Below are 56,409 nucleotides of genomic sequence, written 5' to 3' on the forward strand. Positions count from 1 at the left end.
ATTTCATCATAAATGGTTGATTAATACCAAAGAGCAGATTTCAAAGCATTAATTTATTTTCAGACTATTTACCCCCCCCCCCCCCCGATACCCTTGACCCAGGGGGGGCATGAAATTAACCATTTTGCTAGATGCACCTTTCTTCATCATAAATATATATACTTGGATCATTAACATAATACCCAGGAGCAAAGGAAAAGATTTTCAAAGAATTAATGTATTTTTTTTACAGTGTATATCATCAAAAGAGCCCCCCCCCCCTCCCCCTTTACACCAAATGGCAAAACCTCTGACACAAGGGCCATGAAATTCCCAATTTTGAAAGAAGCACTCTTGCTCATCATAACTATGTACTTACATGTAGTAAGTTAATTTAATACCCAGGGGAGAAAATTGTGGAGAATTTATGCATTTTCACTGTATAATCAAAAGAGTCCAGCCCTAACACCAGAACCCCTGATCCTGGGGCCATGAATTTCACAATTGTGGCAGAGGACTCAATAGACATTACATTCATGCTAACAGTTTGTCTGCTTGATGTCCAGGAGTAAAGAAGATATTTAAAGATTTCATTATTTGTAGTGGTTTTGCCACACCCCCCAGGCCCCAGGGGGGCAGGGAGTCAGGGACCTTGCAATTCAATATTTTTGTTCCCCTCACCCATAGATGCTGTATACAAAATTTGGTTGAAATCAGTTCATCGGTTTCAGAGAAGAAGCTGAAAATGTTCAAATGTGTACACACGACGGACGAAAACGGATAGCATTTGGTCACCTGAGTGACTCAGGTGACCTAATATAAACGAACTCTGGTAAATAATAACATAGCAAAAGTTAACTCAGGTGGGTGATGTGTTGATATGCAACTGTAAACCTAGCTATGTTTACAGGTAAATAAACTCAGCTATAACTCAGCGTCGGCTGTAACTTTAACGTGCAGATTTTTACAGGTTAAATAAACTTATTTATTACAGTCAAAAATGGATATTTTAACAAGTAAGACACTGGTAATTAACTCAGCTGTTCTTATTAACGTATATACAGGTTAATTTGTACGATATTTTTGTACCATGGCTTTCTTTTGCGGATTGCTCTTTGGCGAAATAAAATTACGCATTTTCGACATGTACATATATTTCCAGGTTCCTTTCTGACCAATTTTTGTTTGGAGAATATGAGAGAAGAAGGGCTTTTCATGCAAAGATGTAAACAGCCTGCTGAAAAAGAGAAAGTCTAAGATGGACACGGAATTGTGCCCATTAAATGAATTTCAGGTAACTTACTTTAATACACAAAAGATAGTAGAAAACGAAAATATTTGTCAAAAGTATACTTTATAGGAAAAAAAATTAAAATAAAAAAAGGCTCATCTGAAAATAAGGACACAGTCCTTAAAATACCAATTAAAGACTAAGAAAAAGCTTAGGATTTGTTTTTTTTTTATCAAACAAGAGACCCATGGTCCAACACGCTCACAGGAGTAAATTTGACCCTGTTGTTCCTCTCAAGATTTATCTCTTGTTATACGTATTGAAAACTCACTCTACCCACAGGTAAATTTGAACAATTCAAAAATAGCATTCCAACAGGAGGTTTTTTTTATAATAAACTTTTCTTCAGTGTTTCTTGAGATTATTTAATGACGCAGCCATATTTTTGTTTATTTGATAAATATTTTAATTTAGAAGGGGGTGGCCCTCTATTTAAATTCTTTCCTTCCCCCTTGGATGCCCTGGACCATCTTTGGGTAAAAAGTCAAAGGTTTTTTAAAAGAAATTGAAAAGTTAAAATTTATAGACGGAAGGACAGACATAGGAAAACATAGCTAGACGATCGACAGGCAACGTGTGATCACACAAGATCACTTGAAATTTCAACTGAAAATCATTAAGTTTTAGGGAAAATGGCGAACATGTATGTTTCTATCTGACATTCTTTTACCTTCTTTTACATTCTAACTTTTCAGCTAATAACTTTTTTAGATTTTCTATCTAAAATTACTTTCATTTTGATGGTGCCTTTTGCTCTTGTCTTTTTTCCTAGATTTGAAAAGTTTCTTAATATATGAAGAGGAAGAGAAACTCAGAAAGAGAAAAAAACCTTGGGAAGAAGTCAACATAGTGACGGCAAAGGAGAAAATTGAAATTTGCAAGAAACTGTCTATAATCTGTAGGATCCAGACAGAACCGGTCAGACAAAAGAGTTTGGTAAAAATAACCAGTTCTGACCTGTTCTCTCTGGATTTCTGAAGATTTTTGTCCAGATTTATATTAAGGACGGTGAGAATGTACATGATGGTGTTACAAACACAGGTCAACAGGAGAGGGACTATAAAGGTTACAGTGTTTTGTATAAAGCGTTCAACAAAACACACTCTGGTGCCATAACCAATGCTGCCTTCAAAAAAGTAGGACAAAAGGACATTAGTGGACAAGGCAACAAATGGAAACATGTAGCTAAAGGTTCTATACTTGACTAAAATCTTGCTTACGTTACCATCATGTATTAAACCACCAAATGTTCTAAAAGTTATAAACATGTGGTAACAGCATATGAATAGGCAGCAACACAGCCAAAAGTAATGTAACAAAACTCCACTTATCTGACAAGAGAGGGTATCCTTGTGCAAAACATTGGCTATACGTTATACGTTATACGTTAGCTGCATACATATGAGTGAAAATGTGGTACTCATCACATTTAGCCCAGGAATCGTTCGCAAAGCGGGGAATTTAAGGTATATAACAAATAATAGGACCAAAGATAAGGTGCTGATGGCATTCAGAATGTTTGTTAAGGTTTCTAATATCTCGGAAATTCCTAATGCCTTCAAAAGGACAAAATTATTCTTGATGCAGACTCTAATTTTGTCATTGTAATCCATGACATATTCTCCAAGATGAAAAACTTCTGTGGTGTCATTGGCAATGATACGATAATGCTTGAAATCAAAGTGAACATCATGGACATTAAAAACGCGCTGAGTGCATAATAATAATGGACAAACCATCATAAGGGCGGGAAATTACAACGAATTCATCAGATTTTTTTAACAAGTGGAAGTCATTTTCTGGTATTAATTCAGACTGTGTTAGTGTTTCACTTATATTGCAAAAATTTATGCCTTTTAAGACGAACGAAATTCTTTAAGAACCATCTAGAGTGTTATTTATCATAAGCAGTTGAGGAGTTTGCAGAAGAAATGTTTTCAATAGTTTCTCTAAGAAATGGCTTTATGTTATTAATACATAGCAAAAAATATGTAAAGTAGCTTGCAGCTCAAAATGAATATATTCCTTGCTGATAAACTTTGATCTCTTGCGGACGGGCAAGAAGATAAAACTCTTGAACTTCACAACCATACATAAAACTGGAATTTGATATTACTTTAAAAACTGCAGATCTCACTTTGGTTAAAACAAGTTCTGTATCATTCATAAGCGATGATATAATAAGACTACATCGAATATATAGGTCATACTTCATAAAGCTGGGGGCAGCGATGATAGGTTTGCAAGATCCTTCCAATAATATTCGCCCCGGAAAGCAGATATGATCTAAAGACTGGAGAATATAAACAAAACTAACATCAAACTACAGGAGGGATAAACGAAACAAAGCTTTTATATTCTTTTATCAATTTTTCAAAAACATCATTAGAGTCTACAAATTGCAAGTAACTTCCATCTCTGTCAAGAGATATATCCCATTCCAAAATGTCTCACAAGAAATAAGATTGTGAAATATAAAAGTTCTAGCATCATCTGTTCAAAAGTTAGACCAATGATACATTTTTTGAAAGGTAGGTCAAACTCCAAGGTCAAAGGGTCAAAATTGTTGGTTTCTTAAGAAAGGTCTTGTCAGGACAAATAAATCTCTCATTAACTGGATGAAAGCCTTTGTGCCCGATAATCCGAGTATGAACGCATTCTTCTGAGGAACTTTTTAATACGAGTTATATTTACAAAAGAACAAAAAACGTTTCTATAAGGATAGACAAGATCATGATATTGTTCAATTGGCAATGATAAACATGCATCCTTATAAAACACTTGCTTAGTATTGGATTTCGTACAACCAGGCTTTATCCCATAATTCCAGTGAATTGTGATGACATGCAAAGCTTGCATAATTCATGTTTATTCCTGCAAGCAGTTAAAGAAGGCATGTGACTTTTATTTTTATACTCCCATTTTTCAACTTTGTTAGTTTTAACTTTTTCATCTGACGTTTTACATTCATTGATTGCTCCTGTAGTTTTCATTTTCTCCGTTGAACACGTAACGGCATCTTTAAAATTATATGTAACGTCACATTTGTGGCCTGTTCAAAAACCTGGCTAAAGTGAATTAAAAAATCAAACTGTAATAAACTATCACATGCAATGCTGATGTCGAATATTCTATATGGATCCATAACAAGAGAATTGTTTGTAATAGTATAATTGGTATTACAAAGGAAACAGAAAACATTTTTGTAGGTAACTCCCTTTGATAATACAAACAAGTCAAAGTCATCCAATTCGCCCTCACATAGTCTCTTGATCTTTTGTTGGTTTATGATGTTTGCAGCATTAATTCGCCGCTCATAGCATACACTTATGACTTGTACTGTGGTTACTTCCTTATTAGAAATATAACTCAAAAAACTTTTGCATTACTGACACAACCAGTTGGATGAAGCAACGTTGTATCCAAGCAACAGCTACAGGGATTTTTGAATAAACACGCAAAAGAACAGTCACAGTTTCTTAAGGTAATGTTTTTTGTATTTTTTGGCAAGATAGTTCGGTCACAAATTCGATGTGGATGCAGCGGCCATTTCGAATAGAAAAGGTTCGAACTGATCTGTAATGTTTCCAGTTGAGTTGGCAGGATCTGTGGTTAGGTTCTCTGTCGGTTTCGCATTTATGATCTTGTTGATAAGTGATTTTTCATTGAATTCATTGTTGTAGAATTATAACCGTCGTCCTGTCAACATTATATCCCTGTCTTCAAAACTTTCATCCACATCACTAGAAAGGTGAGGAAAAACATATTTTTGGCCTCATCGTTTAGGTGAGGAAGATTTCCGGTGTCTTTGGATGTTGGAATGTTACAGGCAAAACAATAAAAATTTCGATATGGATATGTCAGATTTGACACCGGATTATCCTGACACAACTTTTGTATTGTTTTCGAAACTGATTTTGGACAAGTATTGATAAAATTCTGAACTCTTTTGATGCTTTTCAGTTTGCACAAGTAACAAAAGAAAAAGATCTCGTTCACATAGGTTTAAGAGCACGCCAAATGAAGGTCTTCATCACCGGGACAAATTTCTGTTATATATTCATCATCTCTTAAATAGAAAGGGATTAGGATATCATTGAGACTTGCTGGAGGGATAAACGAAACAAAGCTATTGTATTCTTTTATCAATCTTTCAAAAACATCATTAGAATCTACAAATTGTAAGAAACTTCCATCTGTCAAGAGATATATCCCATTCCAAAAGGTCTGACTTCTTTTCACCGTTACACAAGGCACAGTGGATATTGTAGTACGTGTAATTACTCACTAAGGAGGTCACGAACGCTCTGTCTTTAATAGTGTAAGCAGGGTTCTGGCATTTCTTAGATTTTCTGCAAAATCTGGACAAGTATCAACCACGTGATATTTGGGAGGTTCTAAATGTTTGTTCTTCAATGACCCTTGGAAAACTGCGTCACGGAATCTTGTCAATTTCCCTTCGAAAAATTTGTCTGGACAACATCTGTTTATTTGAATGCAGTCATCCTCACAAAAACATGGCGGACAACGTGACGGCATTGAATACTCGTACCCTGTTAATCCCGGCCAGTCTTTACAAAGGCCTCTCTCTCCGCAAGAATTGATATATATACCCATAAGTCTTGTAAAGTTTAGTTTTGCACATGTACAAAACATATGTGTGAAAATTGACATGTGTCATAAGGTACATAATGTCTTCAATGTTGTTGAGCAAACTGAAAGTTAGAATCATTGGTTTGTAATGAAAACTAGCATCTGCAGTATTTTATACTACTTCTACTCTAAATCCATTCATTACTTTCAAATGAAAGTACAATAAACAACAAACACACCATTTGGACATAGCAACTCTAGCTTTACATTGTGCAGTGTACATAACATATGCAAAATATGAAAATCAATTTGTATATACAAGTTGATGTTGGATTGAATCAATCATGATAAAATTTAAACTTTTTCGTGCTCTACGTGTCGTCCTAAAGTGGTATTTAAACCACTATTCACCTCTTATATAGCCTTGCTAACGAGACCGGTTCTAAAGAACCACGTGATATACACCAGGTATTCGAATGAAAACCTTGTAATTCCGAAAAAGTAATTCATTATCACACCAAGTAGAAATTGATTTCTGTCTAATTCGTTCCTCAAACGATAGAAATCATATATATCTTTAGTATTTGATGAAATTGTTCACAAAATCAAAATGAATCATTTGTTTCATGTCACCGACACGCGTAGATTTTATATAAATAATTGCCCTTTTGAACAAAATACTGATTAAACTAAATTATTTTATTTACATTAAAAATTTGTCTCTTAGATACTTTGAAAAAATATTCTGTCAAGAACTGAAACACTTACCAATCAAAGAAAATACAAGTTTTGTTAAATCCCATACAAATGTCTATCAAAAATAACAAACTACTTTAAATAGTATTAATTGAGACAAAAACATTTTCACTGTATGCGAAGAAAAGTATCAGTTACAGTCTAGCATATTCAGAGAATGTCTAACATATGATTGTAAATATTAAAGTGCTTAAAATCGATTTATTTCTACTTCCTTCAGATTAATTCAACTCAATTGTTAACCCTGTATTATTAATTTTTGCCAAATGTCAACATGGCCAAAAAATATTTTTACAATTGCTCTAAAACTATGTGAGGTATAAAGTTAAAACTGTCACAGATTATAATTGTATCGTTGATTAACAGATAAAGAATAAATTGATAACAAATACCTAAAAAATATTCATCGAGAAAAAAAAAACATTTAAAAAAAATAATAAATTCCGTACTTTAGAAAGTATCACTTGAATACAAATATTTTTTTTTTATTGTTCTAGAGCTATTGTATAAATAAATGCTTGATCCTCTTAACCTTTGGCAAAACCTTAATTTACATAATTGAACATTTGACCTCGGAACATTGCGTCTATACCTAATCAGTACAAAACGAACATTGGGTTTAACCCACATGGAGATATTGTGTTTATTCAGCTCATTTACATATCGGCCATTAGAGCTGTAATGGCTAAAGATTCTATTGAGGTTTATATTGAGAACGTACATCGCAAAATTTTATATACCAACAATTCTTCCACTGATCTTTAACGTAAATATGAAATCTGTCAATTAGTTTCGAAGTGTTTGAGAAAAATAGAAGTATATGCTAGCTGGACAAATGACCAACAGAAAGCTTAACTATTGCTATCTTCCGTGGGATATTTGCTTTTCGTAAATACATCTTACATATACCGAAAAAAACACGTGACCCACATCACTTCTGACTCCGAAGCGGTGAAAATCGGCTCCCCCATACGCTGAAATCGACTCCCCCATACGTTTTAGCGACTCCTCCGCGTTACCCGTTGTATACGGTGGTTTACATCAACTAAACTTTTTTGGGAGGCTCACTTTTTGTTTTCTTCACTCTTTATACTTAAATTTGACACTTTAATACCTTGATTTTCTATGATGCTTTTCTATACCACACTTGTTGTTTCGGCCCGGTTTTTTCGCCCCTTACTCACAGATAGGCAAATTAATAACGGAAAATTCAAACAACAAACTGTAAATATAACTGGGCAAATTTGAAACTTGGCAAAATTGTCTGCACGTATCAAAAGGCAAAACAACTCTTTATATATTTATTTTACATTTTGAATATCTATCATGATTTACTTTCGCACTTTGATGTAAAAAGACGTTAGATGTATTATATTTTTATTATAATGATATTTATAAAAGATATATGCTTTTAATTTTTTTTTTAATTTATGTCTTATTTTGATGCAGTTTTATGTTATCAATAAACTCTAAAAATGGATTTGGAATGATTTTTATTTTTTTTTTTTTAATATTTGATGTTGAAACTTCTAATACGTATTAATATTTTGTAGACACTAGCTATGGTTTACAAGGAGACATGATTCTGTTTGTAAATGAAACCTTACAACGGTTTCTTATTCTTCGATAGCCAAATCAGTAATAGTACATAAATTCTTCCATCGATTTGGAAATATCTTGTCATAAACATAAAAATATCACCATCACCAAATAATCTATAAAAAAAACCCATCGGTGATTTGTGAAGAGCACGAATTGTATTTATAATTTGTAATAATATATACTTTATAAAATTCTTCTTCGACAATGTTTCTTCAATATTAACTTGTTATCAACACCATGTGATCTAGATGACTTTACAACTTAATTTTAAGAAACAAATTCCACACTTTGTCTGACATTTTTCTAATCTTTAATTATGGTGATATTCACAGATGATCACAATCTTCAGACATCAATAGGTGGGTCACCATCGCAATGTTGTACTCTTATCTGCAATAATATAACAAAAATCTTTTTTTTTTTATAATTTCGAATTATGCAATTTCTATATAACTTTTTAAAATGACATCGATTTTCAGATAAGTTCAATTAAATTCACATAGATTTCCAAATTGACATCATCTCATTCAACAAACACTAGATACTGATACCAGATTGAATAAAAACATAAACTTCAAACAAAAGAACGCAACAATTAAAAAATCTTATAAAATTGATGGTAGGATGATGAATTATTAAAAAGTTGGATTTTCATAATTTATTCATTATCTTAATTTAATTCAAACCTCATCTATAAATCCTTTAAAATTGTCAAATAAACCCCCAGCACCAATGACAAGCCCCGTCTGTCTCAAAAGAACCATTTCTGAAATAGATAAACAATTAGTCGATCAGTCGATAGAGCGTTCGCTCGGACGGTCATGAGTTTGAATCTAAGTCGATAAAAAATTGATAGCAAATGTTCCTTCGCCATGCACTCGGCACTTTGAAGTGAAAGTTGCGGGTCTTTCGGATGAGACCTTAAAAACCAAGGTCCTGTAATTCGGCAGGTGTTGTTACAATAAAGATGCCTCACTTCTCAATGACCGCAGTTGCCGAATTATTGTCAAATTTGAAGCCCTTCACTGGTATATTCTGATATTTCTATATGAGTGAACAATTCTCGAATGAGACTGAAAACGATACAATCATCAACTTATCTTAAAAAGACTTACCTTGAATATACTGCTTTCTGTTCTCTTTATTGAGGGAGAAGTTAATTACTGTCCCTTCACGATCAAAGCTCAACTTAACTTCATTTAATGTATCGTCCTACAGTAAATACCAAAACAGAGAAAGACATTGAAGACTATTTTAAGGTCACCTGAGTAAACTCAGGTGACCTATTGCTATCCGTTTTTGTCCGTCGTCGTGCGTCGTTCGTGGTGTGTTAACATTTGAACATTTTCAGCTTCTTCTCTGCATCCATTCAACTCAACCAATTTCCACCAAATTTGGCATAAAGCATCTATGGGTAAAGGGGAACAAGAATTGTGAATTTCATAGTCCCTGCCCCCCTGGGGCCTGAGGGGCGGGATGAAAAGCACCAAAATTAATGCAATCTTTAAAAATCTTCTTTACTCCTGGACATCAAGCAGTCAAATTGTTAGCATGAATGTAATAACCATTGAGTCCTCTACCAAAATTGTGAAATTCATGGCCTAGGGTCAGGAGGGGTTCTAGTGCTAAGGCGGGGCCATATAGATTATATAGTGAAAATGCATTATTTCTTAAAAATCTTCTTCTCTGCTCCTGTATATTAAATAAACTAACACAGTACATATTCATGATGAGAAAGAATGCCTTGTGCAAAATTGTGAATTTCGTGCATGGCCCTAGGGTCAGGGGTTCTGGGGCTAGGGTGGGGCTCTATTGATTATTTAGTGAAAATGCATTATTTCTTTAAAAATCTTCTTTTCTGCTCCTAGGTATTAACTTTGTGCATAGTTATGATGAGCAAGAATGCCTCTACCAAAATTGTGAATTTTATGGCCCCGGGGTCGGTCAGGGGCTCCAGTGTTAGGGCGGGGCTCTATTGATTATATAGAGAAAATGCAGAAATTATTTTAAAATCTTCTGCTCTGCTCCTGGGTATTAAAAGAATAAATTTTGTATATATTTATAATGAGCAAGAATGCTTCCTTCATAATTGTGAATTTTATGGCCCCAGGGGTCAGGGGTTCTTGTGCTAGGGCGGGGCTCTATTGCTTATATAGTGAAAATACATTATATTTTTGAAAAGCTTCTCTGCTCCTGAGTATTAAATAAACTAAGTATATAGTTATGATGAGCAAGAATGCCTCTTCCAAAATTATGAATTTTTATGGTCCCAAGGGTTAGGGGTTCTGATGTTAGGGCAGGGCTCTATTGATTATATAGTGAAAATAGATTATTTCTTTTAAAATCTTCTTCTCTGTTCCTGGGTCTTAGATAAACTAACTTAGTACATAGTTATGATGTGGAAGAATACCTTTGTGAATTTTATGACCCCAGGGTCAGGGGCTCTGTTGTTAGGGCGGGGCTCTGTTGGTTATATAGAGAAAATGCAGAAATTGTTTGAAAATATTCTTTTCTGCTCCTGGGTATTAAGCAGATGAACTACCTATATAGCTATAATGAGCAAGGGCCATTCTTCCTGAATTATGAATTTCAACGCCCCTGGGTCAGGGGTTACATGGGAGGGGGACTCTACTTATATACTGGAAATGAGTAAATTGATTGAAATCTTCTCCTTTTTATTAACCAAATATTTTTGATAAGCAAGGGTGCCTTTTCCAAAATTGTGAATTGTGTGGACCAATAGTCAGGGGTTCATATATGGTAGTGGCACTATACTGATTATTGCTGAATATTACTGAGAGGTCGAAATGCATTTTTTGTTCCCCTATTTTGTCTATGGGTATTAAGTAACCAAACTAAACATGCAAAGTGTATACATGTAGTTATGATTAGCAATAGTGCCTCTTTAAAAATTGTAAATGTCATGACATCTAGTTTAAAACATGAACCAAAGTCAATCTTTGTAAAGTTGTTGCATGATGCTCAGGTGACCTATGAGGCCTATGGGCCTCTTTGGGTCTCTTGTTGACAATATTGTTAAAATTATTTGAAAAAAAAAAAAACACAGGGGAAATAGCATTTATCTCAGAACGAAACTGTAGTGCAACTTTAACTAATTAACTGAAAGATGACTGAATGTCAACTGAAATATGACTGAATGCTTTAAAGCTCGCTCTGCCAATCAGTGACATTTCCAGCTAGATCTATCAGTTACCATTAAGTGAACTGAATGTTTAAGGTTTACTAGTATCTTGTGGTGTCCTAAGTTTTTACTTGATATTTTGTTGGGTGCCACCATATATATGTGCCAGTGCCTGCAGTTTGTGTTTGAACCCCTATCACGTGGTTTATCCTGTCCAAAACAATGGCGACACTTGCTGTGCACGATTTGTAGTAGCAGTTAGAGAGAAGGGCCTGGTACTTCGTCTGTGTTTGTGGATTGTCAGACTGCAGGGCAAGGAACTTAATCGAAATCACTAGACTTCTGCAATATGGATTTAAAAAATCTGCTTTAGATGTAATTTATTATAGAGATATCGAACAGTAATCAAGCACAAAACTCCACTGAAGCGGTACAAATCGGGAGCAGAGCGAAGAAAAACATTAAAACATGAAAGAATGGATCAGGTGCCATTTAAGACTAAGCCTCCCCTGTAATCCGTTACACCTGAAGGGAGTTATATGTCATCGTGATATGTAATTTATTTTGAAGTGGTGAAAAGTTTTCCTGCATTGTCGTTAAAATCAAATGTAACATATACATTATCTGTACAATATATTTTCACTCATTGAGCATCTAAATTTATGTACTGAATGTACCTTTCACCTTTCAATACGATGTCCTCAAATTTCGAATGTATAAAGCGATATTTTTTTTTATTTTTCAGCATTATTATGTCAATATATCTATCAAAAATGCTATTGGATAATCATCACAAAATGACATCATACCTCCCCAAAGAGTGACTTACTCCTTAAGGTCATGACTTTTCAAAATTGTTTTTTTTTGCCATAACCCCTCCCACACCTCCTACTCCTTAAGGATCATGACTTCCCTTACTACTTTTCGGCCTACTACTTTGTACCATGACTCCTCTAAAAGTGGGTACCCCTTAAAAGTTCCCTACTCCTTAAAATCAGATGAACTTTCGATAGTTAATTCAATCGCGATGAGCTACTTTATTATTGTATAGGACATATTATCAAACCTATACTCAATGTTGGAGAAACGCCAAATATTCAGACAGCTGGAAACCCCGTCCAATTCCATCATGCCATCGTCTCTGCCGGAAATAACAACATTACGCTGCGCAACGTGGATATTGCGACTCGAGTAGTCTTTAAAGCCGTCAATGTTTCCATCCTCTCCTTTGTTAAATTTCAGATAAAGTTCGTCTCGACAATCTGATGGCCAACATTGCAAAATAAAAAACAAACATTTTGGAAAAAAAAGTCCCCCCAAATAATTTATAAAGTAAATGAATAATTGTAATGTATATTAAAATTTCGAAAGCTTCTTTCTATTTGTAATCTTGTAGACATTTTGTTTAAGTTTCGAAAAATCCAAAATAAAAAGAATATCACACAAGTTTAAAATAATCAGTGCATATCATTAGAAAACGTACAATTGGTACTGACGCTCGGACTCACAGATGTAGCTAATATTGGATTTTGAGTGTTGTGTTGTGTGCAGGCGCACGCTGAATGGTCAAAAAAGGATCCTGGTGCGCATGGGCGTGAAATATTTCGGTTGTGCACTTCCTCCAAGTATGATTGGCCATCATGTGGATCAACCCATTTTCTACAATCTAGATATACATGTATAATGATCACTGTTTGTGACAAAAAAAATCCTCAATAAGACCTTTGTGGATTGTTGAGAGTTTTATAACACTTCACGTACGAATATATAAAACTACGTACTAGTACGAGAGGATATTTAAATTGTGAAACATGTACCTCTATTTGTTAAAGTATTTTGTTTAGGTGGGCATGGTTCGCCACACGTTGAATCTAGCACACAGCCTTGAGCGGGTTGGAATCTGTATCCCAGAGTACAACAGACAGGAAGTGACGTTTTATTCAAACATGTCCAGAATCCAGAACAAAGTCCATCCATTTTGTACACGTATCCAGCCGAAAATTTTCTACAAGGGTCTATAAAAAAAACAATGTCATCGATTCCTAATTCCAAAAATGGAAATTCAGTTTTGATCAATATAAATTGCACATACCATTGTAACATTCAGCGTGAGTAGAATTAATGCATGACAGACTTCGTTCGTCCCAGAAAAGCCCAAACGAACACGACTTGACATATGTCACTGCCGCTCCGCTCACACCTGGGACAACTTCAATGTATTTTGTACAGTCTGTTGAGTGTACTTGAAAATATCTGGACTCATCCACGTAACCTTCAGGTAAAGAACAAAATTATTTAAATCATTTGCATGTTAAATCTGATCCAAATTCAATTCAGGGTGAATAGTTGTGATTTCTCAAGAGTCCGTCGACTATGTTAACAAAAGAGACTTTAAAGTATGTAGCTAAATAAATAGAAAGCGACTCCAATATGTTTGGATTTTAACACCCGGTGATGTAAAGACATTCGAAGTGGTTTTCAAGCTTGTCAAAAAAGCCACAGAAGACGCAATCAATTACATGTCAGCCACCTCTTTTAAGTACGACGACTATAAACTGAAAACTCCTTTAATCCACAAAGAATGTCAAATACCTAATTTTAATGTAAATGGTTACATGTAACTCTACGTCTAAGATTTCAAATCCAGAAATTCAATTTAAAAATTCATCGTCTCATTATATGTCTAGTTGGCACAATGATTAGAGCGTCGTTCTAGTGCTGCTGAATAAAGAGTTGATCCTTGCGTCGCAGGTTCGAATCTTGCTGCAGGACATGTAGTAATCGAGGTCCCATAATGACTGCCGAGCATTGGTTTAAAGAAACACGCACGCTAACTCTCGATTCCCCCTACATTTTGGAATCATTTAATTCAATATGAATAGCAATTTGGCCATAAAATCTTTGTTTGATACAAAGAACAGCTCAATGGTAATTGATAAATCGTCTTAATACCAGCGCTAAACAGTAAATTATCCATAATTCCAGCTCTTGAAAAAAGGGGGGTAGATGATATTTTCCATTGAAATCTGAGTTTCAAGCATCACCGTATTTTGAAATAGTCTTGGATATGATTTAATGTTCCTTATATCTTTTCTTTTGTTTTAGGCAAATAAATAAAACATAAATATTTCAATAAAATATAATGTTTCAGTTGTATATCGCTTTGAAATTGGTGAAAAATAAGCATTTTTATTATATGATTGAATAATTTCCATCTCTCTGATTGGCTGAGATCCAACTATGTTAGAAAAATATTACGTTGTATTGACCTGCACGTGACGTTCCAGGTCAATACAAGAATTTATTTCCTCTACATTGATTTAAAAATAGATTCGGAAATTCCAAATTGATACAAACTGTTTTAAAAAGATATTTAAACGACTATGATTTTATTTTCATGTGAACAAAACATAAGCGAAAATATATTTAAGGTGAGGGTGGTTAGAGGGGATGCAGGGACCCCCTCCCCCCCCCCCCCTCCAACACTTTTACTGAACAACAATTTTTTTCTTTACTTTTTGGCAGTCAGTTTTCCCTGCTAATACTCCTTCCTTTCAAAATCTATCCTATAAAAAGACTGACATTATATATTTCTTTCATGGCAACTAAAATTGATTTATAAAAACATTTCAAATTGATAAAACTGGTAAGGTTTATTAACATTTAATTCTGCTACTCTCTTGTATTTGGCTAGGACTTAATAAAATGCAAACAAGTAATGAGCTGTATCATTTTATCAGTGAATCATATAATAAAACAATTATTGCTATTTTTTCGGTCAACACAATGATTTAATCTTCGAAGTACAATTTCACCTCGCCCTTCGGGACTTGAATATTGTACTCCTCAGATGGCTAAATCATTGTATTGACCTCAAAAACCAGCAATAATTGTATATTATCGTTTTTTGTCAATAAACATATGTTCCCCCCCGTGTCACACAAAAAGCTTTAGTATGAATTTGTGAAATACCATTTCATATTACCTGTAAAAAGGAATTTTTGTGACACAGGGGGGAAAGATGTTTTAAAAATATTTTCCGTTTTCCATTGTTTTCTATAGTGAAAAACACAAGTTTTGCCAACATTTTAGAGTTATCTCTCTTTCTTTTCCCAAATAAGTAATGTTTTATGAAAATTTATATAATTATTTATAAAAAATATCAAAAATTCATCGAATATGTTAACTTTTGAAAATTGACTTGGAGGTAGGCGGGAGAACAATACTATCGTTCGCAGTTCTTTGCATCCCTTCACAGACTAGTTGTATCCTATGCCTCCAATTGAGTGAAAAACTTTCGAAAGAGACGTTAACCATATAACGGCCATCTTATATATGATACAAGTGATTTTTCAATCAAAAAATCTGATGTTAATTCTAATTCTCTATCCTATCAGGTACTGAAAAACATTAAAACGAAACAAAAAACTGTATTTGTAAGAATCAAAAAAGGTATGTGTCAGAAGGGGATTCGAAAAGCTTAAATATATTTGTTATCTTGCAATTGTTTTCTTTTTATTCGTCGTGATTTTTCTGTTTGTGCATTCTGATTGTGCATACGCATTGTGAAGATGCATTCTTACTTATGCTGGACGTTAGGACTGTAGTACTTGGTGTTGATGAAGGAGCTGCAACTACAGAAAGAAATTAATTTCACTGCAAAAAAAAATGAATTGTACTTATTCTAATAAAATATTTAAAAGGTGGCCTAATCAAAGTTCTTACTAGAACATATGGACAAGGACAAATTAACAGGAAGAGCATCGAAGTCGGACACGCGAAGAGCTTGATCTTTGCTGCTAGAAATATACTCCAATTCCGTTTGAAATGTTTTGTCGCCCTCGATTCCAACAGCAAACACTACAACCCCGGCCTGGTGAACACGTCTCGCTTCCTCTTTTGTTAAATATGGACTTACAGAGAGACCATCGGTAATCACAACTGCAATGTAAGGAACTTCCGGTCTGCCTCTTTCTCGAAACATGTCACGCATGCGTTTTAATGCTTTATGCGTTCCAGTCCCGACATTTGACATTGAGATATTGCTAATGAGAAAATTCAGTAATGATGGGTTATTGACTTGTCCAAGTTCGATAACTGTACCAATAAATGTAGAAAATTCTATTACACCTATGCGGACGTCTTTAAAGCCTATATTGAACTGATCGACGATGTCTGTAGTGAACTTTTTGACTTTGTTGAAATTTTGATGTGTAACACTCTCGGATCCATCTAAGACAAAAACAATGTCCATTGGGTGAGAACATTGTTTATTTTGGATGTCTGAAAATAAAACAACGGAGAATGAACACTTCTAAAATTAAAAAAAAAATAATTGCAATGTCAAAAACTAAGAAAAGGGTAAAAAATTCGGAACAAATAAACTACTAACCATTCCCGTGTGATACGGCCAGATGGCATACACAAACAAGCAGTCCGAAAACCGGACGCCAGGTCATCCTGTAATTGCTAACATTCATAAATTTTGAGGAAGAAAAGCAAAAAAAAAAAATATTAAATAAAAAAATAAATAAATGTAAAAAAAAGTTTTGATACAAACGGTGCTAACGATAAATCAATCGAAAAATTAAACGCTAAACAAAGGCAATCTCAAAGCGAAGCACTTATTTGCCTGTGTGTATATCTCGGAATCTTATTTTTATTTGAAAATTATAATAAGTATAGTCGTGTACTTATTTTAATTTTCAAATAAAAATCAGTAAACGACAGCAGTATCGACATAATACTTATAACGTCACTTACTTTTCGAACAAGAGGGCAAACTATAATCCTCTAACAAATGTAACTTCCAAATCTGTAATTATTTACATGTACTGATAACACGTGAATGACGCAAGATATTTACTGCATTTTTTCCCTTTTATGTAACAAAGCTGACTTTTTCTACAAGAAACTAAATAAAATTTACATGCATCGACTTTAAAAGGCATAAAATTCATATTTCTAGATTTGAGCAATTTTTTTCACCTCTAAATCAAGAGTAACCTAACTTCCCTTTTTTCGCAAACAAAATCAAAAAAGTTTAGGTCTTTCAAACTTGATGTAACTTCGCTTACTCAACTGCAAAAATTCTATCGAGATAAAATATAATATTATACTTTCATGTAAATTACTTGAATCTGATTCATCGAGAAACATTTGATAAAAAACACTAGTACTACTACCCGCTGAAAAATGAAGCCACGCCCTCCTGCGTAGAAACAGTCAACATTGCTTGACGACGGGTGGTAATACAAAAAATAGCGACTGCGCGGAATTTATGCAGCAAACGGTTCACTTAATATGTTTTTGTATAAAACATTCAGTATAATATAATAAATATTGCATTAATGTAACATTGAAAATTTTCACCCTTACGAAAATTGTAATCGGTTGCTTTACGGTTGTACAATCATTTTCTTGAGGTGAAATTTTTTGTTGTTACACTCAAATACATGCAATATATTCTTTCTGTACTTCTAGATTATTACATTAGATTGAATGTTAAAAAGTTTTGTACTGTTTAATTTTATTTATTTTTCATTTTTTTTTTAATCATAAAATTTAAATTATTAATTAATAGACACCTTATTATGAGCTGTAAATGCATTGAATTAAAATCATCAAATAATTTTACTGTAACAGAGGGAATTAATTTTATAACACTTTACAACATCTATTTATGACGGAGTTATAATTGGTAATAAAAATCCACATTTGTTTGGCTGCATTTCATTTCCGGATTTTTTGGTAATTATCAACTTTTCATTTACGACTTTTTTTAGTTTTCATTTCCGACATTTTTTTTTTTGTTTTAGGAATTAAAATTTTTTAAAATATGCACAAATTAAAGATGCTTTTAACTTCGTACATATATTTTTATAAATTTAGAAAGATAAAAATCATAATATCTAAGTCATGCCAAAATAGAAAAAATTTTGACCTATATATTCTCTACCTGTCATTGACATTTAAAGTGCCGAATATATAAATGTTTTCACCCCATTTTCAATACTTTTATTGTGTAAAAGTTTTGCATGTCCAGATAATTACCTACATATATGCATATTTTGTACATGAAGCTTCACATTTTAATGTTTTTACTTTTAATTTTATGTTTTCATTTCAATAAAGTCACGTCATAATCAGATCTAAAATGCTATGAATTATAATCATATAGAAAACATTGAATTGCCGCACAGGTAAAATCCGGAAATGAAAAGAAAACAATGTCGGAAATGAAAAAAAAAAAATGTCGGAAATGAAAAAAAAAAATGTCGGAAATGCTATGCATATTTACGGAAATGAAATGCAGCGATTTGTTTACATCACACCGGATTAGACATTCAATTTTTGTTAATGAAAGTGTTAGTAAAGAATCGAATGGTAATACGTCTTATGCCAAAACCCGTGAATAGCGCGGTAATAGAAATCTCTGATTTTTTGTACCAAACTGTTAAAATATTTCTTTTTCCTCTAAGTAAAAAAGTTAATTAACAAAGTCCATAAGTCATCAAAACATGAATATCTGTGTAAAATTCCTCTTTTTTAAATAACAGTTGAAACTCCCTATCCCAACAACTCTGTGTTAAACGTTTTATTGAAGACCAAATCCCTATTTTGAATAAGATTTTTCAGAGTACCTTTTCATTTTTGATATTTTTGATCAATGAACAGAAAAAAAAATCTTAAAACACATTTTTATTATTAGTTCTGGGGAGTGGAAAACTGGTCTAGTATTAGTTCTTGATTTCGTTTTAAAAAAAAACACCAAATAGACCCCTTTTGCAAATGACAACACTCTCCTTTCAAATATTTAAAATAAAAATAAATTATTTTTAAATAAAATATTGATACTTACATGTTTGAAGTATGCCCATTGAAGGAACTTCAAAAATCCTTACAGATTTGTCTGAGCGAAGTTAATGCGTGTAGATAGTTGTTTTATGTCCATTAGATCTATCTGAGCGTTCATAATTATTGAAATTTATCGTGTCCTTGACGTGTTATCAAGAACAGATTGCTGATTATAGACATAATAACCTTCCTGTATCTCAATAGAAATTAATTCTAGGGAATTAAATCGGCTGAGACATCAATTTGAAGTTTCTTTGAACAGAAAAAAAAATGAATTCGATTTAAAATTTACCTTTTTATTATTTTTGGAATGTAATAGTCCTTTGAATTATAATTTGCTTTTATTGAAGAATAACCAAAAAAAAAAAAAAAAAAAAATCTTGGTTCAATCGGCCAACTTCATTTATAATATATATAATATGCGTAGAAGCAAAATTATATTGTTTTGAATTTGTGTAGAAATTTGAACGCTACTGAATTTCAAATTTCCGTAAAAGTAATAGCTTCTATTGGTCGGGTTAATACATGATTATCACGTCCCCCGGGGGATATACATACCGGGGTTATCGACTCTGTTAATCTGGGTTCAAAACAATAAAATCAGGATTCAATGACCACGACGTTAATTATTTCCTGTAGATCAAATACGAAGTTATACCCTATAAAAGGAAATATAAATTTCTTATTGTATAGCAAGAAGATTTCTCTCAGAAATTTCTCCCATCTGCTGAACAGAATAAATTATCGCTTAAATGTACAACTGTCAATTATGTGTGTAAAGTGAAGTGAAAATATTTCGATATTTTCGTTCTATACCTAGGTCAAAGCTTGAACCATGTATTCCTCTTTTACAAATGAGTCTTCATTCATTAAACTGTATCAATTTATCCATTAAATATTTCCGCATAAATTCTTTTTACTTTATTTATTGTCTTGCATTTGATTATCGCTATAAACTTCGAAATTAAATAAACACAACTATTCATGATTAGGAAGCCAAGTTTAAAAGGCCTTTTATAATTGGGTTTACGAAATTTAAAGTTGGAATTACCAATTTTTAAGTTGACATTTCCAATTAAAAAATATCGTGGTACAAATACGTTTCCGTAGCCAGTTAAATAATTTAAATATAGATAGATATATAAATATATATATATATATGTGAATGTAGTCTCGTTTTCCCCAGACACTCGCTCTCGAGACTTTGCCAAAGTCTCGAGAGCGAGAGTCTGGGGTAAGCGAGACTAATGTGAATGATAATCTGTCCTAATATGAATTGGAGAAAAATTAACACATTCCGCTGGCGCAAAAGATTACCCCACGGTTCATTGGTCTTAAGAGGATTAAAGAAAATTAAATTGGAAAATACATTTATTATTGCATATCAATAAAAGTAAATAAAAAGTCACCAATTTGTTTTTAATTTTCATTTTGTTAAACAATACATAAACGTACATATACAACTGTACTATCTGACACAAAGCATGTAATATGAAAAATGATTCTATGTTGTTAACATGTTATACCGTATTTTTCTCTTTCATTGAAATAGAGATATGTCAAAAATGAAAGTTAACAATCTGCTTTAACATATTTATTTTAACAGAAACTGTTCATCCGGGAACTGTTACAGAACCGAAACCTGGGAGACTCTGATAAACAGCCGATCGGACGTATGAAATCGTCTGTATATCTGTCTTCATATCCAAACGTCAAAGAAAAATTGCACATTTCATCTTCATCGGCCATTCTAAAAAAAGAAACGCTAAGTTTGGTAATTTTTTTTCAATAGAGAAATATATATTATTTTCAATATGTAATAAAAATTTGACTTGATCATGACTTCAAAGCATAAGCCTTTTAATTATAGTTTTAGCTTGTTTTCCGTTTTAATGTTACATTTGTTCAAAATTTGATCTGTCTTACCCAAATTTGATAGGACGGGGTTTATTATTTATGTACAAACATCGGGCTGCCTAGAAAAGAATTTTTTTTCGATAAAATGCCGTAACGGTTTTTAATTGTATTATTTCAGACTGTTATATGCACATAGAAAATGCCATTGCATTGAATAGTAGTATACGGTTACATGTAGTCTTGTAACATATCGATTGTATGCTGATTAACTCTCGAGAATATATGGAGACACCTTGTAACATATTGAACGGTTACAATAAATAATTTTAAGACAAGATGCAAATTTAACAATTTGATAACATACTATGATGAAAATTTTGCATCAACCTAGTAAAATTGAAAATTACTTCATGATACAAAAATTCAAGATAAATTACTCCCTTAATTCATATTAAGATATATCAATACTTACCAGAATATCACCAGGCTGTATTGAAACTGGGCCACCAGGAACATTTTGGAAATGCTAAAATGTAATGAAATTTCTTTTAAAAAGAAACACATGGATAAAGATATTTTTTTTCGAATTAGTTGTCTATTTTTCATGAGACATAATAAAATAAAATATTTTCTTTTCAAAAAGTTTTGTTGTAATCAATATGTGTATACATAAAGCTATGAGAAGCTGTTACCTTTTCCTCCCCGTTTTTGAGCTGACTCCCTAAGACGGTCCAGGTACCATTTCTCACGAGAAACCCCTCTACTAAGACCCCTATAGAGTAAACAATAGCCCGGTTATACTTCATTAAGTCATGTTACAATTAATACAGTATGAATCTAGTATGATATAGAGCTGATAACTGAAGGTAAGGTATTGGGTATTACCATGTCCGTGTGTATGTGTTGTAAATGTGTAGAGTAGAACAGGAGGCTTCGACCATTGACAAGCAGATTCGGCAAAGAAACCTGAAGAACACAATCAAAATATGCTGTCATTAAATATTTTATTTTTATGTGAGTTTGTTTTACTATAATTTCATTTACAAACTTTTAAGGCTCCCTTAGATTGGTTAAGTGACATTAACAATATAAACTGTGAATGTAGGTAACGTTACCTTTCTTTTTCAGTTTTGGAATATAACCTTCATTGATGAAGGAGTAAGTTTGGTAATTAAGCGTTGATCTGAAAGAGAAACAGTGGTGATTACATGATGTGGACAGATTGTTTGCAATTAAAATTAAATGTAAATGTAATATGATTAATCATCTACAAAATCAAAAGAAAATGTAACGTTATAATCAGGGGTAAAAATAAAAGATCAGCAAGATTCGTGAGAAAGACAGTTTAAAAGCTGGTAGTTTAAACAGATTTTATTTTCACAAATTAAGGTTTATTATTCCCAAGTTTTAGCTTAAAAAAAATACCTATCAGTATTTAATTGAACAGTGATATTTGCAATAGCGCTTGTGGCATCTGAAAAAAAAAATATTAAGAAAGATTTATACATTGTTAAACGATTTATGATGAAATTCTACAATGAAAATTAAAGTCACTGTACCATATATTGTTTCAAGAGATGCGTTTTACATGGTATCACATGGTTATTTTCAACTTAAATTCAGGAACTAAGAGAAGATACTTAGAATAACCTTAAGACAAAATTTCAATCTTGTATCTTTTTTTATCCTATTCGCCGATTTGATTTTTTAAAAAGTACAAGATTTTATCAATAAATTAATACATATGCATGCTTATTTTTCGCTCTATTTTTGCAATAATTTCAAAAACGAAATCCATTTGAAAATTTGGTTTCTAGGGTCCATTTCTAAAATTAGAACTCCTTGACAGAAATGTTACAATGCACTTTGAAAAATTACGCACTTTGAAAATATTTTTCAAAATGCGTTAAATTTGGGACCAAATCAACGCACTTTGAAAAAATAAAATTTCTTTTCAAAGTGCGTTGATATCGATCATATTAACACACTTTGAAAAAATGTGTATGGTTTGGTCAATATTCTTCAAAAGCTTAGGTATAATAAATCATTAAACCCATTGGATAACTTTTCGGTGATAAGGACACCTCATCAAAGATCATGATGTGAAAGTGAGCGGTTTTGTTTTTTTCATACTTTGTAAATTCTTTATCTCTTAAACGTATTAATGTATTTAATTTCCAGTTTGCATGCATTTAATGTAAACTTAAATTTATTGAAAGTTATCAACGTCACACCAGTTAAGCAAATACATATATTTGGGTGTAGCATAGGCATCAGTACCGTGATGGGTGTTAGTCACACAAATGTTTTGCAAAGATATACATAATACTGGAATTAAAAATTGGGGCTTACATTGGGGAGGCGGATTCCACTTTCAATTTGCTACCTAAGTAAAAAAGAGTTGGTCTGAGAGACCTTCTATAAACTCATCTTCTACTTGTTCTCGATGAGAGTTAACCAATACATGTAAATTTAATTGTTTTCCGAAAGATATAATTATTACTAATTGATTCTCTCAATTTTATATATAAAATCTGAGTCTAGAATTTTTGTTTTATACATGTTTTTTCAAAGTGCATTAAATGTCCACATGGTAAATATCATGATGCTCACTCTTAAAGCACTTTGGAAATTTTTTTAAAAGTGCGTTGCGTATGTCCCAAACTAAATGCCACACAGAAAACATGTTTTACTTGAATTGTTACGATGAACATAACAATCATGAAAGTTTTTTTTCCCTAAAAAACAAGGACTGTTTGAAGATTCAAAAAAAGTTTACGCTTCAGGAAAAATCCCCAAAAATGATGCTAGTGTGAAAATCTTATGATAGAAATATCGAATTCACATTCATCTTTAGTTGCCTGTTCAATCTAAAGACTTAATGGAGAGAGGAAACACTTACTTCGTATGGAATGTTTAAAATGAACCTGTGTCACAATATACTGCATCGGAGTGTACTTTCCAACACGAACAGACAGACCTTCAAATAATCATTCCTCACTCTTAAACAGTACTTTATTATAAAATTTCCTGATAAATATTATTATTTTCAGTTTAAGTGTGGTTTTGCATTACGTCACAATCTTTTTCGTCAGAATTAACCAGCGTAAACAATTCAGGTGATTGGTCTTCTCAAATTATCAACATTGACATGTAAATTGTCTGTTACACGAGCAACTAATCAGGAATTAAAAGAAAGTGCCAGTCGTAAAGCTTGCCAGTAGGAAGCGTGTACTATTTACCTTAAACACAGCAGTAGAATTAAATTGTGACGTAACTGCAATTTATAGTATTTAAAAGAATTCAAAGAAAAACGTCTTAAGATGTAAATTGTTTAAAAATATGAATACAGGTAGTTCTAGAGAATTCAACAAAATTATACGGAAGGAGAATACGTAAAATTAGGTGACTTTCATTTTTGTCTTCACTGTGTTTTATTACCTTTAGGGAGGTTGTATTTCCCGCTGTGTTTATTTCGAGCTTCCCATCCCCCGAGATTTACCGCGTTTCCCTGACAAACCTTTCCTTGGGCTGCCGCACAGTCCCTACAACATGTTCTTATAGAGTTAAAAAATGTATTTGTTTATTTTGTCTTGTAAAGAATAAAAATACACTTTTATATCGTATGTGAAACATATAAAGAATTCTTATTCATATATTGTACATTGTAATAGAAATTCTAGGGAAAAAATAAAAATCTTTGGTTGTCTGCACTTACCATACATGTTGATCGGAAGATGGCGCTTTGCACACGGATAAAGATACATGATGTGCGTTTTCTTTGTCAACGTGTAATTCTATACCGTCTGAAAAGAATGGGAAAATGCTGTATGCATTTGCTGTACCAATAAAACATCTGAATTTTTCCACAAATGTTTCTCATTTTTTCATATATGGAACACATATATCATATTTGTCAATTCTTCTACGCCGTTTCAAAGAAATAATAAAAAAAAACATTTACTATGACCTACCAACATTAATATCGTCAAATTCATCGAGCTTTCTTGCAAAACACAGGTACTGGTCAGCCTGAAATAAAGCGAAACAAGATGTGTTTGTGAAACAATATGCGAACAGCGGCAACAAAGTTCGAAAAAAGCTATTTTTATCTTATAGGTCACAGTCAATTAGGGACTCTAGGTAATTGTCATTGATGTCATTTAAAAGAACTTAATTAGTGTAGTAAGCATACTTAATATTAAGTCTCTTATCTCATACGGTTCAAAAGTTATGGCGAAGGTTCAAAGAGACTATTTTTAGCTTATAAGTTACAGTCAAGGTCACAGTCATTGACCTTGGTGCCATTTGAAACAACTCAATTAGTGAGTTTGTCTACCAAATATGAAATAGACCTTGGTGTCATTTGAAAAAGCTTAATTATTGACGTATGTATATCACATGAAAAGTCTTTATCTTTCTTGGTTTAAAAGTTAGGGTGAAGGTTAAAGTTGACGGAAAAACAGACATACAGACAGGACAAAAACAATATACACCCCCGATCTATCGATCCGTTTGCATAATAATATAACCATGGAGAATTTTTCAAAAGAGTACCAGTGTATTGCATGAGGAACATCTCGATTGCTAGATGCAATAAATAAAAACCTATTCATGTATTCAATACGTTAAGTCTATGCGTTAAAAAATTAAAACTTGTTGTACAAATAGATTAAAAAACTATATAGTAATTGCCAGCTAGTTTCAAAAACGACCCCCATTTTACTGACCTTATTCGACTCAACAACTGGTAGCGAAAACCTAATTTCCAGTTTTCCCTGAACTTCATATAAAAACGTTAAAATCGTCAAGACATTAAAGGTACGACTTAGTTTAGCCATTCTAAAACAAAAGAAATTCCCATTTATGACGCTTATCTCATTGAAAGCACTTATAACACCTCCGCTGTGATTCTGTGATAGTAGAGATTACGCTCTTCACCTGCCCTCCTGAGAACAAGACAGTCAATTGTAAACAATAAATGACGGCTATTTTCAACAAAGAGAGTATCAAGTTCTTTATTCACCATTGTACTCACTAAACTTTAAGTTCAAGGACAGAATTTCAGGATTGCTCCTTACATATTCAGATGTAAAAGATTTTTTAAGACTTGAATGCTGTTCGTTTGTAAGTTAAACAATTATGAATAGGTTACATATGCATGTATCAAGAACGAAATCAATTACAAATATCTAGACTGGCTGGACTTTAGCTCACCCTTTTCGTTTTTCAACCTCTGAAACACTTAACGAGAAATATTTTGCGCATGGTATTAAAATTAATTCTTTCCACATATTCTAAAAATTTCCGCTCTTAATGAAAGATTATACAAACAATTTTTTTTTCTTTGGGGGGAGACTAAACATCATTTCACAGGTTTAGAAAAGAAGATAATTCTTCGATTTTTTCACTATAGACTTAGAAAATGAAATTGACTTGCAAAGATTACTTAATACATGTGCTTCAATAAAACATTAGATATGAACTAATTATAGAAAAATATACAAAGCCATGTAAATTTTGCGAAGAAAAGTAAAATGGTGAAAAATCAGATTTACCATTTTGCTTTTCCCAATAAAATTCACCTGACTTGGTGTATTTTTATTAAAGTTCATATTACACTTTTGGCACCAAGCTAGCATATTCTGAAATTTGTTTTCATCTGTAAACCTCTACTGAGTGTGATTTGTCCATATTTGTAATTTTACTGAAATATTAAATAATATTTTCTGTTTCATTTTCAAAGTCTAAGTTTAAAATACGAGTATTCAAAGAATTATCTACTTTTCTAAACCTTTGAGATGATATAGAGTCTCCCCCCCCCCCAAAAAAAAAAAAAAATTGTATCATCTGTCCTTAAATATTGCCTAGACATCATTAATTAAGTAATATTACCAGATGAACTTGTTGTAGAAGAAACAAGGAATTTAATGAAAGAGAGAAAAAAATAATTATTTGCTTATCTGCATAGGTTTCCGAAGTGTTGTAAGGAATATTTTAGCTTGTCAATGAGCGGAAAAAATTGAACAACCGTAATAAGCTGAAACAGCCAAATATAAAAGAACCTGTTTAATTTCATAGATATAATTAATGAACAGTTTTGTAAACTTATCTTAAGTGTTAACAAAAAATGTATTCCTTAATCATTTAAAACATGCAAAGAAAAATATTTTATTTCCTAGACCAAGTTCATTTGTTGTACCAGATGCATACTGTAAACAAGGTTATCTTCGCCTAACTTTATTTTTGCCCTTTCAAAACGTACTGTTCTCTACAAAAATTTGAATTTTTCAATTAAAATTTGTATATGACAATTTTGTCATATGCAAATTTTAATTAAAAAATTCAAATTTTTGTAGAGGACAGTACTAACAATTTTGCCCCGTTTGAAGTTTGCCCAGTCACAGTTCTGTATAAGAAATTATACAGTGTTCTTTAAATAAACCACGTTTTAAAATCGTCCTCTTGTGACGTGGGCGAAAGTGACGAAAATGTCACTGTATACAGTACACAAATGATGCTCATTATGAATTACACTAAAACAATTGTATAATCTAAATAAAATCTACATAAAATTAAACTTAGCAGAATATTTTTATTTTAATAAACATTTTAAAAGTGAATATTATTTCTATAAACATCTACATGTTTACATTTTAAGAACCCTGAAATTAAAAGTACAGATGGACTCTTTATCTGACCTTTCTGTTTTTGCTCTCCATTCCTAAAAGTACAGAAATGTAGACACGCAGATCTACGCCTTTCCTTATTAGATAAACATCAGAATGATTAAAATGACGCCATCGCAACTGGTGGTTCTCAAAACAAATATATAGTATATAAATGATGCAGTATTAGGAGATATTCAAACATTGTCTCTTTACATGTATACTTACTACACTGTCAAAATGATGTCTACTTTGATTGCTGTTCTTGTTCTTATTTCTTGCTCCCAAAGTGTGCATTCTTTAGAGTGTTTTGAAATTATATGAAATTTTTATTTTTTGAATTTCAATTTGTTTTCTGTCAATGTTTTATTTAACGCTGTTTATAACATGTAACTTAAAATGCAACATGAACATTTTATATTATGAATCCGATTAATATCAAATTATTTTTAGACTTTGAAAAGATAATGTTTAGTGGTATTGGTTGCTTCTATCAGACTTTCCGGATAACATTCATTTCTTTTATTCAGGTGCAGTTTTGAGAGGAATTGATTCATTTTCAGACGAAAATGTTGATGTAATTTCACCAGCAGGTAAGAAAATCCATTGAATGATTTTAAAAGAAAGACATCTCACTGAATTTTAGGAGATTTCTTAACTAAAATGATATACTTATTCTCAGGTGAGAAAAGAGGGTTGAATTCTTTTTCGGATGAAAATGTTGATGTAGCTTCGCCTCTGGGTAAGTATATTCATTAGTGTTTTATAATGTTTAATTGAAAAGATGTTGTATACCTGTAGAAAACCTTAATTATGCTTATCAATTCATGGTTCATAGTCTCTGTGTTCATTAAATTTTGTTTTACAGCTTCTTCTATTTTTTGAGGAAAAGAACTGAATTTTAAAAGTAAACTGTATACATTTTTATAGCATATCATGCGGAGTGAAAGTAGAAAACATGACATTTCACCTTGACAAGTTTAATTTATTAAGGATGCTACACATTTTCCTTATTAAGAGTTATGTTACTTTTATTAGATTATCGCATAACCGTATATATTATCTATTTTTAGGCGTGAAAAGGGGGGTGAATTCTTTTTCTGATGAAAATATTGATGTAGCTTCATCTTTTGGTAAGAATGCATTCCTTTAAATGCGTTTGTTAGAATTTTGAATTCTAACTACAAATTATTAGCGTAGCATATCTTATATCTTATAAACTCTTTAATATACATATTTTAAGAAGTAAAAAGAGGATTGAATACTTTTTCGGATGAGAACGTAGAATAGCTTCATCTGTTGCTAAGAAAAAAATCTTTTTTTTTGCTTATTTGCAAATATTCGTATTTCAACTTATAAATTAAGAGCGGAACATACTTTTTTTTAAATAACTGTAAATCAGTTTTATTGAATAAATTTTATTATGTGTAGATACATGTACACGTAATATAGAATCATTTCGTTAAGTTTGATTGGCTAATAATTTGACAAATAACAAATATGGGTATCGCCACTTAAAATAAGTTATTGCAAAAATAAAATGATCAGCATTGTTAAAAATATATATTTTTTTTCAGTGAAAAGGGGAGTCAACTCTTTTTCGGATGAAAATGTGGACTTAGTTTCACAAGTTGGTAAGTAAACATATAAATATTTAGAAAATGCACAACTTATTATTCATTATTAAGGGATGCCTTAATAAAATTTGATATATTTGTGGGGTTGAAAAGGGGAATGAACTCTTTTTCGGATAAAAATGTTGATGTGGTTTCATCAGTGGGTAAGAAAAAAAAAAAGATATTTATATTTGCAAGAATCTGGATTTCTAATAGCAACAAGTACTTTTTTTTATAATTGTAAAACACTTTTATGCTGGAGAACTTTATTTATTCGTATTTACGGGAGACAGTCTTTCATTTTTGTTCAAACTTCTATTCATGATAATGTAGAGTACTAAGTATAAACAGTGAAAATGTTGACTGCATTTTAAACCCCAAAAATTTATCTCGCAATTTAAAGGGATCGCAATAATAAACGATCTAATTTGCTTAAGATAATGTTGTTCTTTTCATCAAAAAGAGTATCAGCTTGGGTGTAATTTGATGTAGTTTATTCATTACAAACAGTCTCCGTCAAGGATCTTTCCTTTTCACAATTAATTAAGTGTTTTTTCGGATGAGAATATAGATGTAGTTTCACAAACGAAAGTTGGACTGGAAAAAATGAATGTCGAGGGATGTGTATATAAGAATTCAAAGTTCAAAGTAAAAATTGAGGGGTATATGTTTTTTATATAATAATTGTAAATCGCGTTCATTCGCGAGAACTTTACATGTACTTTGACGTGAACCGCCTGCTTGCGAAAATTTGTTCTTTCGAAAAATTCTACTTCATATGAAAACTTAGTTTGTGAAATTTTGATAACAAATATCAATTTCACTAATAAAAATAATGTATTGATCACAAAAATAAAATGATTATATTTCAAAACAATATAATTCTTTCAGTGAAAAGAGGACTGAATTCTTTTTCGGATGAAAATTTGGATGTAGCTTCATCAGCCGCTAAGAATAACAATGAATGTTTTTTGACAAAATATAGAGATAATGAAAAGTATTCAAACTCATAAGTTCATTAATACAACAATTATTAGGAGCAGGGCAAAAAAAAAAACGATCTTCTTAATCAAAAAGGTGGGATCAGGTGCCTTTATTGGTATCGATATTGTAAAACTATTAAATATTAGGATTTCACCTACCCGTTTAGAGTTCATTATCTCTAAGTTCACTTATACACTGTATAAAAATAATGATTTAAAGCTTTTGATTTTTTTTTGAAAAAAATATATATTAAAGGTAAATTGTGAACAATTCTTAACATAGCTTGCGGCATAAAACTGGAGAAACATGCCATTTCACATTGACAATTTTATAAAGGAATAAAACACATTTATTTAAGTTCTCTTCTGAATAACTTTCCACCCTAACACTGATATATTTTCAGGAGTGAAAAGAGGACTGAAATCTTTTTCGGATGAAAATGTTGATGTAGCATCACATGCTGGTGAGAAATATTAAAAGTTTTTAAAATGAAGACATCTAAATGATTATAAGGGGATTCTTAACTTAAATTTAATATATATTTTATCAGGATTGAAAAGGGGAGTGAACTCTTTTTCTGATGAAAATGTCGATGTAGCCTCACCTCTTGGTAAGAAAGCCTTTGGCTGTATATGTTTGACTATGGAATTCTCACTACAACTGAATAGCGGAGCATACTTTCTTTTTTTAAAAGTTATATTATTTACACTGTAAAATCTGCTATATTTTCAGGAGTTAAAAGGGGAGTGAATTCCTTTTCGGATGAAAATGTTGATATAGCTTCATCAGTTGGTAAGCAAAATGGAAGCTTGACTTTATTAAGAGTTATATCACTTTTATTAGATAATCGCATAACCTTAAAAATTATCTATTTTTAGGCGTGAAAGGAGAAGTTAACTCTTTCTCTGATGAAAATATTGATGTAGCTTCATCTCTTGCTAAGAATGCATTCCTTCAAATGCGTATTTTATAATGTTGAATTCTAACCACATTTAATAGCGAAGCATATCTAGATCTTATGTTATGTATAACTGTAAATCAGTTTTATTGAATAAATGTTATTAAATGCAGATATATAGAATCATTTCGTTAAGTTTGATTCGCTCAAAATTGTGATTAACAAATATGGATCTCGCCACTTAAAATAAGGTATTGCAAAAATAAAATGATCTACATTGTTAAAAATATATATCATTTCAGTGAAAAGGGGAGTGAACTCTTTTTCGGATGAAAATGTAGACCTAGTTTCACAAGTTGGTAAGTAAACATATAAATATTTAGATAATGCATACTTATTATTCATTATTAAAGGATGCCTTAATAAAATTCGATATATTTGTAGGGTTGAAAAGGGGACTGAATTCTTTTTCGGATGAAAATGTTGATGTGGCTTCATCAGTGGGTAAGAAAAAAAAGATATTTAAATATGCAAGAATGTGGATTTCTTTAAAACAGTCTAATTCATGCGAATTTCTTTTTCATCTGCTCATTATATAAAAAAAGTTTAACGTATTAGGATGTGTACATGAATTCTTTTATTTTTTGAGTTCAAATTACAAATACAGGAGCATATTTTAAAAAATGTTTCTCGAAATATTATTTCACAGTAAAAAGAGGACTGAATTCATTTTCGGATGAAAATGTTGATGTAGCATCACATGCTGGTGAGTAATATTAAACGTTTTTAAAATGAAGACGTCTAAATGATTATAAGGGGATTCTTAACTTAAATTCAATATATATTTTATCAGGATTGAAAAGGGATGTGAACTCATTTTCTGATGGAAATATCGACGTAGCCTCACCTCTTGGTACGAAAGAATTTGGCTGTATATGTTTGACAAGATGGAATTCTCACTACAATTGAATAGCGGAGCATACTTTCTTTTGTTTTTTTTAAAAGTTATATTATTTACACTGTAAAATCTGCTATATTTTCAGGAGTTAAAAGGGGAGTGAATTCCTTTTCGGATGAAAATGTTGATATAGCTTCATCAGTTGGTAAGCAGAATAGAAGCTTGACTATGTGTTAGCAAGTATTAGGAATTCTTATAATATATCATTAGCGTGGCATACTGTTTAAAGACATGAAACTTTAAAGTATTATTCGTTCAAATTTCATTTTAATATTTTTATCATCTACTCGCAGAAATTTCATTCCCGCTGAAATCTTCTATTATACAGAGCATAGAAAATAATTTTCGAAAAGTTTTTTTGGCTCAGAATTTAAATAATACCGGTAATTGTCGATCTTACCACTTAAGATAAGGTATTGCAAAAATAATGTTTACTCTATTACTTAAAATATTTTTTTTCAGTGAAAAGGGGAGTGAACTCTTTTTCGGATGAAAATGTGGACGTAGTTTCATCTGTTGGTAAGACAAAAAGATGAATGTTTTGGAATGTGTACAATGAATGCTTTTATTTTTTTTTTTTTAGTTTAAATTACAAATTAATACCGAAGAATATTTTGATGTTTTTTAAATACAATTTTACAGTGCAAAGAGGACTGAATTCTTTTTCGGATGAAAATGTTGATGTAGCATCACATGCTGGTGAGTAATATTGAAAGTTTTTAAAATGAAAACATCTAAATGATTATTAGGGGATTCTTTACTAAATTTTATATATATATTCAGGATTGAAAAGGGGAATGAACTCTTTTTCTGATGAAAATATCGATGTAGCTTCCTCTGTTGGTAAATAAACCTATCATTACAAAATAAGTTTTGTAAATACCAAAACATTTATATCTCTTTTAATTTTGTTGGAGTAACACAAAGTTCAATTCCATTTCATTTTAAAATTACATTTTTTAATCAATGTTGACTTTAATAGGTGAGGAAAGAGGCCTGGAAACTTTTTCCAGATGAAAATATTATCGTAGTTTTCATAAATGTTTTTATTTCTATAGATAAGATAAAAATTGTAGCAAGAATTGAGTATGTAAATTTACATTGTTAATGAAATTGGAGGAAAATTGTCAAAAAGTGTTTAAACATGCACTTTCTCTACTCCATAGGAGTGAGGAGAGGGGTGAACTCATTTTCAGATGAAAATGTGGATGTTGCTTCAAATATTTGTAAGTGTATATGATTTTTTTTCTGTGTGAAAATGTTTTTTAAGGAATCTTCATCAAGTTGATGACAGGTATCTTACTATTTAAGCCTAGTTTTGCTTAAGAACAAATAACTATTATCAATTAATACCTATTCTCGTTTCTATTTTGGTCTTGCTTTATATTGAAACAAGGAAGCTGTTAATACATTTAAAAAAGAACAAATATTGTGTATATTTGCAAATCATAATTATGAATTTATTTTTATTTTGTTTTAGAAATCTAGACAACATTCCAGTGAAAATGGAAACTTCTGATGATATATGTTTTAAGTATTTTTGCCACGAGCTGAACAAACAATAAACATTTTTTTAATGAAATATATCTTCAGCGTTTGATGAACATGTATATATATGATTTATTTCAATAAGCCATTGGGATCCACTGAGAGATAATGTATATAAAGTTCTAAATTATATAAAAAATATTTCTTAACTTTCCTAAAATCATTTATTAAAGAATATAATTATGACATCAAAAAGAAAAGACGAAAAAGGTATAGTTACTTAATATCATTATTTTTTTTAAAGATTAACTCCGTTTCCAAACTGCTTGAATTAAGTTGAAGTAATTTTATTCTGCTTTTACAAAATAATTGTAGTCACACAAATATTACTTGCTAACTTTGTCAGCAAATACAACCCATCAGTAAACTGAATGCTTGCTGACGTTTTCTATACGAATTGTTTGCCTATTATTTATAAACTAATTTACATGTACCTACGGATTGCTCCGTTTGCCCGATGATGACAAGAGGCATTCGGGGGGGGGGGGGGGGGGGGGCTTAATTCTTTGACATCGGGGGATGCCCACTTCTTTGACATCACCTGATCTGCTCTGGTCTATCTAACTTTGCATTATTTCCATGGACATTTGAACATGATAAATATTCACTTTCTCCATCTCATTTACTATTAGTGCTCTAGTAAAAAGTTACTGCGCCAAACACAAAAACTGCATAACTTAACATCATGATACTAGTTTTTCCACATCGTTTTATCTCTTCCCTTCGGAACTTAAATGGCTTCATACATGTAAGACTGGGTTTAACTCAATATAGTTTGGATTATCGAATATTTAAACCTGCAAAGATCTTGGGATGAGTGTCTTATAATTATACTAATGAAGGGCCGTGCTAAAACATTAAGAAAGCACTGTAAATCAATAAAAAAAAAGATAAAGAACATTGTGACTTTAATTGTCATAGAAGTAAAGTTTAAAAATTTTATTTACTAAAACTCTTAAAAGTATTCCTACATTATGTATGTAACGTTTATTAAAGTTACATGTTTTGGTATAAAGCATTCAAAATAAGAATAAATATTCTCAAAGCAAAACAAGAACAGTCATGTAGAACGTAAGAAAGATTGGTCATTTCTAATGGTTATGTATTCACAGATTTACAAGTCATTTCATAAAGAACATAATCCATATGGATCTATATATGTACATAGTTTCTCGTCCACAGTAGAATTGATACACTGTATTCACATCTGCATATTTCAGTCTTTCAGATATTGATCAATCTCCGATGGTAGACACATGAAAAGTTCAAACTAAAAAATAGACAAGGTAAAATTATTAAGGCTAGAACATTTAATATTTAAATTTTTATTATGTATAAATTTGGGAGAAAAAAGCTGCCAGAATTTATTCTTGTTAATATTAATGATATTATTGATTTTTTTTAAAATATAACATTAAAACGTTTTCACTTTCAAATAAGCTGCAAAGAATTCCTAATCAAACTTACGTTATCAACATATCCGGTAAAATGCCCTAATTGACTTCCGGCTCCGATAACAATACCACTCTGTCTTTTAATAATGTGTCCTAAAAATAAACAAAGCATCCCAATAAATTAAAATCTCTGAATTGTTTGTATTATTTCATGACACACAGGGATTAGAAACGCCGATTTTTGTTGGATAAAGCAAATTTTAAGACCCAGTCAAGCATGCTTTCTTGTATGATTTGGATTCCAAAAGTAGTCTGCAATATTGGGATATATGTTGAGTAGTATGACACAAATGTCCTTACCTGTAAGTCTAACATTAGCCCTCACGTTGTTAATAACTGCCACTGCATTCTCCCCATTGTAGATAAAGATTACCTTATTCATCACATTTTTCTGTAATAATAAAGTTAAAATATTGCGAATGTTGTATTCTTTTCTATTGTTTTGTTTTATAGAGCATTTTTGGGTTTCAAAAGAAGCTGTAAAATAATCTTAATGAAAAAGTGATTTTAGATAGATAAAAGACATTTTATCAAACACTAACCCCGTTCACCTAGATTTTCATATATTTCAATTTGAAACAAAAACGTCTGGGTTAAAGTGGACAGATACTGCAATAACATACATAGTACGATTGACGAATAGTTAATAATCAACTATTACAAAAGCTTTCAGTATGTTGTCACTTTACCACATGCAGATCTTAGATCCGCCGATAAAAAAACAGAATCGCCCATAAATACAATAGATCCGCCCAAGAATACAATGATTTACCGTGTAAGGCACGATGAACTCTGCCTTGGCGTCAGAAGTCTCCAATCCAAAGATAACAGCGCTGATTTTCTTATCCACAATCATCGATATCGTGGCCTCTTCCTGGTACGAGAAGATACAATTGGTAACCAGTGCCTGCTGTTCAGCGCCACCTGGTAGTTCCTGGAACTCAAGCCTGATAACGAGGCTCTCCTGAAAATCAACGAATGCGAAGCGGTAGAGATTGATCATTCCAGATCCGTTGAATTTGGCCATTCTCAGAGCTGGGTCAATATCGACGTATTCGTACGTGACGGTGATGCCATTCGTGGAGGAGTCCGCAAAGGGTCTAGACGGGTCATCAAAAGTCATGATTACTTCCGGTTTACATTCTAAAAAGTTGAAGACAATTTTTACTACAATGTCCATGTAAATTTTTGTAAGAAGAAACTCTGTCGTTTGAACGTAAGATTTTAATTGTTTCTTATTTTTAATAATGTTTAATCTGAAATATTTAATACATGTCCATCATTTCACCTATGTTTTTTTAATTTAACAATTAAGTTTAAATTACTCACCATTAAGATTTGAGGAAGGCAGAATGGTGACCATCCTGGTGCAGCCGCAATCAGCGGCGACGAAAGCGGTTCCTAGCGGACAGCGCATAGAGATGTTTCCAGACGGCGCCATTTGTATAAATTTCTGTTCATCAGTAACATCAGGAAAGTTTGTGCAAACTGAAAAACGAGAGTCTCATTGTTTTCAGGTACATCTTTTCATATATTAATTTTAGTTGATAATGATAAAGGCCCCCATCCTCCCGAAAAATCAACACAAACTGCAATGTTTATGTCTGATGATTCATTTAAGATAATCATTTATTTATTAGTCAATTATCGTTCAAATTTCTTTTCTCTGTGTTTTCAAACAGACGTTTGATGAATCTTGATATAAGTGATTTGTATGACCCATCTATATATAATTGTTATGCATGATTTGAACACTAAGTGGTAAATTTTTATGGCTATACTTGGCTTCCTTTAACTTTTTGTACCTTGCGTTTTATGCTACTAAATCATGTTATATGGGGACTTAATGGCTACTGTAATGGCGGAAATGTCATTATGTGTGCAGTTTTAGCATTACATCTGTCACAATTATCATAAACGATGCATGTCTTGGTGAAGATTCACTAATGTGTACTGTTCAACGAGATAGAAGACAAATTAATGTATATAACTCTACATATACATGTATAAAAAATGTCGAGTCTTAAACTGACTGCCAGTGTAGTATACAAATTGATTAAAATTAGTATATATAAAATTAGAAACACTTCTTAACCGATACTGTTGTTTGATATTGTGTTCATAAAATGTGTGCAGTAATTTCAATGTTAAGTATCATAAATTCACGAAATTGGTATTCTAATATTAGCGTCGCTCATTATTCTAATTAATAATGAAAACCTTTGATTCTAGGAAACAGTCAATTAAATGATTTCTATATAATAAACAAAGAAAATAAAACGTTTAATTGCCTCTGACAAAATACTTACCAACAGGGGCGACAATTCTGTTATCTTTTGGAGGACAATCTGACAAACAGGTTGGATCCGTGGTGCAGCCCACGCCCTGTACGTAAGCGTTATTGCCGGACGGACAACAGGAAGCCACCGCGGTTCCATTCAGACATACCCAGAATGCACTGCAGTGGTCCGCCATTGCTATAGTGCCAGCAATCTTCCCGATACAAGGACCTACAATTGAGAATTTTGATTAAATGACTCTGAAAATGAGTTTGAATATATACATGTATATTGCTTAAAAAAGCAAAGAAATTTCTTGGCATTTTAATGAGGAGCATAAGAAATAATTAAAAATTTATAAAGAAGTCTTTTTCTCATGGAATGAATTTTTGAGACTTGAAGAAGAGATATCGGTTCCTGTATAGTTGTGGTAGTGATGAGTAGTTATTTATATTATATTTTACATTTTGTGTTGGAGTTAGATTTGTTACTTTCCTTGTACATGTACCTTGAAAAAATGAATGAAAGTTAATCCCTAATGAAAATAAGTAGTTTTAAGGTTATAAAGTATATTATTTCATTAATTAGCTGCCTATGCCTTTTTGACATCATTATGACCGGGTCATCCTATCATTCCCTTTCTTTCTGCTTGTCCACATTCTGTCATCTTTCCTACTTAAAATTATGACTTAATGTCAATACTCCCTATGTCATATTATCTGCGCTTACCAACTTATGAAGTAGCTACTAGGTGCTTGCATTGACAACAAACGCCCATTGTAGGTTCAGTCAGAATAATGAACCTATCTGTACATACACTATTTCGACTTTTACTGTTGTAAAAACCTATTCTTTCACAAAAGGGACCCCCTTTCTCCCGTTTAAGACCATGCAGGACTACTTAAAAAGACATACTTTTGTCTATATGGTCCTCTATCGAACGTGACTGGCGGGGCATAGCCTACCTCACTTAAAAAACACACTCCTAGTGTACAAGCAAACTGTTCGAACACTTACTATCCGGGCAGTATACTTCGTGGGCGGGTTGACATGTTAGATGATTCAGATTCCAAAACTGTCCCCAAGGACACACGTGCATGAATTCCAGGGCCTTTCCGTCAGCATCAGGTAGCATGTAGATGAACTTTGTACAATCTCCAGCTACGGATTTATAGCCCCAGTTTCGACCAATGATACAATTTGGACAAAGCTCAGCTGTGAAAAAAGGGGAAAATAAACTTTCCGAAGTTTAATTAAGAAAAAAACGTCATTAAAAGGTGAAAAAATTAAACTTTTGAGTATCTTATTGTTTAGATTAAGCAGAAATGATAAAAAATCATACATATACAAAGTAAAAGAGCTTTTTGAAGTAAGTTAGTCTTTTAAAAATTTGATTTTATCTTCATGTATGTTTTAAATCTATTTGTTTAATAAATTCTCAAAAAATTAAATAAATAAAAACAGATGTAATGGTGTAATGGATTTATTGACTCACGTGCTATTGAGTTGATTCTGTCCGTAGTGAAAGGTAGAGCCTTTGTTGTAGTGATTGGACTAGTGGGGCCTGGAGAAAAAATATTTATATTCATATCTATAATGGTATTATTACAATTTCCAAAATAAAAAAAATGAAATCTCTTAATAACATAGAATTAAAAAAAGATAATTTTTGGTTTGAACATATTTTATTGTTAAGATGTTACAACAAAAGGATTGGACACAAGTACTTAATACTTAGAACGTCCTCTCCTTAGATAATTTAAAAAAGATAATTCAGTAGTAAAAATAAACAACAACTATAATTCTAATCTCGAAAGTGACCATATATTCAGTATTAACTGGTTATAAAATTTATTAAATGAACTTCAGTTTTTGAAATGTCTTTTTATCCAAAATGATCAGGATTTGATACAGAAATCAAAAATAAACTATTCTTTTGAGAGTTGGTTGTCTTTATCAATATGAAAAAAACCCACACTATTATGCCTATAAGACTTAAATATTAACGTTTGCTAAAGATACAGTTGAAGAAATCAATTCATGCTACGATACCTCCTGTTATGATAAGGTTTATCTGGTTACTAGACACCTCTCCGAGGGCCGTAGTGACTACCAACTGGTAATTAGCCTCATCCGTGCTGTCAACGCCATTGATCACAAGAACAGGGTTAGTTATAGAGTTAGTACTTCCGGTGTATTTGCCGGAAGTTCCTATCACGTCGATGTCATAAGCGGCTCCGTTACTAAACACTTTCTGCCACCTGACGGACAGAATCTGGACGGTGGCGGAAATAACAGCTGACAATGTAGCTGTACTTCCGTATCCAACAATAGAACTTCCGCTTATGGTAATGCTTGGGAGTTCTGCAAAAGAAAATTTTTAATGTTTTATCCTTATTATGAAGATAATTATCTCTTTAAGATTCTTTAATTTCATGTTTTTAATTAAAAAAAAAAGAACATTAATAAAAACTTTTTTAAATTACCGACGACTCGGATTTCAATAAGATTACTGGTAGTCTCTCCTCCAGTATTTGTCACAACCAGCCGATAGATGGCGCCGTCATTATAATTAGCATTATTGATAACAAGTCTTGGATTTAACGAAGAAACAGTGCTTCCAGAGTATTTCCCAGAAGATGACGCAATGTCTATATCTGTTACAACGCCACTTCCTGTGACCTTCTGCCATTTCATGGAGGTGATGTTTGAAGATGTGCTTATTGTGGCAGTTAAGATAATACTTCCTCCCAGAAGAACGGTAGATCCACCAGATAATACAATTACAGGTGGTGCTAAAAGATAAACATTAAAATTTATAGGTGATTGGCTGATAGATTTTTGGTTATATAACAAATCCTCCCTCTGTATTCTATATGTTGCAGATATTTCTTCTGCCCAGCCTAATTAAAAGTTTGCATTTCAAATTCACATTAAATACAAAGAGAACAAAGTTCTGAAACTGTGCCTAGGGCGTGATTCGGAAAATCATTCACACGAAGGAAATCACCGGTCGACAGGGGATACTAACCCTTTCATGGCACCTGATTCTACTTTCGATGTTTAAAGAGGTCCGTCTTTGTTCTAATCCAAATTTGTATTAATACAATGGACTTGTGAGCTAGGCTTCTGTTCATTATCTTCATGCATGTATTTCATACAGTGATTCCATTTTGATATTGTATACCTATTTTTGGATTTTACCTTCACAGACTAAGGGTCTCAATGCGGCATCCACCCTCTCCAGGGAGTCATTGAAAGAATTAGCCACGCTGAACACATTGGATGCAGTTGCAATTGTCTCTAATTCGGTTCTTATAACAAAAAAGAAAAAAAATCATCATATATCAAGATCTTAGGCTTCTTTGTCAGCTTTGTAAGTCTATTCCACAGACAGACCTGAGAATAATAAAGAGAAACGAAACTGTGTCTGTGATAATTTTACTTGAATTCGAAACTTCGGCTAAACACACCTGAAGATACTAGATCCGAATCCGATAGCTAACAGAGTGATGCCCTCTGCCCTCGCCATGGCTGCCTGGTTTTTGGTCTGATCCGGTCGAGCGGAACGACCGTCCGTGATGACCACTCCCACGCGATGGACAAAGTCACGTGCTAGGTTTCAGAAATAAACATTCAGTTAAATAGTTATCTACTGGCAATATCAATTACTGTTTTACTTTAATTGCAGAATTAAACTGATATTGTTGTTAAATATGTGATATCAAACTCTAAATATTGATGATTGGTTAAGAATATAAAACATAACCCGAATTATAGCGTACATGAATTACAAATTAGAAAAGGATGCATATGTCATATTTTAAACTTTAAGAGTAGTTTTATTTGATATCAGTGTTCATGTATAATCATTTTATAATACCAATTTTCGAATTATGTACATGAAAAGATCTTTGCAGTTTGTTAACTATGGTGTACCAATAGGGCCGTTTGCACAGTGTCAATGGCCCTATCGGGGCACCATAGTTTCTAAACTAAAATGTACCTAGCAAGAGCTGAAATTTAAAATAAAAGTTTCTTAAAACAATGATGTCCTCGTATGGCAGCTGAACGTTTCACAAAAGCAAATCGAACTCGGACAGGTCAAGAGTTTAAAAAATAATGATAAACAGTGAAAGGTCTTGTTAACCTTTTGACCTAGCAGTTTGATCCACTATTGATTAATTGTGCCAGACTTTAACCTTGTCAATAACTTTTAATCGGTTGAATCTGCATTCATATTTCATTGGTATATTCCTTGTGAGAAGACCTTTTCTCGCGTACAAATTTTTTTTTTTTTATCTTTTGACAATGACCTTGGAGTTTGACCTTCTTTCGAATAACTTTTTCTCCGGTGAAAACCTTGTACAGATAATGCTAGGGCTTTGATATATCATATATATAGTGGTGCCTGCTTTATGCTATATTTAATTATAGGGGGTCAGATTGCATAATATGAGACCAAAGATTTTTGTATTCTTTCGAAGTTTTTCTAATCTTGTCTTACCCCCTTATAATATGTTTATATTTTTGTTTTGCGTCATTTACTTCAATAAATGACATTTTTTCACTTTCACTACTGTTGTTATTTTCTATTTAATCCATCAGAAAACTAGCTCAGTTGACTTGGCTTCGGTCTTGCATTAATAAACGAGGAACATAAATAGTCTTTTAATTAAGTCATCTCTTAAATACAGAAACTTTGTACCTTTAACATTTAATCTCAGAGTTTTATCTACTTTTGAAAAAAACCCAAACAAATTAAGCTTTGTAGATTCTTATGACATCTTGTGCCAGAGCTTTCGTATTTTTCACAGGTTTTTCTTTTGACAAGGTCTTTCTTTGAAAACCGATATTGTTGATCGCTGGACGTTGACCTTAGTGAACTGAGAAAATGTCAACAAAAATCAACATAAATCAACCCACCCCCGTCCCCAATCTGGAATTTGAATTACATTATACAAAACACCCTTGATCTGAATCATCACTGTTCCCAATCTGGAATTTGACTTACTTTATACAAAATTTAACCTTCGTCTTGAGCTACCAGAATCATCACTGTTTCATAGACTTCTCTTGTTTTATAGTTAATGTACATGTACGTGCTACTTTTCCATTAAATTAATAAATGTTACATAGGAATATATAGGAAAATAAAAAATCTTCTTCTGAACCACTGGGCCAGGAAAGATGAAACTCATGTGGAATCATCCTCAGGTAGTGTAGATTTAAGTTTGTTCATGTCATGTTGCCAAGGAATATATAGGAAAAATGTTATTAACATGTAGTAAATTAAATGCTTAAGAATTTTCAAAACCCAGAAATTATTCAATGACATGCATGGCAACTTTGTAATGATGCTTTTGAAAAAGGTCGCAAAATGAATAAATAAATAAATAAATAAATAAAAAAACCCAGTAATTTTACTCACTACTTTTAGTTCGGAACATTTCCCTCATGGATTCTAACGCCCGAGCGGTTCCGGTACCGGATTTAGGGTGAGCAAGATTTTCAATTCTTGCCGCTAATAAATATTTGTTGTACGTTGACGTTAGTTCTATGGTATCGGCTGGATAGGTTCCGAACACAATCACGCCGATTCTCGTGTAGTTTTCTTCTACTGGATATCCCAGTAGTAAATTGTTCACAAACTTTTTCATACTTTTAAAGTCATCGTCTTTTAGACTTTCGGAACCGTCCAAAACAAACACAATATCTGATGGGACTCTACAATTCAACTCTGTGAGAAAAGAGAAAGTGAAAGTTAAAGCATTGGACATTTTACTGAAACGTTAATAGGTTACAAAATTAAAACAAAAATTTAAAACCAAATGTAAATAATGCATATTTGATGGCAACTGCTAATTTATTTGAGTTGCATGATAGTATTCTATTGAAAACTGAAATACAACTCAACAAAATATTTTGAAGCATCAAATTGAAAATATAAAATCTTTCATGAAAATCATGTCACAATGTCGTTATTAATGAGAGGCAGTACTGGACGTACGTTGGGATGAAGACAAAGAGATAATTTGAATGAAGACGAATAGACAACTCAGAAATCCGACCCACGATGATGATTGTTGCTGGATCATTTTGAAGAGTGGCGGATCTACAAAAGATATAGGTGTAAAAAGTTTTTGATCTCAAACCATGTTTCTCAATACTTATGAAACTAACAGAAAACGGTATAGTCATAAAAGACATACAATTCATAGTAGCAAAACTGTTCAGAAAGTTATAAATTTAAAATATGTTTTATCTGAATATTACTGAAAGCATATAAATGTAAGCTTTCAGTACCGCAAGACACAAGCAAATGTAAGGGCTTTGTCATTCATGACAAATTAATTTTCCTTAAATTGTCTTAGATAATGTAGTTTGCTTTTTGTCATTTAGCAAAATTGCTAAAACAAATGCCATTGCAAAGGAAATGCGTAATATCAATACACATTTATATTATGGACATTATTAAAGTAAACTATGTGTAACTGCATATCTTTCATTTGACAAAACCTGTTTTATTATTTCTGATTTATGCCTCTAGCTCGGTTTCAATAGATAATACCGAAAAATATTAACCCCACCCAATCAGATAAGCGACTGACTGACTTAGCCAAAAGCTCGCCAAAGTTCACGCAAAGTATTGTGGTTAATAATATGGTATATTTTGGTGAATCAGTGGTTTGTCGAGGACTAGGGGAAGTGGTACAAGCGGTTAGAAATATAGTCCTTTATCGAAGGATTTATGAGACCGAAAAAAATAAATGTGACCGTGTTATCGCTCGACGGAATGATGATCTCCGGAAAAATGAAACATTCATATCTCATCAGAGCTAGCCACGCGACATTTGAGACCAGGGCTATCTTTTCTTGGGCTTGCATAATTTTTTTTCGGGGATTTGCTCTATATACATGTGATATGAACTGACACGCAATCATCGAACGCCTAGCCAGTTAATCAGACACGTTTGTATAATTAAGACGCGTCAAACATCGAAAAGAAAAAAAGTAGAACACCTTTTTCAAACGATTTTTGTAATTTTGATTTTTTGTCAACAAGGTGTACATCAGAAGTATTATTCAGTTTAGTTCAAAATATTTTTTCTTAAGGAAATTATCAGTTGTTGCGTATTTATAGAAATAAGTTTTATATACAAAAGCTTGTTTTTAAGCAGAAATTTCCGGTAAATAAATAGATGTAAGCACCTAGGCGGAAGCACCCTAAAAAGTAGTATTCACTCTCGTAAGAAAGGGCACCATGACGATTTTACATCATGACAAAATCTTTCAGGCCCTCAGAAAACAATTTACAATTTAAGTGGTGGTGGTAGGGAGGCACACATTTTCAGTTAGGGGCAATATCAATTCTACTAAAATTCCTTAACAAAAAAGGGTCATCTGACGTTTTTATTGAGGGGCACAAGCATATAGCAGCCATATTTTTGTATATAGTAGTCTATAATAAATCAAAATCATTGGCGGGAGGGGGGGGTGGGGGGGGGTGGAGGAGGTCACGCCCCCAAGCCCATTTATACTCCAACGGTCATGTCTTTTACATAGGTTTTTTTCTAGGAGTTTCCTAAAGTTTTAAATCAGGTAGAGATCCCAATTAAAACTTCCACTTCTGAGACAGAGAAATATAAGATAGTTACTGTATGTTTTATGTTTTGTAACACCCCCATCCCGTCATGCTTGTTTTCAGTTTATACATTGTACATTTCTAAGTATAATTTTGCCGATTAAAACTGTACATTTTGCAATTTATCATGGTGCAAGTAATGCCAAGTATGTGGAAAAACATACATACATGTAAATTCGCCTGAAATTATGTTGAAATTCGTTCCTGAATTATCTAAGGCAAAAAGTGATAGATAGCAGAGTTAAACATTTTTAAAAGTTAATCCACTGAAGAATTTCTTATGAAATGTGATTTTCAATTTGATGAAACATACAGTAAAGTACAATACCATCATACATTTTATGATTTAAAAAGAGTGTTACTGTATTTTGTGACAGCTTTTGCAGAAATAATATATAACTGGCTTAAGAAGGTTATTTTTATGTTTTTTTCTTAATTTTATTATTTTATCTGTATTGACATTTCAAATTTCACCAAAATACCTTGTTTGTTCATGTATTCATTACAAAGAGATGTTACATAATCATATATAGATGTGAGTCGAAGAAAACACTGAAAATGGAATTTTCTGTATCCAGTTTATCCCTGAAAGGAATCTTATTTTTTTAACAAATAGATTTCTGATACTAAAGAAATACACCTAGATTTCTTCCGATCTTAAAACAAATTATGATACGTGTATAACTTCACCATAAACCAAAACTTTCATGACAAGAGAAAAGTACACGAAGAAATACTTTTGACATAATTGAGTTGAAAGACGACTCAATATTTTCTACTCCTTCGAATATGTCATAGATAGCAAAAACTAGGTTATTCTTATTTAATTTTACAAAGCAAATGACCTGCGTCCGAGAATAAAAACCACGGAGAATCAACCTGACTTAAAACTTACATTTCAGTTAGATGGAGTAACTTTGATCCTTAGAGGAAAAATAATAATTAAACACTTAATCTCCATTGTATAAATATACCAATACACACTGTCCAGTAATACATGACTTATAATAACAAAACGGTAATATTTGATAAAACAAGATGATAATCCGCAAACCGACACGGGCTATTAAATACGACATGTTGCCTGATCAAGCGTGACCGATTTGACCTTTCCAATGACCATTTAATATAATTAGTTATGCAACCAATGGTGTAATTTTGCACAGAATATGTATTGATGAAATGAATGGAATGCAATAAAGAAAATTCCATCATGTTCCGTGCTTATTGTGTATAAATTGAAAAATAATCAAAACAATCTTGATAAAAAAAATTAAATGATCTTTAATAAGATTTTAATAATGGTTTTAGCTTGCATGCAAGAACAATTGCAAAACATGTTTGTTTTAAGTTTATTATTAAAAAAGTATATGTTCCGGAAAAAAAAATCTTTTTTATCAATTATATGTATATATTTTTAATTGATGTAGAACATACTTTTTTTAATATTCTGAAGAAGTGGAACTTGTAATGGTAAAAGAGAAGCTCCTATCAATGTTAGAGATTTCACCGTGAAATAATAAAATAGTTTCGCCCTCTTTTACAAATTGAAAAAGAAGTCAAGATAATGTATTTTACAATTTTATTGCAAGAATGGGTGTAAAATAAATAAAAAATTAATTTCTAAAGTTATACTAAAATAATTTTCCTATATTATTTGGAAATTAGAAATGAAAGAGAAAATGTCAACTGTTTTAAAATAATATATCTTCATTATCAATAAACAAAAGATATATGCAGGACTTTGTACTTTACTTTATATGAACCTGAGAGTTTTTTGCCCTAGCTTCACACGTATCTATAAAACATAATCATTATTAATTGAGGGGATAAAATACAACACAGCAATTCGTATAATAGGTCAAACACGACGATACACCTCCATTCTCTATAAAATTCTGTGTGTACATCATTTTCCCAGACATTTTCCAATAAATGTCCGATGTACCAATAGCAGATACGAAGCAGAACCGAACACCACCATACGAGGAATCCGTGACGTCACATCAAGGTCATAAATTATCATCCGTAGAAGCCTTTACACTTAGTCATTAATATACTGCTAATTGAGTATATTTATGGGCAAAAAGGCAATTAAAAATACATTTTATATTTTCAATAATTATAAATTAAAATAAATCACGTCAATTTTCAGAAGATTTTTTAAAAAAAAGAGGACGAACAAAAGTCAAGGAAGAAGATGCAAGACTTATCGCAAATTAGTATCTTTTAGTCTGGTATTGAAGCAATGAAAGCTATTATATAGAACAAATTAATAGTGTCGTTAATATTAAGAGTAGTTCAAAGAGTACTTGGACACCAAACCACAGTATCAACGCCATCTTCACGGAAAGTTTTACAGCAGAGTGGATTGAGGCCGTAGGCTATAGGTCGAGTCAGAGATGTTCCGATAGGTGTTCACGGGGTAGTTTAATCTCGCGAGATCTAAATTGCCTGAATCGTTACGTTATCACAGCTGTTGAAGACTGTATTTTACGGAATGTTAATTCTGATGAATTTTGTCCTTTTGCTTACGCAATATGTCTAAATTTAGACGAATGGAGACAAATGGACCCTATTCTAGCTGTATTTTTTTTAAATTTCGTAACTTGAAGTTTAAAAAGCTTTTATGTGTTAAAGAAAAAAAGCTTATAAGGCAGATGGACGAAAAATGATCTAATGTTACATTATTTAACTTTCCGTTTATTTGCTTCAATTTCAATATGCAACAAAAACTAAATAAATGTCTTTCACTAATTAACAATTTTCAATTACCAATGCGTACATTAGTCATGTACCCATTGGCAATTGAAAATTGTTAATTAGTGAAAAACAGTGATATTGTATTGCATTTCAACTACTTTTAAACGTAAAGTATTTAGGATAACATTGTTCTTTTTCATTAAAATATCTAAAATATATGTAAGACTGAAATAGCGTGGTATTCCACTTCTTATTGAAGTGGCAAACACAGTTTTAAACATATTAAATAATTTTTACATCTAAAATCAGTGTAGATAATTTAGTTTTACACGGTTTTCCTTTAAGACCTTCTGATTTATATCATCAAACGTTTTTGTCAGTTTTAAGGTTTCTGAACTCTCATAGGCATCTTAAGCTCTCTTAAACAATGGAAAATAAAATTACGCATAAAGCAAAAGAAAAGCTAAAAATCGCTTCATCTGACAGACCATCGAACAAAAATAAACTACGAACGACTTGATACAAGAAGGAAATATTATTTTTGGCCGGAACCACAAATCTCTGTAGTTATGTGCTCTTTACATGTATGTTACACTGCACCAGCCATAAAACGCATAAAAGATGTCAGTGTTAACAGCCAAATAATCACCGACCATCATGTCTTATTCTGCACTTGTCACATTCAAGGTTTGTCATTTTTCGTGTCAGGATTTAGATATGACGGAGTGATAATAAACAAGTGTGGTGGGGGGTACTATGTTTTACATGTTCTAAAAAAGGAAGAAAAAAAAATTTAAATACTTGTAATACTTCAATGTTTATATATTTATATGTACATCATTTTGAAATGTATCATTTAAATAAAATTCATAAAACGGAAATATTATTTACTTTTTGTATATTCCCTCAACATACCTTTTCCTATTTTGTTTTTGTTGTTGTTGTTTTTTTTTTTAATATTTATAATTTGTGTGTATTGAAAATATGTAACGGCAATTAAATATATTAAAGAAAATCTTACCTGCGAAATGAATATGGAATAAATCACCTCAAGAAAGAGAAAAAACACCAGGCTCCAGTTTTCCTCTACCCGTATTGGATGTCCGACACCATTTGAATTTTATACGCCCAAATCATATTGTCTTAGTGTTATTCAATTTTGTCCGCAACAAATGGTTCACACCTTTTTGTAATCTTATCCGGCATCAGTTGCTTGAAGCATCGGATGGAAAGCGCTCAGAGCTAAGTCATACGAACGTTTGACCACATGGCCTATGCTTGACTGATCGAGGTGATGGCTATCGCCACTACAGCTATTATCATCTTAATCATTATGTCTGTGGCCAATGTCTTGCATTCCTCAATTGGGCCTAGTCAGGTAGACCCACTTACTGCCTCACTGTCTACGAGTAATTTTTTTAAGTGTTTAAACATTTATGGAAGTCCCATACTTTTACGGATTCGGTTTTAATTTTATACACCTTTTATAAAACTCGGATTTTCACTTTTCTATTGAAACTATTTTCTTACATGATAATTTCAATGAAAGAAAGGGAAATTTAGAGGATGTTAATAGTTGATTTTAACAATAGTTATTAATTGAAAATTTACTGCATTTTGCGCCAAAGAATGACAATAAAATACCATTATTTATAGATAACACATTATACAAACAAGTGGAAAAGACAAATAATCAAGGAAGTCTATCACATTGGCGTCGGAAGCAAATTGAAAGTTGGGGGGGGGGGCTATGTGTAAAAAAAAAATTTTGTACCTCCGGACAAGCAAAAAAAAAAAAAAAAAAAAAGGAAAATTTCCATTTCCCAAACAATAAAAACCGAATTTCGTGTGTTGTTGTGTGTGTGTGGGGGGTGGGGGGGGGGGGGGGGGGGTAGGTTCGAACTTCAGTACCAAATATTTTTTCCCAAACACTACCACTTTCCCCCTTTTTAACATATACTAAGACATATCTGTGGAAAGTGGGGGGCTAAACCTACGAAGGTATGTTCAATGTCTATACTAAGTATATATTTGGAAAAAAAGTGGGGGGGCCCCCCAGCCCCCCCCCCCCCCCCCCCCGGTTCCGACGCCTATGTATCAAATTATGCTGACCACTTTAGCATTTATCTTACTATTTCTACTATTGCTTTAAACAAGAGGTCTTATTTCCAAAGTAAATGTGAATCTTTGAATCCAACCTATGTCCTTATTTCTTTTTTTATTTGTTTATGATTAAAGTTATAGTTGATTGGTAGATTTTGTTTCTTTCAGGGATACATGTAGATGAAAAGCTTGGACCCATTGAGTACCGAAGTTCCAGCCAAAAACGATTCACGAATACTTGAACTGTTGCTTATCCAAAGCTTTAATTACATTAAAAAGAACAACGGAGAATTAAAAAAAAAAAAAAACATGCGCGAACAAGGAAAGAGAGGGGCAAATAATACCTTTTGTGTGACAAATATCAAAGTGAAAAATAAAATATCAATTATCACGATAAAAAAATTCTTTATATTTCTTTTTAAATTAATGTGAACTTATCTTACGTTCCACAAATCGCCAAAGTAATGAAAGCAAATATGATAACACAAATATGTACACTAACACACATTTTTTTTCATATCAGTGGGTCTTCTTTTTTTCGGATAGATTATATTCACATAGTATACGTAGAGCTAAACATTCTTCGGTAAAAAAAAAAACACCCCACAGATCAAGGACCCCATATACATTAAAGATATATTTTATTATGCAACATTCGTAACTGTCGGAGAAGTATTTGAAGTTCTTTTAGTCAAGGTTCGTATCAAAAGCATGATTTAAACGCCGTAACTTGTCAAAGCGTCGTGGTTAGAGTGTTAGCCTCAAAGGAAATGGTGATATACGGTATCCTTTATTGCTTCCTTTGGAATCCAGATTATCGTATTTTTTTATTTTCGGCAGAAAATTTTTTTTTGTTATAAACAAGCTATACTTTTCAAAAATAAATATTCACAGATTGAATATGAAATTTATACATAAAAAGTTGTCGGCATTTTGCACTCCTTGTTTGTCCATCTCTTTTGGATATGATCTGAAATTTTTTTCCGAAAGGAATAAGGTCCTCATTAAGATACCCTCTAATTTTAAAGACTGGTATTACATATGCACACGAATCAGCTGCTGACATACGTTGTAGTATATATGATTGAAAAATATGATTTAAGTATTGTGTAACGATTTATGAAACTGCAGCACCTCTCACTTACATCAGGCATTGCAGTGTCATGCGCGGATTGAGAGATTTTTTTTCATGTGGAGAAAAGTTGTGGTTTCGAATCGACTCAAACAATCATCATAAAGACACACACATAAACATTTGCAAGTTGCACAAACCCGACAAAAAACTTTTTCTCCTGGGGCACGGGGGTAGGCGTGTTGCCTGGGGTAAAGGGTATGACTTGACAAGAAAAGTGTTTCATTGGCGGATCCAGAAATCTTGAAAAGGGGTGGGCCGACAAGTTTGTGGTCAGGATAGGGACCCACAGCCACACCCCTCCAAAAATTGTTTTATTAAATCTGATGTATATTTTGGACGCAAAAGGGGGCTGTCCCCTTTAAATCCACCAATAATTTATATTTTCTTCTTACTACTAGTATTTTATTTTTCCTCTGGCGCAGTGGTTAGAGCGTCTGCTCTAGAGTCCATCCTTACGTCGCGGGTTCGAATCCCACTGTCGGACATGGAGACCGGTCCTTCGGATGAGACCGTATAAACCGAGGTCCCGTGTCGCAGTAGGTGCTGGCACGAAAAAGATCCCTATCTGCTCAATGGCCCTCAATAGGACAAAATTTGCAGCTGTTGGACACCGGCAAGTGGTGGCGTCTTCATATGAGTGAAAAATTCTCGAGAGGGACGTTAAACAATATACAACCAATCAATTGATGTAAGATGAAAGGTCTTTCAATGAAAACACAGAGATATAAAACTGACTCAGATGAAATCCCAGCAGGGGCGGGTCAGGACTTCTTTACACAACCCTTAGATCCGCACATGTTAGTCACATTCCTTTGGGAACATTTGTTGGCATAAATAAAACTATTCTGATTATTCATTTTCATATTTTCCTGAACTCAGAAGTTTTTTTTAAAAAATGACACTATCAAATAGTTTTCATTTAGATGAAACAAATAGTAAACAGTGCCGAATCTCATTCTTTGAATTTGAAGAATTATTTATTTCTGGCGACATATTTGAAGAACATGTATATTTGTAAATGAGAGAGAGAGAGAGAGAGAGAGCTTTAATTAGATATTCATTTTGCACATAGATATATCATATATTTTGTGGAGGAGTATTAATGAATAATTAATGGAATGATAAACGGCCGCTATATTGGCGAGACCGGCGCTTTCTTGTGTCACGTGGTTTATATAGTTATGTTGATCGATAAGCTTTTCGCTCACGCTATAAATTGGATAATTTATTCAGGTCTATATTAATTTTCTAACAGGAAAAGGAGGAAATAAAAATATTTTTTTTCCTTGACAAGTAATAACAGTACTATATCCTTAATATTTTCACTCGGAATTCATCACTTTATTTATTTTTTTCCGTAATTCAGAATTAAAAATGTGTACTTGCAATGTGTATGGATGCCAAATACCACGAAAATTAAATGTATATCTAGACAGCTAATCATTAACATGTACAGCGGAAACAATGAAAGGCACATTTTCCTTTAAATCCTCATTCAGATTTTACCACTTAATAATTTTTCCGTACTTCAAAATTTTAAAAATATGTGCGTGTATGCTTCAACAGAAATTGTATCTGTTTTAAAGAAGTAATGATGACACAAGTGTCTGATTGATTAAACAAGCTTTATAAGAAAGAATCCTTGATTTTCTAGATTAAATTGCATATACACCTATGGAGTACAGCACAGATTAAAAGTTCTTATGATTATTATAAAAAAAATCAAAGATATTTAAAATATTAAATCTATGCATAACATATAGCTTTTCTTATACAAAAAAATTCGCTATTTTTTTTTCACAATTCTTAATCTGAGCCCAACGCTCAAATGAACTTTTCTGATAATCCTTGGGTGAATGGGGGACGGGGGGGGGGATTGAAGGTTTTTTCGATAGAAGAAGCACGCCTACTTTCAAGGGTAGAAAAAGTAAAAATCTAATGACATTCAAAAAAATTCCAATTATGACAGAAAGTTGAGACAGGCAAAAGCTACAAAAAACATATGTAGATACAAACTTTTCATAATCATCCGGGCCAGAGTATCAATCACAAATTGAAAAAGAATACACAGGAATTAATTATAAATATTTTTTCTGTAAGAACAGTAAAATCTTGAACTGTCACATAAATCCCTAGGTAGGACATGTATCGATTAAAGTTTGTTCTATTCATGACCGCTGGATTTAGAATGGGACCACAAAAGACGTTCATTTTTTTTTTCTGGAGTATATTGATTGTAGAGGGATAATAATTCAGGTGAGCATTGTGGCCCACGGCCCTCTTGTTACGAACACGGAAATGAACATTAAAATAATGACCTTCCTCTTATTATATCACGAAAAATATTGTCGGGTTTCTTATCTTTAAATCAATCGCGTCGTATAGTTATTCGTAGCATTTATTTTTTGATTTTCTTCCGTAAATATTGAATATTGAATTTTAAATGCACAGGAAACTCAAATTGGTTTTATTTCCGTGTGTGCTAATCTAGTAAATTATTTATATTAAGTTCATGTTAAAGAGGACCTCTCCCCCCCCCTCATATTGGCTAACATTTAGCAGTTCAAAATATTTTAAATACAAATTGATTTCCTAGGTATCTGAGTTTGAAGTACAAAATTCAAAATACATATTTGATAAATTATGAAAAAATCAAAATAAGGAAGACTATTTTTAGAATCAGTCAAAAAATGTTAAGTTTCTGTATCAAGAGTACTTTGAATTTAGAATTTTCTTTTCCTTTTATTTTGTTTCAAGAGCACGGTAAATTAAAATTTTAATTCCGTTTTAAAGCCATTAAAATGGTTGTGTTCACATAAAAAGAAAAATCCGCCGCTTAATTTTTCTTTTCAAGGCCGTTCCCCATTTAAACAAATGTTCACAATGAAAAATAGAAAGATCCGCTCCCTTACTTAAAGTGAAGAAGGAAACGATAACCACAGACGGAAACTGGTACTCGGCGTAATTAATATCTCAATTGTTTCCATAATATATGTATGATGTCACCTAGTCATATGAGGACATACACATGTACGTGTACATGATCATTTAGTCACCGTGTCCCCGTGCTCATCAACTGATGTTAATATAAAACCAAACAACAAAAGATACACAGGGATGGAATTATAATTTTCAAATTCTCTGAGCTGGAAAATTAGTTTCAAAACTGACAATGTCGCAAAATGTAAGTTATTGTGACGGTAACTTCGCCAACCCAGACCACGGATTTACGGTAGCTTCCGGTTTCTATATCGTTCTTGGAGTACTCGGAAACCTGACCGCCTTTGTTCTGCTCATCAAACAGTCGAAGTTCCACAACTGGAAAGTGTTTTATCGCCTGGTGTTGTTGCTGGTCAGTGCGGATCTGCTAGGGGTGGTCTTGTTTGGGAGTATCAGTGTAATCGAAAATACCGCCACAACATGGCTCGGCGGAAAAGGCTTGTGTGTCGCGGAGTCCATCATCATCATTTTCATCTCACTAACAAACTTATTAATTGTGACAGTCATTTCGCTGGAAAGATTTCTTGCTTTATGGCATCCGTATTTTTATTCCACACTAAAACACAATGCGTGTATTATGTTTGTTCCGGCAGTAATCTTATGCGTGGCCGTTGTCATGGCGATTCTGCCCGCCGTTACTGGCGACCATTTTGAAAGGATATATCCATGTGACTTCTGTTTTATCAATATCTATGGCAACAACCTTTCTGATTATATTTATGCTTTGATATATAGCATTCTTGGACTTCTTTTAATAACATTGGCGATCGTTCTGAACATTTTAGTGATTGTTGCATTGTCTCATGGTTCACGAGGTAACCCGAAACGCCAAAGTTTAATTTCCGTAAGCCATGATGGAAAGGAGCACTATTTTATGTTGTTTCAGTTATTGGCTGTTATTACAGAACTGGCTGTATGCTGGAGCCCGTTATTGGTAGGAAATGCTATTTTTAAACGTAAACAAAATTCAACATTACACACTGTAACTTTTAAATAAAAAAAAATCAGACATATTAAAAACCAAGTGTTTTGTTAAACACTAAGTAAGGAATCTTTTTTCTATGATAAATTCAAAAACATACAACACTGTTTCTTAGAAATTTGGTTTATTTTAATATAAATTCAAGGTGATATCGATAATCAAGGTCATTTTACATGTAAATATTTCTAACCAAAACGTCTTTCTTTTTTCAGATTAAATTTATCATGACCGTGACATTGAAGGAGAAGAATTTTGACGAATCACTGCTGAAAGAAAATTATTTATTTTTCCGTTTTGCGGCGTGGGTTCTTGTTTTAGACCCTTTGATATACATCATATTCAGGCGGGAAATTATCATTAACGTCTGCCTGTTTTGTAAGCGTCGGGATCACCACCATCTGACGTCATCAGACGACAAAGTGGAACGGAGATCAATGCAATCAAATTCAAATAGAGCGAGTTATGGAACTATACATTAATAATTTATATAAATGATAAATAATAGGGTTTTGGCTCACGGAATATGTATTGGAAAAGCGCTTTGATGACAAGAATTTTGGATTTCTCTTGCGCTTTATACCAGTTACCTGACTAAAGAAATAAAAAAAAAAACTTTGCGTTCATCGACTTCGCAACATTTTTTTTCTGAAGAAGATAAAATTTCTGAATTGTTCATTGTTAAATAGAGACGAAATATGATGTGAAAGTTACATACCTTTGTAAAATTTGATTTTTTTCAACCTGTGCTAAATATATCTAATTTTATTTAGTTGATTTTTCTCTCTGCATTTCAAGAAAATTGAAATTCACCAAAACTTACGTTTCATGTATGTAAATTGTTCTTTAAATTTTCATGAATAGAAAAAATATCTAAAAAAATTATTTCAGATCTAAAACTTTAGGAAAGTCAAAAACTCTAGGGTCAGATTGGGGGGAAACATATGGCGATAAAGACACATTCAAGCTCTTAAGGTAGGATTCTTCTTTGGTTTCTGAGTAGATGAAATATTCAATGTATATTTGTTTATATGTCTTATATATTTAGGTGAAAGAGATTAAAAAGACTATATCTTTCTTTCCTCGTCACAATTGTACAACTTTAAATAGAAAGGGTCAATTGTGTTTGAAAACTAGCAGGGACTATATTTTTGGCGGAATGGTGGCGTATGAAAATATCTTCTTTTCTGCCTCTCAAAATAATTATAGAACTATGAATTTAGCTATAATTTTTACACAATCAAAGACTAGAAGAATTTTTCAAATGTTAGCTAAATTAGTAATAAGGAACTAAAGTTTTAATATATATCAAATAAATATGAATTTCCAAACAAACTACAATTATGCTAGCTTTTAAAAGTT

At 32.3% G+C, this 56,409-nt stretch overlaps 6 protein-coding genes across 34 annotated transcripts; 2 read left to right on the top strand and 4 right to left on the bottom strand.

Annotated features, from left to right (window-relative positions):
* Window positions 1-8,494: 8,494 nt before the first annotated feature.
* Window positions 8,495-13,647, bottom strand: LOC134236820 (protein PIF-like). Its single transcript, XM_062718960.1, has 8 exons — window positions 13,456-13,647; window positions 13,181-13,378; window positions 12,847-13,029; window positions 12,430-12,625; window positions 11,495-11,705; window positions 9,337-9,433; window positions 8,908-8,987; window positions 8,495-8,611 (listed from the first exon to the last, which is right to left on the bottom strand). Exons 2-8 carry the CDS (start codon window positions 13,338-13,340, stop codon window positions 8,567-8,569), a joined length of 972 nt encoding a protein of 323 aa, XP_062574944.1. The 5' UTR covers window positions 13,341-13,378; window positions 13,456-13,647; the 3' UTR covers window positions 8,495-8,566.
* A 2,093-nt stretch (window positions 13,648-15,740) lies between these two features.
* Window positions 15,741-19,301, bottom strand: LOC134236846 (cartilage matrix protein-like). The gene is made up of 5 exons (XM_062718988.1): window positions 19,225-19,301; window positions 16,756-16,823; window positions 16,089-16,646; window positions 15,947-15,997; window positions 15,741-15,763 (listed from the first exon to the last, which is right to left on the bottom strand). Coding segments are annotated over exons 1-5 (702 nt in total). The 5' UTR covers window positions 19,227-19,301.
* Window positions 19,302-20,694: 1,393 nt separating this feature from the next.
* On the bottom strand, window positions 20,695-25,918 carry LOC134236850 (probable peptidylglycine alpha-hydroxylating monooxygenase 1). The gene is made up of 12 exons (XM_062719002.1): window positions 25,808-25,918; window positions 25,052-25,109; window positions 24,796-24,883; window positions 24,519-24,622; window positions 23,980-24,057; window positions 22,503-22,551; window positions 22,193-22,260; window positions 21,963-22,043; window positions 21,770-21,849; window positions 21,550-21,603; window positions 21,147-21,196; window positions 20,695-20,970 (listed from the first exon to the last, which is right to left on the bottom strand). The coding sequence occupies exons 1-12, from the start codon at window positions 25,916-25,918 to the stop codon at window positions 20,820-20,822; spliced, it is 972 nt and encodes a 323-aa protein (XP_062574986.1). The 3' UTR covers window positions 20,695-20,819.
* Window positions 25,919-27,932: 2,014 nt separating this feature from the next.
* On the top strand, window positions 27,933-33,783 carry LOC134236888 (uncharacterized). 29 transcript variants are annotated; one of them, XM_062719045.1, is made up of 17 exons: window positions 27,933-28,034; window positions 28,276-28,338; window positions 28,428-28,487; window positions 28,819-28,878; window positions 29,323-29,379; window positions 30,749-30,808; window positions 30,896-30,955; window positions 31,078-31,137; window positions 31,546-31,602; window positions 31,688-31,747; window positions 31,953-32,009; window positions 32,287-32,346; window positions 32,664-32,720; window positions 32,844-32,900; window positions 32,985-33,044; window positions 33,368-33,427; window positions 33,682-33,783. In XM_062719045.1, coding segments are annotated over exons 1-17 (963 nt in total). In that variant the 5' UTR covers window positions 27,933-27,961; the 3' UTR covers window positions 33,684-33,783. The 29 variants fall into 29 exon arrangements, with proteins under 29 accessions (XP_062575029.1, XP_062575038.1, XP_062575079.1 ...); XM_062719054.1 differs by having other exon boundaries at window positions 30,752-30,808; XM_062719095.1 differs by lacking the exon at window positions 32,985-33,044.
* A 979-nt stretch (window positions 33,784-34,762) lies between these two features.
* On the bottom strand, window positions 34,763-43,262 carry LOC134236858 (uncharacterized). Its single transcript, XM_062719014.1, has 13 exons — window positions 42,914-43,262; window positions 40,956-41,097; window positions 40,687-40,796; window positions 39,969-40,277; window positions 39,535-39,846; window positions 38,978-39,046; window positions 38,500-38,697; window positions 37,513-37,713; window positions 36,533-36,691; window positions 35,976-36,346; window positions 35,504-35,594; window positions 35,217-35,296; window positions 34,763-35,019 (listed from the first exon to the last, which is right to left on the bottom strand). Exons 1-13 carry the CDS (start codon window positions 43,260-43,262, stop codon window positions 34,966-34,968), a joined length of 2,445 nt encoding a protein of 814 aa, XP_062574998.1. The 3' UTR covers window positions 34,763-34,965.
* Window positions 43,263-54,075: 10,813 nt separating this feature from the next.
* On the top strand, window positions 54,076-55,671 carry LOC134236831 (thromboxane A2 receptor-like). The gene is made up of 2 exons (XM_062718970.1): window positions 54,076-55,002; window positions 55,263-55,671. The coding sequence occupies exons 1-2, from the start codon at window positions 54,241-54,243 to the stop codon at window positions 55,527-55,529; spliced, it is 1,029 nt and encodes a 342-aa protein (XP_062574954.1). The 5' UTR covers window positions 54,076-54,240; the 3' UTR covers window positions 55,530-55,671.
* Window positions 55,672-56,409: the final 738 nt, after the last annotated feature.

This window comes from Saccostrea cucullata, unplaced genomic scaffold (genome assembly GCF_032062105.1).
Source record: "Saccostrea cucullata isolate Sc308-1 unplaced genomic scaffold, CSIRO_AGI_Scuc_v1 ctg1772, whole genome shotgun sequence".
Lineage (NCBI taxonomy): Eukaryota > Metazoa > Mollusca > Bivalvia > Ostreida > Ostreidae > Saccostrea > Saccostrea cuccullata.

What these genes read in the sequence shown, in the direction of transcription:
- LOC134236820 (XM_062718960.1), bottom strand. Translation starts at nt 13,340, where the DNA reads ATGGATGGACTTTGTTCTGGATTCTGGACATGTTTGAATAAAACGTCA. An exon ending in CAGAAAGCAGTATATTCAAG is followed by an intron (nt 8,988 to 9,336) that starts GTAAGTCTTTTT and finishes TATCTATTTCAG; the next exon opens with AAATGGTTCTTTTGAGACAG. An exon ending in TTAAAGGATTTATAGATGAG is followed by an intron (nt 8,612 to 8,907) that starts GTTTGAATTAAA and finishes ATATTATTGCAG; the next exon opens with ATAAGAGTACAACATTGCGA.
- LOC134236846 (XM_062718988.1), bottom strand. An exon ending in GGCCGTATCACACGGGAATG is followed by an intron (nt 16,647 to 16,755) that starts GTTAGTAGTTTA and finishes TTTTATTTTCAG; the next exon opens with ACATCCAAAATAAACAATGT. An exon ending in AGTCCTAACGTCCAGCATAA is followed by an intron (nt 15,764 to 15,946) that starts GTAAGAATGCAT and finishes AATGTTTTTCAG; the next exon opens with TACCTGATAGGATAGAGAAT.
- LOC134236850 (XM_062719002.1), bottom strand. Translation starts at nt 25,918, where the DNA reads ATGGCTAAACTAAGTCGTACCTTTAATGTCTTGACGATTTTAACGTTT. An exon ending in ATTTGACGATATTAATGTTG is followed by an intron (nt 24,884 to 25,051) that starts GTAGGTCATAGT and finishes CATTCTTTTCAG; the next exon opens with ACGGTATAGAATTACACGTT. An exon ending in TCTTCCGATCAACATGTATG is followed by an intron (nt 24,623 to 24,795) that starts GTAAGTGCAGAC and finishes AACATGTTGTAG; the next exon opens with GGACTGTGCGGCAGCCCAAG.
- LOC134236888 (XM_062719045.1), top strand. Translation starts at nt 27,962, where the DNA reads ATGTATACTTACTACACTGTCAAAATGATGTCTACTTTGATTGCTGTT. An exon ending in TGATGTAGCATCACATGCTG is followed by an intron (nt 30,809 to 30,895) that starts GTGAGAAATATT and finishes ATATTTTATCAG; the next exon opens with GATTGAAAAGGGGAGTGAAC. An exon ending in TGATATAGCTTCATCAGTTG is followed by an intron (nt 31,138 to 31,545) that starts GTAAGCAAAATG and finishes ATATCATTTCAG; the next exon opens with TGAAAAGGGGAGTGAACTCT.
- LOC134236858 (XM_062719014.1), bottom strand. Translation starts at nt 43,262, where the DNA reads ATGTCCAATGCTTTAACTTTCACTTTCTCTTTTCTCACAGAGTTGAAT. An exon ending in AATGTTCCGAACTAAAAGTA is followed by an intron (nt 41,098 to 42,913) that starts GTGAGTAAAATT and finishes TCTGAAACCTAG; the next exon opens with CACGTGACTTTGTCCATCGC. An exon ending in GGCTAATGTTAGACTTACAG is followed by an intron (nt 35,297 to 35,503) that starts GTAAGGACATTT and finishes GTTTATTTTTAG; the next exon opens with GACACATTATTAAAAGACAG.
- LOC134236831 (XM_062718970.1), top strand. Translation starts at nt 54,241, where the DNA reads ATGTCGCAAAATGTAAGTTATTGTGACGGTAACTTCGCCAACCCAGAC. An exon ending in TATGCTGGAGCCCGTTATTG is followed by an intron (nt 55,003 to 55,262) that starts GTAGGAAATGCT and finishes TTCTTTTTTCAG; the next exon opens with ATTAAATTTATCATGACCGT.